At 49.9% G+C, this 71,773-nt stretch overlaps 1 protein-coding gene across 5 annotated transcripts; it reads right to left on the bottom strand.

The window, feature by feature from the left end:
* Positions 1-39,655: 39,655 nt before the first annotated feature.
* On the bottom strand, positions 39,656-70,821 carry GLRX3 (glutaredoxin 3). 5 transcript variants are annotated; one of them, XM_032608144.1, is made up of 12 exons: positions 70,619-70,739; positions 64,729-64,837; positions 56,640-56,728; positions 56,405-56,479; positions 55,496-55,697; positions 50,034-50,206; positions 49,734-49,795; positions 47,505-47,562; positions 46,481-46,533; positions 43,509-43,548; positions 43,308-43,400; positions 39,656-39,920 (listed from the first exon to the last, which is right to left on the bottom strand). In XM_032608144.1, exons 5-12 carry the CDS (start codon positions 55,683-55,685, stop codon positions 39,870-39,872), a joined length of 720 nt encoding a protein of 239 aa, XP_032464035.1. In that variant the 5' UTR covers positions 55,686-55,697; positions 56,405-56,479; positions 56,640-56,728; positions 64,729-64,837; positions 70,619-70,739; the 3' UTR covers positions 39,656-39,869. The 5 variants fall into 5 exon arrangements, with proteins under 5 accessions (XP_032464035.1, XP_032464031.1, XP_032464033.1 ...); XM_032608141.1 differs by lacking the exon at positions 56,640-56,728 and having other exon boundaries at positions 39,664-39,920; positions 70,619-70,764; XM_032608140.1 differs by lacking the exon at positions 56,640-56,728 and having other exon boundaries at positions 39,656-43,400; positions 70,619-70,821.
* Between the last annotated feature and the right edge of the window lie 952 nt (positions 70,822-71,773).

Here is a 71,773-nt window from a genome sequence, read left to right as displayed (position 1 = left end):
AATCTCTGAGTTGCGCTACAGGAATTAGGACACCACCCAGCTGGAGGATGGTGACTACAGCTGAGACCCCAGAACGGTCGGAAGCAGAAGGCTGACGAATGGGGTTCCTGGAGCCCCGCCCCATTACCTCCCCATCAATCAATCAGAAGAGAGTCACATACCCCACAGCCCTCCCTCCAAATGTTGCCTTTAAAAACCCTTCCCTGAAAACCATCAGGGAGCTCGGGTCTTGTGAGCACGGGACGTCTATTCTCCTCGCACAGCCCTGCAAGAAGCCTTTCTCTGCCCCAAACTCCGTCGTTTCGGTTTGTTTGGCCTCACTGTGTATCACGCACACGAACTTGCGTTCAACAACAAACACTCCTGACACCAGATGTGTGTGTGTTTCCCACACCAAGCAACTCTCGGACATCCGCTGGGTGTCCTGAAATTTAACTCAGTTCTGACACGGTCCACCTGGGGATGGTGTCAGAACCCACGCGTTCAAGGTCCAGCTCCGCGAGACTGCTCCCAGCCACTGCGGACTCCAGGAGAAAGTCCAGGTCGTCACCTGTGCGTCTGACCACCAGCTATAAATCAGAGGTTCCCCGGCCGCCTCCTCGGGATCCGTAACTTGCCAGAATGACTCACAGAGCTCAGGAAAACGGCACTAGATCACTGATTTATTACAAAGGTACAACCTGGGCAGAGCCAGATGGAAGAGGTGCACAGGGCGAGGCAGGGGGCAGGGGTGGGGGGCGTCCAGGCCCCTCCAGGCCACCACCCTCCCAGCACCTCCGCGTGCTCAGCAACCTGGAAGCTCTCTGAACCCATCCTTTTGGGTTTTTAGAGGCTTCATCACATCAGCAGGATTGATTAAATCACAGGCCATCGGTGCTTAATCCAACTCCCAGCCCTTCCCCACTCCCCAACCCCCACCCCACCCCCCCCCCCCCCCACCCCCCCCCCACCCCCCCCCCCCCCCCCCCCCCCCCCCCCCCCCCCCCCCCCCCGCCCCTGGAGGTGGGAAGGGGGAGGCTGAAATTTCCCTCTAATCACAGGGTTGGTTCCCCTAGCAATCATCCCCCAGCCTGAGGTTATCTGGGGGAGGGGGTGGGAGGATTTTCCAAAAGTCAGCTCATTAACAGAAACCCAGGTGTGGCTGAAGGTCTGTTATGATAACAAGACACCAATCTCACCTTTATTGTTCTAAGCCTCCAGAGCTATTTCAGGAACCAGGGATAAAAACCAAATATCATAACAAAGATGTCCCTGTGAGGGCTTCCCTGGTGGCGCAGTGGTTGAGAGTCCGCCTGCCAATGCAGGGGACACGGGTTCGTGCCCTGGTCCGGGAGGATCCCACATGCCGCGGAGCGGCTGGGCCCGTGAGCCATGGCCGCTGAGCCTGCGCGTCCGGAGCCTGTGCTCCGCAACAGGAGAGGCCACAGCAGTGAGAGGCCCGTGTACCGCAAAAAAAAAAAAAGTATTTGCTTTGCACTGAAAATGGACTTCCTTCCTCTTGATGCTTGTGACGACGTGAAATAGGAGCCGCGCTATCCTGCAGCCCCTCGTGAAAAGCTGGACTCCATCTCCCACCCCTTGGATATGGACTGGTCGGGGCTTGCTTGGATCAACACCAGGGAGAACATGATGGGTGCGTTCTGGAACACGCGCCTCGGAGACATTCCGCCTTTGCTATCTAGGAACACACAACCACGCCCTGTCGAAGCCCGTGCCAACTTCCTGGAGGACAAGAGATGTCGTAAAGAAAGAGGCCACAGTGAGACAGTGGCCAGCCATCCCCCCACCCCATTCCAGCCGCTTCATCTGAGGCCCCAAACATGGGAGATGAGGTTGCACGGATCACACAGACCAGACCAGCCTGCAGGGGACCCAGCAGGTAAATGCAGCCAACGAGTGACCCCAGGAGGCTCCAGCAGGACTGTTCAGCCAAGCCACAGAAGCGTGAGAAATACTAAGTCACTGTTTTCTAAGCAAATGAATGAGGGTCAGGCATGGGTGGGGACTACCTGGACCCACCCCCTGGCTCCCACCGGCTGGGGAGGCTGGGAGCACAGTCAGACCTACTAAGTGGCCTGGGGGCGTCCTTTACAAAGCACCCCGCAGAGCCTGCTGCGTATCAAAGCACCATCTATACGGCAATCAGGGCAGGTCACACGGGACCCACGACCAGAAGCCCCCCCCCCCCACTGGGTTTAGCTCAATCTTGAAACTGTTAACAATTTTGGGAAAGGGGGCTCCACGTTTTCATTTTGCATTGGCCTATCACCTAAGGAGCCAATCCTGATTCAGTAATGACACTCCGTGGTGGTCAGCGTGGCAGCCCCCCAGGGGATCACAGAAAGGCCACTGCAGCTTTCTGCTTGGTTTCTGGTAGTTGGGGTCAAAGAGACCCTGAATCCCATCTGTCCCTGGGCCACGTCCTAGCTCAGGCCTGAGCGGAGCTCTGCTCTGTAAGTCTCACAGGCCAAACAAAACATAAAAATGTGCAATAATTTGGGCACGTTGGGGCAGACTTGTTTCAGACTAGCTGAGCTGGTGAAGACAAGTACTTCCTCCCCCAGGTCATCATGCACCACTGGGGGGAGTGGAAAATGTGGAAAACGGTAAGGCAGCTCCTCAAAAAATTAAACACGAAATTACCATATGATCCAGCAATTCCACTCCTGGGTACACACCCAAAAGAAGTGAAAGTGGGGACTCAAACAGATATTTGCACCCGTGTTTATAACAGCATGATTCACAACAGGCAAAAGGTAGAGGCAACCCGAGTGTCCACCAACAGATGAGCAGAACGGGGTCCATCCGTACAATGGGATATTACTCGGCCTCAAGAAGCAATGAAATTCTGGCTCGTGCTACGACACGGAAGAACCCTGAGGACACGATGCTCAGTGACACAAGCCAGTCACAAAAGGACAGATACTGTGTGATTCCGTACAAGGTGTATAATGGGAGATGCAGATTCCCAGAGACGGAAGGTGGGGGGTGGGTGCCGGGGCAGGGAGCGGGGGCAGGGCGGCTGGTGTTTAATGGGGGCGGAGATGACAAGCGTTCTGGAGAGGATGGTGGTGACGGCTGCAGTAACATGAACGCACTGAACGCCACTGAACGGCGCACTTAAAAAGGGTTAACACTTTTAAATGGTTAAATTTTATGTTATACATATCCTACCACAATTTTTTAAAAAGAAAGAAATAGAAAACACAGGTGGGGAGACAGGAGAATAAGAGGTGGGAGGAGAGAAGGGGACGACGGGAGACACGCAGAGAGAAGCAGCAGATTCCGATGGGGCCTGGGAGTAAAAGAGAGACCTCGGCAACAGGGGGCTCGGGAGAACCCCAAAGGCGCCCTCCGGAGAAGGGCTGGCATGGGACAACAGCCGCACAAAGAAAGCTCAAGGCCAGGTGCCACCACCTGGGCCCAGCGAGAGCGTCATCCGTCCGCCAAGCCCACGGCGCTGCGGGCGCGGGACACCAATTCCAGGCCGGAGTCTCTGGCCCCCTCCCTCCATCAGCATCAATGTGGCTCCCCCGCGCCCCTGAGCATCACACCCCTCCAGAACAAAATAGATTAACCCACACATTATGGGTTATTTTTGTATTACGATTTTTAAAACCTGCGTTTTTTATCATCTAAATTTTGAAAACACAAAAGAAAATCGAAGTTATTAGTAACCCTGCCAACCAGAAATGACCCCTCTCACATTCTGGCATACGATCCGTACGTCCAGACTGAGGGGAAGCAGGGTGTGTCACCTCACAATATGCCGCTTTGCCACACTGAAACATCAGGGGCAAGAAAGACACTCTGACCCTCCCTCCTCTTCCCAAAAGCAGGAGACGGAACTCCTGAGAGGGGCCCTCTCCGCACCACGAAGAATCAGGACATTCTTATCACCAGGGACGGGGAACCAGGGGCCGAGAGATCTGTACACACAAACCTTGTTAAACCAACCCCTTACTTCCTAGTTACATCCTCACCATTTACGACCCTTGGCCCAGACTCCTCTGTCCTGTGAACTCTTCACAAACTTACTGTTCCTTTGTCTAAGAGGTGTGAAAGCTTCCTGCTCTGGTCACTTCTTCACATCTTCATTCTCTTCTGAAGGCTCGTGTACATGTACAAATTCAATAAAATTTTCTCCTGTTAATCTGTCTTATGTCCATTTAATTCTTAGATCCAGCCAGAGACTCAAAGAGGGTAGAGGAGAATTCTTCCTCTCCTACAAGACACACACACACACACACACACACACACACACACACACACACACAATCCAGAGAGCCATCCACACACGTGCACAGACACACATTCAAGTATATTGTTTTTATCTCTCATCTTAAACCAAGATAAGATTTACCTCCCCTACTCTTTTAATGCCTTTTAAAATATTACCTAGTACAATAGTTCGCATATGATTAACTCTTCTTTTTGAATGCTGTATTTTAATGACTGTATAACACGCCATTATATGGCTCGACCACATTTCATTTGAACTAACTCATAATGGAGAACACATAGGCTGCCTGCATGCTTTGACCGTCACAGGCACGGCAGAGACTTGTATCCTGAAGGCTGCGTCTCGGGCGTCCCAGCTGAGGAATAACTCGGGCGAAGGGTGTGCACATGCTGCTTGGGGCATGCTTTTTTCCAGAAAAGCCACCCCAATTTACACTCCACCAGGTGTGTGACATCTAAAAGGAAATCACCTTGGACTCAATTAAATTTGCTAAACAAACGCACATGAAACAAGGGCACAAAACGAAAGCAACTCCGATGGCATGTGACAACTCGGGACCTTCAGGGATTCCGAGGCTGTCCACCCAAAAGCTGACTGGCTTTGCTGTAAACACGGAGCCGATGTTCAGTACAGACATGCTGCCCCAGACCAGGGAGGCAAGCTTCCGGGAGGTGCCTCTCCATCTGCAGAGATACCCGCAGCCCAGCCCAGGCCACGCCAGAGAGGACGGGCAGGGCACAGCCCCTCCCGGGCCCTCTGGGCCCACAGGCGAGCTGGAGCTGGGCCGCACAGAGCTGCGATGGCCACGTGGCCCAGCCCTCAGGGGCACATCAAAGCCCCCCACAGGCAGCTCCTGCTCATGTTCATGGCATTGATCTTGTGTCAGAAGTTAGCAGGATCCTGTTTTAATTGAAGGACTTGCAGCTGACCCCTGGACTGCATTATTAATGAATGCCATGTCTCCACTGTCTGTTCCCAGCCCCCGCAGGGCAGGAAGCATCTCGTGGGCTGCAGGGCAGAGGACGAGGAGCCCGGCAGGACCCAGGAGGTAGGGGAGGCAGGCTAAGCCGGGGGCTCTTAGCCCCATCCTGCCCACGCTAACAGGGCATCCTGTGGTCCTCGTCAGGGTCCTGGCAGCTAAATCTGTACACTTAGGGAAAACGCTTAGGGCCCGCCCCGCATGGGCCCTTCGTAGCCACTGCGGCCCGATGTGAGAGCCATCGACGGGCCACTGGCTCCAGAACCCCTGGGCGCGCGTCTAAGATGCATATTCCAGACCCCACCCCGCACCAGGCCAGATCAGTAGTTCTAGGGTGGGGCCCTGGAACCTGCATTTTCAACAAGCGCTCAGGTGGGTCAGGTGACCACTGAGCTGGGCGACCTCATCACTCAAAGAGGGAAGCTGCTGGTGTCTCCACTGCTTCTCTTTTCCTTTCTTCTTCTTTTTTCAAATTCAGCTGGCTAAACATTGCCCCGATTTTTTAGATATGTGCACATGAGGGGCCAGCAGTGGCCGATTCCCAGACCCCTCAGAGCCTCTGGGGTGGGCCTGGAGATGTGCATTTTTAAGCTCTTCCAGTGATTCTGATGCTTGGCCCGTTTGGGAACTGATCTACTAATATGACAAACTGGGTTTAGAAGGAAAACATGTTGAAATAAAAATTCATAAAACATGGCTCCCAAGGGCCAGCTCAGCACATCCGGGCCTTAGGACTCTAAATGCAGTGATGGTATCATCTCGGAATCCACAGGGCAAGGCTGACCATGCAGTTTTCCCCTGAGAACGGCCTCCTCCCTCCACCTGGTCCTGAGGTCAGGCTCCAGTCAGGCAGGACCCGGTCCTGAGGATCAGGCTATAGGGCTCATTACCGCACACTGCCTCCCAGACCCTTCCTGACCCGCCCATTACCGCACACTGCCTCCCAGACCCTTCCTGACCCGCTCATTACCGCACACTGCCTCCCAGACCCTTCCTGACCCGCCCATTACCGCACACTACCTCCCAGACCCTTCCTGACCCGCCCAGGAAAATAACCTTGAAGGTGAGTGTCCAGGGCCCAGGTGGGCCGCCTGGTGAGCCGCAGATTCAGATTCAGTCTTGTTCACCGACTTGTCTCCTCACCCAACACATCCTTCCGAACAGAAGGATCGACAACGTGAAACAGGGCATTCCCTCTGCAGGTCCCTGGGGGAAACAGCTGACTTTGGAGGGACTGGACACCCGGTTGGGCCCCCATCACTGGACCCCCAAGGATCCTGCGGGAGAGAGCACATCAGGTGCTCTGTCTAGTAGGAGGGTCTCTGAGTGCTCAGAGCGTGAACCGAAGAGATGACGGTGAATAGATCCTTGTGCTTTTGTTTGATTTTTTTTCTAAAACCCTCATGGTGTTCCTTCCACTTGGGGTCAATTCAGAACTCTCAAAGGGACGTGGACTTCAAAGGGACGTGGACTTACAAACTTTGGAGGGACCCCTGAGAGCACCCTGTAATCCCACCTGCCGTTCAGGGCAACAACCGTCCCTACAAGGCTCCGCGTGCTGGGGAAGCCACCCCTGTGCACCTGTCTTTGCTCTCTGCAGCTGCTGGCACACAGCCCGTAGCATGTCAGGTGCTAAGGGTGTGTTAGCGGGAGACCCCATCGGTTTCCCTTAGCCATCACCCCTCATTTATATCCTCACCAGGATGTCAGTGATGGTAGGTTTCGTTTTTCCAAACCTAGGCTGTCACACCAATGCCCAGGTGACAGACAGCTGCTCTATTTAGTCCCCTTCCCCCTTTCCTGCTTTCACAGATCCAAATTCCACTCACCCTGACCACCCTTTCCCGAGAATCATCACCCCTCACAGCACCAAAGAAAGTCCAGTCCAGGAAAGCGGCTCCCTGCATCTTCCTCCAACGTTGGGATAAATGTTCAGGCAGGAAAGCTGTGACTGTGCCAGATGCCCCAGCAGGACTGGCCCATATTAATCCATCAGTGAATATTTACTGTACATTCTTAAGTATGCGTCCTTAATTTTGCCAATTAACTTCCCAACTGCTACGGTAATGGGCGATGTAAAATCCTAGAGTAATAAAAATCATTAGACTTACGAGCTCTGTGAAACCCCAGTGGGTGCCTGAACCACTGGGGTTAGGAGTCATTCTGACATCTGTTTATTCAAAAGTGCAGTGTGTTCTTAGATCAGTCTCCCAAGGCAAAAGAAATAAAAGCAAAAATAAACAAATGGGACCTAATCAAACTTAAAAGCTTTTGCACAGCAAAGGAAACTGTCAATAAAATGAAAAGACAACCTACAGAATGGGAAGAAATATCTGCAAACAGTGTGACTGACGAGGGGTTAATATCCAAAATATACAAACAGCTCATACAACCCAATATAAAAAAAAAGCAATAAAAAATGGGCTTAAGACCCAGACAGACATTTCTCCAAATAAGACATACAGATGGCCAACAGGCACGTGAAAAGATGCTCAACATCGCTAATTATTAGAGAAATGCACAATGAGGTATCACCTCACACCAGTCAGAATGGCCATCATTAAAAAGCCTACAAATAATAAATGCTGGAGAGGGTGTGGAGAAAAAGGGACCCGCCTACACTGTGGGTGGGAATGTAAATTGCTACAGCCACTATGGAGAACAGTATGGAGGTTCCTTAAAAAACTAAAAATACAACTACCGTACGACCCAGCAATCTCACTCCTGGGCACATGCCTGGAGAAAACTCTAATTCGAAAAGGTACATGCAGCCCAATGTTCAGAGCAGCACAGTTTACAACAGCCAAGATATGGAGGCAAACTTAATGTCCATCAACAGACGAATGGATAAAGAAGACGTGGTACATACATACGATGGGATGTTAGCCATAAAAAAAGAATGAAATAATGCCATCTGCAGCAACATGAATGGACCTAGAGATGATCACACTAAGTCAGACAGAGAAAGACAAATATTTTATGATATCACTTATACGTGGAATCTAAAAAGTAAAACGAATAAGTCTATATACAAAACAGAAACAGACTCACAGACACAGAAAACAAATTCATGGTTACCAAAGGGGAAAGGAAGCAGGGTAGGATAAATTAGGAGTGTGGGATTAGCACATACACACTACCATACATAAAACAGATATGCAACAAGGATTTACTGTATACCCAGGGAGCTACGTGCAGTATCTTGTAGTCACCTGTAATGGAAAATCATTTGCAATGTATATATATATATATATATATATATATATATATATATATATATAAGCGAATCACCCTGCTGTACACCTGAGACTAACATGTTGTAAATCAGCTACACTTCAGTCTAAAAAAAAGTGCAGTGTTTTTGCCGGGTCCCGCCCATGTGGGGTGCAGAGCAGGTGGGGGACAGTGAATGTGAGTGCCGTACTGTCACTGAAGGAGATCCGAGCAGGGGTGCAGGCCCCTGGGCAGGAGGGGAGGCAGCCCACCCGACCACCGGCCAACAGCAAGCTCAGGCCAGGGCCCACAGAAACATTTCATTTCTCCCAATAAGCAAGATTCATAACTTCTACATTCTGTTCGTCTTTATACCAACGTAGTCATAAAGTATAATTGTAGTATGTTTTCATGGAGGAAGGGCCCACAGAGGCCAAGGTGCCCGGGACCCAGGGAAGTCCTAATGCAGCCCTTGCGGAAGTGACAGAACCGAACCTGTGAGAGCAGGGGAGGGGCCCCGGTACGGCAGAAGGGGGGATGAGTGCACCCCTACCAGATGCCTCCCTAGGGTGGCAGAAGGCAGAGGGTGAGATGGAATGAGACAACCCCCCCGGGGCTGGAGGGCTGGCTCCCGGGGAGGGTGGGGGGCAGTCAGAGTAGCCCTCAACAAGAGCACCCTGGGAGGGCTTGGAGGTGAGAGCATCCTCCCACCATCTCGCCCTGGGTCTCCAGGGACCCCTGACACAGCAAGAGCACGGACCCCACCATCACCACCCACAGCCCCCAACATCATGCCACCAGACCCCCACGTCGGTTCAGCAGCCCCCCAGGAGCCACAGCAAAGTGCCCCCAGCTCGGCTACTCGAGGCCACAGGCTGGAAGTAAAGGGAGGGAACTGTCTACACGAATACTCTTGTATTACCCCACGTCAACCTAAAGCCCAGCCAAGCCCATGCGGGGGCAGGGTTAGAGCCACCCCGACCAGGACCAAGCTCTGGAAGGCAGGGCCCGCCCCCCGTTGCCGCAGGGCCCCCCCAGCTCGCCCGGCTGAGGCCACCGAATGGACTAAAGGACAGAGCCGCTGGAGCAACGCAGCCGTGGTGGACGTCCAGGCCCCCGGCGCTGACCACCCCTTTCCCTCAAACGCCTCCACGGGCTTCCCCGGCCTGTGCAGCAAGCCCTCTCGGCGTCCTCACTTTCACACGCTCAGCCCAGCGACGCTCCCAGCCTAAGAAAGCCCATCTCCTTCTCGTCCTTCAACCATGAAACTCCTGACAGCGCCCAGGCTCCGGGGGTGCCCTTGAACCCATAACTTTGTGTGCACCTTGGCTGATGCAGTGGCAACAGAGTGGCCTCAAAAGACGTGGTCACGTCCTGACCCCCAGCACCTGTGGATTCAACCTTACATGGAAACAGAACCTTTGCAGATGTAACTGAATCAAGGAACTCGAGAAGAGACCATCCTGGATTATCCTGGTGGGCCCTAAATCCAATGGCAAGTGTCCTTCTAAGAGACCAAAGAAGAAAGACAGAGATGGGAGCAACATGGCCACAACCAGGGAGCACCTGGAACCACCAGACTTGGAAGCGGCAAGAAAAGCTGCCAACCCCCCAGAGCCTCTGGAGGGAGCACGGCCCTGCCGACACCTTGATTTCAGACTTCTGGCCTCCAGACTGTGAGAGAATGAACTCCTGGTGCTTTAAGCCTCCCAGTCTGTGGTCATTTGTTACAGCAGCCCAGGAAACTCACACAGCTGACAAACATCCGGTGTGGCCAGCAGGGAAACAAACAGCAGTTGTTACGTACCTGCTCTGACAGCACACTTGGGAAAAGGACTACAGAAAAGCAGACAGAATAAAAACCTGTTTCTACGGAGCCACCGGGGGCAACATTACTGGTCCTGGAGGAACACTCGAGCAGGTGGGGGAAAGGAAGGAGTCCTGGCCAAAGCAAAGGGATCTGAAACTCAGACTGTAACCCAGCAGGACCCTGTGGGGCCTTCACGGGACACACACCCCATCCATGTCCTCCACCTGCCTCTTGTCTTTAGAAAAACTTTAGCCTCCTAGGCCTTCCCTGAGTTCCAAAGAATAAATGTAATCAGAGAAGTGAGAAAATGCAGAAAGAAAGGAAAACAGTCAAGCAAGACAAAATACTAGTGTAGCCATTAAACACTGTCAGGGCCTTTAGTTCCTCCTCAAGGGCTATGGATACTATTCTGAGCTACGTCCTTGAGCTGTTTTGCAGATACTGAAGCCCCCTCCAGGCGGAAGAAGTTAACTGGATGCTGCCCACAAGCACGCAGACCCCAGACCAGCTGGAACCAGAAGGTGGATGATGGTGACTCCCGATGACCTCACCACCAGCCAAGCAGAAGAATGTGCCCGAGCTGATCACACACCCCACGACGCCCCCTTGTCTTGAAAAACCTTTTCCTGAAAGCCTTCGGGGAGTTCAGGCCTTCTGAGCACTAGCTGGCTGGACTCCTTGCTTGGCTCCTGCGATAAACACTGCACTTTCCTTCCCCACCACCCGGGGTCAGTAGATTGGCTTCACTGCAGATGGGCGAGAGGACCCGAGTGTGGTTTGGTAACAAGACCTCTGTGGGTAAAATGGGAGAGTGCCTTCTCAAAGCCGACAATGAACATTCAGAATCGCTTATTCTAGGGAAGGATGTCCATATCCACGGGACAGGCCTATCACAGCCACTGAACTGCAGACCAGCGAGCATTTAAAATAACCTGAAATCACAAGAGGTGCACAGAGCCTGGTTCTCTGGAATCCGGAACCGGCAAGGGGAGGAGGGGCAGGGGTTACTCTGTGTGTTGGCCCCGCCCCCTGCTGCGTCTCCCGTCGCCAGCTCTACATCGGCGACAGTCAGGCACGCACCTGCCTCTGCAGCTCTCTCCATGGAACACACGCAGTCTTCCGTGACTCCACTGGTTTCAGGCTCTGGTACCTTTTCACAGCAACAAATTTCTATTTTTTTTGTAAATTGTGAATGATTTCAAGCGGCAATGATGAAATATACATGAACGTTACCGTGCACGGCTTTTTAGCTAGAAAAATTTCCTCGTAGTTAGAATAACTGCTTCAAAGGGTTGTAGAGCTGGGAGCCATTTGATTAGGTTATAACGCAAGAGAAACAACATTTGCAGAAAGCACAAATCTGATCACCATGTCTGGACCAGGAAAAGCATTGTATTAATCAACAAAGAAATGAGACATCTGGGCCCCGGACACCTACCTGAAGCCACAAAAGTGTCCACACAATGAAGAGGCAGCATCCCTGCACCAAAGTCACTGCCAGAACGAGGCCCTGAGCCCCAAGCTTGGCTGAACACAGTTGCCCTGCCCAGGGGTACAGATGTCCCCTGCCTCCCGGGGGACAATTCTGAGAGCCATCAGGCTCCAGAGCTCCCTGTGGGCTTGTCTGTGGCCTCTGTTGTGGCTGCATCAGTGCCCAACTCCTCCCTCTGCCCCATCTTCCCTCGCGCCCTTACAGGCATGGCTCTGAGAGCCCCCGAGATAAATGTCCTACACAAAAGTCTTCATCTCAGAGTCTGATTCCCGGGAACTGGACCAGACCTGGCTCAATACCCTCCTGTTCCCATTTTAAGGACTGTGTTCCCTCCTCAGTCTCCCTGAGAATTCTGAACCTTCCTACCTTAAAGTTCTTCTCAGACGGTTATTATTTCTATTTCCCCGGGTGTGCGCTCTCCCATGTGTTATCTCCTGATTGTTCCTTGAGTCTCTTCCTGTGATTTATCATTCTGTTTGCAACTTGTACCGTGGATATTTTCCCTCTTACCTGATTTTGCAGTTGCCTCAGCCTGGCCTGCAGGTTGTGTGGTTAAAAGCAGATCTTACAATAAGCATTCGGGGCCTGAAACGCCTTGGGCCCACTGCTCCATCTGGTCCCCACCTCCCTTGAACGTGTTGCTCCAGCCTCTGCTCACCCTGGGCCTTCTCTCCACTCCTGGGCCTGGGTGCTTTCCTCTTCCTTTGGAACATGTCTTCTTTTGTTTATTTTTCTTACCAGTTTACTTCAAGCACTTGAGTCAGGAACAGAGAAGAGAGGATTATGCCTGGATCCACCTGCCCCACCTGGGCTTGGAAGTCCAGCCCAGGTCTTCTGTAGACAAATCTGCACGTTCAAAGGTCCTTCTGCATTTTGAGTCTAAATCAGCCTCCTCTAAGTTGTATTAGTTAGTCTTATCTCCACCCTCTGGAGCCACTTAGAAAAGGTTCATTCTTCTTCTCTGTAATGTGCTTCCAATAGGTGGTCCCTGACGGTCCCTGATGATGGTCCCTGAAGGTGGCCCCTGACGGTTCCAGATGGTGGCCCCTGATGTGGTCCCTGATGGTCCCTGATGATGGTCTCTGATGGTGGCCCCTGACAGCGGTCCCTGATGATGGTCCCTGAAGGTGGCCCCTGATGGTCCCTGATGATGGTGTCTGATGGTGGTGCCTGATGGTCCCTGATGATGGTCTCTGATGGTGGCCCCTGATGGTCCCTGATAGTGGTCCCTGAAGGTGGCCCCTGACGGTTCCAGATGGTGGCCCCTGATGTGGTCCCTGATGGTCCCTGATGATGGTGTCTGATGGTGGTGCCTGATGGTCCCTGATGATGGTCTCTGATGGTGGCCCCTGATGGTTCCAGATGGTGGCCCCTGGTGTGGTCTCTGATGGTCTCTGATGGTGGCCCCCTGACAATGGTCCCTGATGGTCCCTGAAGGTGGCCCCTGACGGTTCCTGAAGGTGGCCCCTGACGATGGTCCCTCATGGTCCCTGATGATGGTCTCTGATGGTGGCCCCTGATGTGGTCTCTGATGGTCTCTGATGGTGGTCCAGATTGTGGCCCCTGATGGTGGTCCCCATGCTTTTCAGGCTGAAAATTCCTGCTGCCTAAAACACAGTTTTAAAATCCCTTGCCAGCCTGGAGACCTTTCCCTGGATGCACTCCCATTGGTCAATTAATATTTAGTTCTCAATATAATTTTCTTAATATAATTCCCACCATTTCGTTTTGCCATTAACAAGTCTACTTAGACTCCTAATTTCACTGCCAAAATTCTTCCAAGAGCAAAGAAGTATGCACCCACAGCCCAGCAATCCCCTCTAGGACGTCACTAACAGATGGCCAGCCTGCCCCATTGGAATATCTCAGAGATACAGCACCAAATCACCAGGGCAGACGCATGGACCACTGAGCAGACACTGAATGTGCTGGTGTTCCTTTCACTGAATCCAAATCTTCCTCCAAATGAAAGATGAATGTACAGGGACATCTGATGCAACATTCTTCCTAAATGAAATATATGGGGGTGGGGAGGACGCAGGCCAGACACCTAAATGTCCATCAAGTAAGGGAGTGATTTAAAAATTGAGGTAGCTTATGCCATGGAAAAGACAAAATTTGTGAATGTTGACATCGTATGTCAAATGACGCAAGCATGTCCAGGATATGCTGCTATATATGCAGTGTAATGAATGTTGAGGGATTTCAATGATATAAACGCATATGATGGATCCATACTTGTAAACACCTAGAAAAAAGATCTAGGAAGCTACCTGCCAACGGCTGACAGTGGTTCCCCCTCCGGAAGGTGCAGACAGAGCATGAAGCAGATTTGCACTTTGCGTTACAACTAACCACTTCTACATTGTTGGAACTTCTAAGTGAGTATGTGTTACTTTTGTAATTTATAAAGGAAAAGTAAAACACATTCTCCAAGAGCATGTGCAGGTGAATAAGGGTTCTAGCAGCCCAAATGACTGTTTACTGCCTGCTAAGAAGCCGTGAGCCCGTACTAACTGAGCTTCAAAGCAGCCACTGTCACCACCTCCTGTAACAGATGGGAAGGCAGAAGCACAGAGAGGTCAAGTAATTTGTGCAGGCCACACAGCAAGAACAGTGCTGGGCCAAAATGCCCGTCCAGGTCCAGCCCAGAGCCTGCTCACCCAAGCCCTGCCCTGCCGAGGGCTTCTGCAGCCTGGACTTGTGCTGACGACTTTTGGGTACAAGGGGCCGTCAAGTGTCCAGAGCAGCTACCCTCCCTCATGGGCCGTCCCCAATGCCCCAGCTGGCACACGTCTACCCTGGTCCTACAGGGGCCTGAGGGCCAGGATGACCGGGCCTCATTCACCTTTGCCCCTGAAACCACCACGGTGCCTAACAGTAGAAAACATTCAACAAACTCACATTCTAGAATGTTCTAAAATGCATTCCATGTATTCACTGATACGCATTATATGTTAAGCCCAGGATTTAGAATGTCTATGGTTCCCGAATTTTCGGTTTATTAGGTATATGGCTTGGATCAAGATTCTAAATTCTTTAAGTGTCAGTTTTCTCATCTTTCGAATAAAAACAATACCTCACAGGGTTGTTCTGAGGATTAAATGAGAATTAAATGTACGAGAAGACTGAGCACATTGCTGGCCACCCAGAAGCATCTGAATTTATTTATGTATTTACTATAGTTACACCTCTATTGCCTGGATTGGGGTGGAAGGTGTCGGTACCTCAGGAAGAATCACTGCCATTTAGTGACATATCAGAACCTGAAGCTCCTCCCCCGCAAAGCAGCCCTGGCCGCACAAGGGCAGGGCCGATCACATCGCCCATCTGTGCTGATACACCAGAACTTCTCAGGCCCAGTGATGTTCCCTCTAGCAGCTTCCTCTTGCTGGCAAACATCTATCACATCTGCGCTGCCCACCCTGATGCAAGATGAGGGGGACCCTGCCTGGAAACCCTGGCTTCCACCCACTGGGCTCAGAACCCCTGCCAGGTGGGGGCAAGTGTGTGGGACCTTCATAAAAACCTCTCCATGAAAATTCGACATTTCCACTCATAGCAAAGCACCTTCTCAGGTGAAGAACGTGGCTTCTGCACAGAATATTCCAGATGCCTTTTATAAATGTTGCATCTGGCTGGCTGAGTTAATTAACAGAATGAAAATAATGGGAAAGACAAAATGAGCTAAGCCGCTCACCATGGCAGTGGCAGGAGGAAAATAAAACCCTTCAAAATTCTGAGTCAGATAAATCACAGCAAGATCCTTTTTGACGCACCTCCTAGAGAAATGGAAATTAAAAACAAAAATAAACAAATGGAACCTAATGAAACTTAAAAGCTTTTGCACAGCAAAAGAAACCATAAACAAGACGAAAATACAACCCTCAGAATGGGAGAAAATATTTGCAAACGAAGCAACTGACAAAGGATTAATCTCCAAAATATGTAAGCAGCTCATGTAGCTCAATATCAAAAAAACAAACAACCCAATCCAAAAATGGGCAGAAGACCTAAACAGACATTTCTCCAAAGAAGATCTACAGATTGCCAACAAACACATGAAAAGATACTCAACATCACTAATCATTAGAGAAATGCAAGTCAAAACTACAGTGAGGTATCACCTCATGCCGGTCAGAATGGCCATCGTCAAAAAATCTACAAATAAATGCTGAAGGGGGTGTGGAGAAAAGGGAACCCTCTTGCACTGTTGGTGGGAATGTAAATTGATACAGCCACTATGGAGAACAGTATGGAGGTTCCTAAAAAAACTAAAAATAGGGCTTCCCTGGTGGCACAGTGGTTGAGAGTCCGCCTGCCAATGCAGGGGACACGGGTTCGCGCCCTGGTCCGGGAAGATCCCACATGCCGTGGAGCGGCTAGGTCCATGAGCCATGGCTGTTGAGCCTGTGCGTCCGGAGCCTGTGCTCCGCAATGGGAGAGGCCACAACAGTGAGAGGCCCACTTACCGCAAATAAATAAATAAATAAATAAATAAATAGAACTACCACTACTGGGCATATACCCTGAGAAAACCATAATTCAAAAAGAGTCACGTACCACAATGTTCATTGCAGCTCTGTTTACAATAGCCAGGACACGGAAGCAACCTAAGCGTCCATCGACAGATGAACGGATAAAGAAGATGTGGCACATATGTACAATGGAATATTACTCAGCCACAAAAAGAAACGAAATTGAGTTATTTGTAGTGAGGTGGATGGACCTAGAGTCTGTCATACAGAGTGAAGTAAGTCAGAAAGAGAAAAACAAATACCGTATGCTAACACATATATATGGAATCTTAAAAAAACCCAAAAAGTTCTGAAGAACCTAGGGGCAGGACAGGAATAAAGATGCAGACGTAGAGCATGGACTTGAGGACACGGGGAGGGGGAAGGGTAAGCTGGGACGACGTGAGAGAGTGGCATGGACATATATACACTACCAAACGTAAAACAGATAGCTAGTGGGAAGCAGCTGCATAGCACAGGGAGATCAGCTCAGTGCTTTGTGACCACCTAGAGGGGTGGGATAGGGAGGGTGGGAGGGAGATCCAAGAGGGAGGGGACGTGGGGATATATGTACACGTATAGCTGATTCACTTTGTCATACAGCAGAAACTAACACACCATTGTAAAGCAATTATACTCCAATAAAGATGTTTTAAAAAAAGAAAAAATTCTGAGTCAGACTTGAGAGGGCCTGTTTATCAGCATCTGATTAAATACCCAGCTCCTTGAGAAAATAAATTCCCATCATTCTTTCCTCAACTAGACCAATAAAGTGTTACCTAAGTATTTTCCCCTTAAAAGTTCTCCTAATTCCTCACGCTCAGCTCTTGAAACCAAATGTCTACCTTTAGCAGCTTGACTAGACAGAGACACAGAGGTTTTAAATTCTCTGTCCTTCTCCTTTTCCACTCCCTCTCCATGGGCTCCACCCTCCGACCCTCCCTCCTCTGTCCGTGGTGCTGGAGGGGAACTGACAGGAGAGTGTCTGGTGTGCAGCCAAGCTCCTCCGCTGACCGGCTGGGGGACCACAGGCAGCCCTGGACTGTGAGACCCAAACGGGGAAAGTAGACAAACAAATACTCAAGACCCCTCGTCTCCTGATTGTTCCTGGGGATCACGTGCCCCTCGGGCTCAGGGAGGCCTGTGGCCGAAGGGAAAGAGTTGGGGTTTGGGCTCAGATGCCCACCCTCTGCCCTGTGCCTCTCCTCACCTCTCTGAGCCTGCTCCCTGTCTGCAGAAGAGAGTCACGGTTGGCACTCAGTTTTGCTGGGAGAAGAAGTGCACGTAAAATGCTTGGCTCCGAGCCCCTCCTGAAACCGAGCAGGACCCAGTGGGGCTCCTGGGCACAAAAGCCTTCCTGTGTCCCCTCCCCTAGTTCCGAAGGGCAGGTTCAAACAGTTGCTGATCAGGGAAGGGAGGGGATGTGGAGACCAGGTAGGAGCAGTCAAGAAGCAACAGTGCAGCCGTGGGGCGGGGTCCTGGCTCCCCCTCAAGGGATGCACAGAACAGTATCTTTGGGCTCTTCTGCAGAACTGAAACGCCTACCAAATGCAAGACGTTAAGTACTTGATGAAGCGCTCTTCATTCCAGAGAAGGTCACAGTTTGCCCATCACCACCTGAAGTCAGAAGATCTCTGGACTGAAGGAACGTGGGCCCTGCAGGTACCCTGATTCTTATCAGCAACCCCATCCCTCGACTATGACTCTTCACACACGGCTCCCGGGATGGGACACACAGTTTTGAGGGCATTAGCCCACCATGGTCCCCTCTGCCTGGCAAAGCAATGAAGTTATTCTTTTCTATTCCACCCAAAACTGTCTCTGAGATTCAATTTGGTGCTGGGATACAGAGGCCAGATTCGGCATCACTATCAAGTCTGTGCACCCCGAGAAGCGGACACTCATCTCAGCTGAGAGTGTGGAAGAGGCCACATCCCACATGCAGAGTTGAGCCATGTCCCAGATGCATCCCTAACCCTTGGCTGTTGAATAGAAAATGTATTAACCCATGATTGATGAGGACGCTTCCTTAATTGCGAACTTTGATGCATCTTTCCAATATACTAAAACCCCTAATGAAGGCATGTACGAGATTAACAGATGCAATTAGAAATAGTCTTTTTGTTTCATTCGATACAGAATCAGCTTTTTATTGCACAATTTATAACACCTTCACATTTTCAAAGTCAAGGAACACAGAAAGGGGAACTCAGCACGACAGAGTGTATCACACATAATTATCTTTGGAGGAAAATAAGAACAAAAGTATGAGATAAATCTCACTGCCTGTTGAATAGTGAAAACCCACAAGAAACAGAAAAATGTCCATAAGTTTGTGTTCATCACAAGCGACTTTCCAAATTGGCTTCTTAAACCTTTGTGACCTTCAAGACTGGTTAAATCTCCTAGCCAGCATTTTCGACATGAGAAAACAGTATTTAAGGAACCTGCACTATTAGAGTCTCAGCGGTTTTTTGTAGCGTTGGCTGCCAAGGTCAGAAAGACAGGCAGCCAGGAGCCCCGCAAGCAAGGATCTTCATCTGAGGGCAGGCTGGGGCAGGACCCCGTGCATGCCCAGTTAGGGGTCTGCAGGCACACAGAACGTGGCCGGGAGCCCAGGGCTGTCAACAGGCTGTGTCCATAACAGTGAGGACACCTCCTGCCCTAGCCATCACCCACTGTGTCCAGAGGCATGGAGGACCCTGCTTCCATGAATGAGGCAACGGTCCATAAAACCACCTGAACCCAGGGCCGGACCTAGGACGCTGAGGCTGGACAGACACCCTATACGAAACGCCAACTCTGATATCACCTGGCAGGTCCAAACCAGTCACAGCAGCTGAGAGCTGCACCCAAACACGGGTTTGCCCCTGGGCCTCATGGTGGGCACCCACCAACCAACGCTCAGACCAAAGCGGGCACTGAATGAACTCTGCTGTTCAGAGCACCAGGCAGGAGACACAGGGAGGCACGTGAAGAGCCATGTGTATTAGGCTGACATCTGCAAGCCCCCTGAGCCACCAGACAGGGAAGAGAGGTGGGGGGCGGGGGAGAAGGGGAGGGAGTGGCGGGCGGGCAGGGCTCTCCAGGCTAACACAACCTCGGAGCTTAAAGGAGAAAAACTACGTCCAACTGCTGACTGTCCCTTGTGCGATTCCTATAACGAGCATTAAAAACAATCAGTGGGAATTATTTTGACTTTCAGGAAACCCTCTAAAAAGCTGAGGACTTCCTCAGGGGAGGGTCACAGTAAGATTCTTTCATGCATTAAAATCCGATTAAGACCTAGGAACAATGGTCGTTCTCAGTCTCAGTTGCAAAGAGGTTAATCGTGGAGACTTGGAGAAACCGGAAGGAGGCTAGGCGCTTTCTCTGCAACCATCAGGGACGGGCCTAAGCCACCAGCAAAGTGGAACAATTAGTTATGAAAAATGAGGCTTCGGGGCTCTTGAAGAACCTCAGGAACTTGAAGATTTGGGGGCACAGGGGGCACAACACTACTGAACTATACACTTAAAATGGTTTAAGAAGATAAAGTTTATTCTGTGTGCAGGTTACCATGATTTAAATGATAAATCAATTTTTTCCAAAGATTTGGGGCAGGCAGAGGTCAAGTTGACCCTTGTCACTGCCTCACTGTCCCCCTCACCCCCTGAGGTCCGCCGTCTCCCTCACTGGCAGGTGGTAATTCACCCTAGCTGACACAGTACTTTCCTGGGCCACTGCCTGCGGGCTCATGTCCAAGCACCCGGGTGGGACGCGGGTGCCTCGACCATCTTCTGCCCCACCCTGGAATGGGTGTCCCCAGCTAAGAGAGGACAAACTTGGTCCCCAGCCACGGGGCCTGCCTGCTCCCTGGGACTCCAAGTGCCCTTCAGCTGGACAGAGCCAGCTCGCCAGTGGCTATTAGGTCTCCACCAACATCCAGGAGGTGGTTTTGTAAACTCTCCAGCTCATCTAGGAGGGTCTCGAGGTCACATGGGGCGAGCAGCCCTTTGTGAGGGAGACCTGGGTCCCTCTTGCCATGACCTCGGGCTGGCAGAGGGCAGCTCCCAGAGAGGGCTGACCCGACCCCAGCCTCCCAGCAGCCAGGGGCATAAACCTTCGCACCCCAAGAGGAGCTGGGGCACATCCCTGCATCTTCTATTAGGACGGCCCTATAACGTCACCCACACAAGGAGAGGCTTTGGAGGGTGGCCAGAGGGCCCCACCAATCATTCTGCAGGCGTGAACTGGGCCAGCCAAGCTGGGACATGCGGTCCCTAGTTACAGTCCCACCCTGGTATCTGGGGACCTAGAACAAACGCTCATCTGATGCAAACACACTCACTACTCAGGCCTTTCCCTAGCGCCCGTCCTCACCCTCGGCTTCTCCCCACCACAGAGGAGATCAGAGGCTAAGGGCAGAGTGACATGCCCCAGTTCACGGCGCACCAGCGGACCCAGACGCTGGCGGTAAAAGCTCTCCATGCCCACACACTGCAGCTTGACCTGAGATCTAATGCTGGTTTATCATGTATGCTGATGTGTTTCCAGGTTGACTGGGATCAACCTGGAAACAAGGGTCAATGCTAAAGAGAATTTATTATTTCCTATTTTTTTAATTGTGATAAAATACACAGAACATAAAACTTACCATTTTTAAGTGCACAGTTCAGTATGAAATACAGTTAACAGTGCTGTGTAACCACCACTGTAATAGGGAAAGGCCTTTGTATCCTATTCCAAGTTCATCACTAAAGGGATATTGCCTATAAGCTTAAATTATACATAATGGCCTGTCTCCGGGGATCCTGCCTCCCAGGTCATCTTCATGAAGCTAAAATACCTTTAACTCACAGGAAACATCCTGACTAGGCCCACCTGTGGAGCCTGCGGGAAGGAAGGAGTGAACCCATCCCCTCCACAGTCTGACCAGAACCAGGCCTCCTCTCCCCCTCTTTAGCATAAAAGAAGCCTGAATTCTAACTTGGGGAAGATGGTTCTTTGGGACAAGAGTCCACCATCTTCCTGGTCTTCTGGCTCCCGAATAAAGTCACTATCCCTTGCACCAACCCTCATCCCTCGATTCACTGGCCTGTCGTGCGGCGAGCAGTACAAGCTTGGACTCAGTAACAACCCTACCATCCAGCTCCAGCACTTCCCCATCCTGCCAACCTGAAACTCTGCCCCCGTTAAACGCTAACTCCCCATTCCCCTCCCCCAGGCCCCGGCACCCACCATCCACTTCCCGTCTCTATGCATGTGACTATTCTAGACACTTCACAGAAGCGGAATCATCTGGTATTTATCCTTTCGTGACTGGCTCACTTCACTAACGTCCTCAAGGCTCATCCACGTGGTAGCAGTGTCAGAACTTCCCTCCTTTTAATACTAAATAATATTCCATTGCATTTACGCATGTAGATTTTAAAATCAACCAGAAAGCTGTCCTCAGCCCCCAAGGCTGCCTCGAGGCCAGAAGCGCCTGATGGGAGAGGCCGGTCTGCGGGCCAGGCCGCAGGTCATGGCGGCTGCGACCTTCAGCTGGACTCTCCTCTTCCTGGGTTGTGAGCTGCCCTGTCCTCTGGGGCCACTCCACATGTCGCCCTGAGAGCAGTGTTCAAACTAATAAAAGCAAATGGAGTTTCTGATTGCTCCTCATGAAGTTATGGGGCTCGTGATGCTCATTGGACGAGAAGTTAACGCTGAAAGGCGGTGGGCATCTCCCGTTATCCTTTCAAGGGGAATGGAGCGGCTCTGGGGCCCCGGCCGGCACTGCTGATGGGTGGGGGGCTGCGGGCACTTGGCTCTCACTGGCTGGCCCTTCTGCCCACTGCCAGGGCCCGGGACCTCCTCCGGAGGTGAGCTGCCCAGATGCAGAAGGCTGCAGGACACCCACTCAGACAGAAGGGCACTGCTCACAACGCAGGCAGGCACGCGAGGGGCAACGAGGGATGCAGCCTAAAGGCAGCCTGGGGGATGCGGGGAGGACTGTCCGTTCCTGGGGTTTTTCACATTTCAGAAAGCCCCATAAACCAGGACCCCATGACCCCTGTAGCACACTGAGTGTGAAGCCCTTGAGTGGAACTATCCATACACATACACTGACCCTGAAGTGCACAGGTAACTCAGAATCCCAACCCCACACAGGTGCTGCCACGATCCTACGCACATCGTTAGTGAAAGTGGCTGAGGGTTCAGGATGGGGTGCGGACGACTCCTCTGCATCAAACCCCTGATGTTCAAGCTAGCTGCCTTTCCGGCTCATCATGTGTGTAGACAAGGCTCTCGGCTTCAAGGAGACAGAGTGTTCTGAGGGCGGGCCTGCTCACCCCGTCCTCACTCCACCAATCCACGTGGACATGCTGGAACCAATAATCCCCGTCCCCCAACCTCCATGCCATCCTGCAGCACAGGGCAGGGTGTCCAGTTCCTGCCCAGCTCTGCCACCAGCTCCCCAGAAGGCCCTGGACCAGCCGCTCTCCTCCCCTGGGCTCAGTTTCCCCCTACGGACCCTGTCACATCCAAGACCCTCTCCTCTAGCAGCCCCGTGCACAGACGCTCCCCTTCTCTCAGGCCAGCTCAGGCCACTGCGCGGTGAGTCAGACCAGGAAGGTGGCCCCCCTCCAGGGCTGAGTCAGGACGGGCCACCGCCTTCGCTGGACCCCTTCCCCTCGGCCAGAGGTGGACTCTGGGGCCACGGCGCCAGTCTGGCCAATGTACAGGGAGGCCGCTGTGCACAGGACAGGTTTCCCCTAATGAAAGGACACGGGGGCTTCTCCAGCCCCTCTTCCTGCCCAGGGGAGGAGGACGACAGCGGCTCCGGGCAGGGTCCCCAGAGATGCAGCAAGCCCCTCAGAGGCAGGAGCATGGCCACCCCCACATCCCAGGCTGAGAATCGTCCCCCCAGGGACACCGTCCTCTGCGGCCGAGAGCGTCCTACCCCACGCACCACCTGCTCGGAACCCCTGTGCTTTCGGCTCAACCCTCGAGCAATTTGGAGGGGCCCCTCCACCTGGGCTGCCCAAGTCTCCCTGCAGAGCTGGCCCGCCAAGGCTCGGCACACACGGCAGCCGCCAGGGAGCGAGCAGCCTGTGCTCTGCCCAGCCGGCACCTGCCCGCCCCGTGACCCTCGGACACCTCACCCGCGTGGTGGCACCCGCTCCTCCAGGTGGGACCCCTGCAGGCTGCTCTCTCAGTGAACAGCAGCTCTTACCCCACCCGACAAAACCCTTTGGCAGCTGCTCTCGGGGACCTGGGTCCCTCTACCCTCAACCCCAGAGCCCCCATTGTAGCTTCGCTGCTGTTTGCTCTCCCCGGGAGGCCCCCGCCTGCCCCAAGCGCCCCCCTGGGACCCTCCTCCCTTCCAGCCTACACCTCTCCACCCACATCCCTCGCTCGGTGCCCAGCACGCTGCCACCCTGCACGTGACACCGGGGGACTGGATCCTGAGAGGCCCATCTCAACACCCCAAGCCCTCGCGTGGGGCCTCCACCACACCCCTTCCAGCCAGCCCCATTTACAGATGAGCAAACCGAGGCAGAAGGCCATCAGTGATGACCAGAGTGGCACAGGTAAGGACTCACCTGTGCAGAGGGTAGCTGGAGATGGGGGGTGGCATGGGGCTGCCATAGACGGAGGGAATGGGGGTCAAGTCTCCCAGATTCTAGAAACAGCACTGCTTGTCTTTGCTTTGAATCGTAGGAACGTCGATTCAGAGGCAGGACAGCTCCTCTGTCACTCCTGGGGCCTCCCTGTGGCATGAAGCCCAGACGTTGGGGAAGGATCCCCCAGGGTCACAGCCCCACTGGGGGCCTCCCACCCGCCCCACCCCAGGAGAGCCTCATGTCCGGGGCCCAGCTGCTCCCACCTCCCTCCATCCCCTCCTTGGGGTCCCACCACCGTCCCAGGAGACGTCCCAGGTTCTCTCAGCTCCCCCAGCCAGGGAGGATCCCGTTTAGGGGGAGGTCTCCTCTCCCCTTCCCTGTCCTCCTTCTCATCCACGCACCCCGGACTCCCCGACCCCATCCTTAAAGGAGGGTGAGAGCCCAAGAAGCACAGACATTCCCAGAGGCCACTAAAGACAGACACCTGCTGGACGGCGCCGGGAGACACTGAGAACGTAAACACTGGAATCAGCAGCTCAGAACAGCCACAGCCACACCGACAGGCAAATACCTCGAAACCTGACATCCCTCTGGGCACAGCGCAACTAAAACGCAATTAGCGCCAAGTGCCACTGATTTCCACCTTCCCGGGACTGGGAAACCCCTCTGAGGGCACGTGTGACTGTTATAAGACCTCTGAAGTCTCACTTCTAAGTGACATCCAAACCGCAGAGCAGAGCGTTTTACAAAGCAAGCAGCAACAGCGAGGCCACCAGAGCTCTGGAAGCAGCCGTCAGGAGGAGGGGGGGCCTTCGGGGCCACAGTCCAGCGGTCAGAGATGGGAGCGGGGGGCCAGGGTCACCCAGACCACACGACCCAGGGCCCACCTGGAAGCCGGTCCTGGGGCGGTGTCGCCTCATGTGCAAGTTAAAGGTGTTTTAGGAGGAATTAGGCTTTTCTTTTTATTTATTTTTTAACCGGCTTCACTTACTTTATTTTTCTCACGTAAAACAACGTGGTGGCTCCAGCTGTAGCCTGGGTCCGCTGCACGGAAACTCTGGTTTCCGTGGGCCTTTACAAGATGGTCAGTGAATTCCTGATACGGAGAGTTGATGAGTACCGACTCTTTCCAGAGATCAGGGGTGAGACACCTGTAGGTCTTGGAAACGGCATCACAGGTGGCCTTGGCAACGTCACCCAGGGTGGTGGTGCAGCCCCTGGCGGGATGTGGCAGTCGTCAATCCCAGCCATCAGCAGTAGCTTCCTGGGCACAGGGGCCGAGATGACGCCAGTGCCCCGGGGGCAGAGACGAGGCGCACCAGCACAGAGCCACAGCGGCCAGTCACCTGGGAAGGGACGGTATGGGGCCTGCCGATCTCATTCCCCCCAGGAGCCTCGCCACACAGGCACGATGGGGAGCTTGGCCAGAATTATGGCCCCATGGAGGGCAGTGGCTACCTCCTTAGAGCACTTGATACCCAAACCGACATGTCCCTTGTAATCCCCGATGGAAGCGAATGCCTTGAACCCGATCCACTGGCCAGCACAGGTCTGCTTTTGACCAGGCATAATCTTCAAAACCTCGTCCTTGAGGGATGCCCCCAGGAAAAAGTCAATGATCTCAGATTCCTTGATGGGCAGAAGGAAGAGACAGATCTCCTCCAGGGACCTGATCTTCACGTCCTTGACCAGGCGGCCCAGCTTGGTGACAGGGAGCCACTCCTTAAGCTCCCGGCCCCAGGTGCCGCTGCCAAAGCCTCCGAGGAAGCCACCGCAGCCTCTCATTCCAGGGGCCCCTGGGGCCTCTGGGCTCTCCCACAGCACCGGTGTCATCCGCCCTTTGGTGTTTTGACGGAGAAGCAGCGGAATTAGGCTTTTATGTTGACGTTTATGAAGAGAGCGTGCAGAACGTGTCCCTAACTGGGAAAAAGCACGCACACAGTGTATCTTGTTTCTACCTAAATCTGTGATGCATTGTCTACATCAAAGTGGTGACACCGAAATGCTTTCACAATGGTCTGCAACTCGGACCTCAGTGAGAACCGTGAGGTGTTTATAGGAACTTGACCTTGGCAGGCATCTCTGTGGGAGAGATTTGTCACAGTGCACCCAGGTGTGCCCTGCAACCCCAGATGGAATTTCCTTCCCCACCTCCAGATGGAGGATAAGAGAGAACACAGTTCTCAGAGAACTCCAAGGGCTGCTTCTAGCAAGAAAATAACAAACTTCTATTAGCCAAAATTTTATTACATTTTCTGTTTGGAGCTATATTTGAAATCAATTATTCACATTCCTGCACAGGCAGCCAAACGTGTCCCCAGCAACTTGTCAACAGCCATTTGCCTTGGTCACTGTGTTGACTTTGGTGCTGAGGGACAAGGATGCCTGCCACGCGGGGCTTAAAAGAGGGAGCGAGCACCTGGTACCTTCGCAGGTGATGCTTCCCCGGCTTCCACTCAGCTCAGTAACACACACCACTTAGAAGGTCTCTCCCCGTTGCTGGGGTTTGTGGAGAAGCTGGTAGCATCGTTATCCCTTTCCCTGTTTTATGTCGAGGGTCTCAGCCGTAAGCACTAAAAGGAATCAGTTCCCAGTTCTTATTTCCTAATAAAAGAAAGATTCTCCCTGCTCACACTACTTCTCTGTGCCGGCAGAAGGAAGCTCCGTCAAACCCGACTGATTCCAGCCGACACAGAGGATTCGGGGCGGACGGGGTTGTAGGGGCCAGGGGGCCTCCCCCGACGTCAGGGCCCATGGGCCCCTCCACTTGGGAAGGGGCGGCCTGGTCAGCGTTGGCTGGAGCCCAGCCCACACCAGGCCACCACTGTCGGGAAGGCAGAGCCCAGCTGCCCTGAGCCTCCAGTGGGATGGACGAGCCAGCCGGATGCTGCCCTGGCCCAAGTCAGACAAGTTGGCGCTTGGTGACCCCCTGTAGCCTGCTGTGTCCACAGGGCCTCATAGGATCCTGTCATGGAAAACGTGCTCCCAGCGACACTCTGCAGCTGAGGGGGTGTGCGAGCATCCTCGGGGCTCCCGTGGGCAGCAGAGAGGGGCCACGCGCTGTCCGGGGCTGCAGACCCCAGGCTGGAGCTCCCACCCGGGCCCGCATCTGGACGCAGACGCTGGCTCCACAAGACACGTCCCAGGGTTGTAGGCGCGAATGCTAAAGAGACGTGTCGAGAATGGGATGAATCTTCCCACACACGTGCGCTTGTACATGCACGGGCGTGTGGACATGCACATGTGCACAACGCACGCCTGCACACATGCACACACACACACACACAGGCCTCTCTCCCCAGGCTCTGCCTGGGACACCACGCCAGTCGTCGCCTGCAGCTCAGCTGCCCCGGGTCTGGGGCGTGGACCCCAGCTCTGCTCCGCCCCTGCAGCCTGGCCCCTCTCAACGCACCTCTGCAGCCCCCACTAAGAGGCAGAGTTTCCCCCTGCCCCTGGAACCCGGGCTGGCTTTGCAGCTGCAGAGGAAAGGACAGGGCACCAGCGCCTGCCTGAGCTCTGCACGTGTCCGCCCACCGTCTTGGACCCTGTGACCGCTGCGAGGACAGGCCCAGGCCAGCCGGGGGGTGCGGAGGGAAGACGAGGGGGTCACTGGCACACCAGCCAGCCCCGGCTGACCCCGCGCACCCCACCTGTGGGAGAGCCCCCGCCCCCCGCCCCCACAGAGGCACCCAAGGGCCCAGAGGCACTGAGCGCGGGGGCGAGGAGGGGCGGGTTGCAGCTGCGGTGCGGGAGGTGACAGTATCACTGTCCTATCTGCAGGATCGACACCGAGCGCTCCCAGCAAGGAGGAGTCTCATCAGACGGCCAGGCCGCCCGGAGGGGTGTCGCCCAGCTCCCCCGCTCTGCAAACCAGAGTCCCGCTGTGATGGTCAGGTCAGGGCCGCCCGTCCAGGTGCAGCTTTGCAACAAGAGGGCAGAGGAGACCACACACGGGCCTGCTGAGAATCACACGGGTAAGGAGACCCTGCAACACTCCTCCCCCTCCGACCCCCACCACTTCCGGCAGGGAGGTGGTTGGCAGGGGTCCTGACACTGATGCGCGACACGCCCTTGGCCCTGCGTGGCTGTGAGGACTGCCGCCTGGGGCCTCCCCGGTGACCTGGGCTCACACCTAAACATGGCCTTTACCTCTTCCGTCGCCCGTCCACAGCCGCATCCAGCCCGCCTGCACCTGGACTCCCGCCACAGCCTCCTCGAGGCCAGCCTCCCCGGCACGGTTCCCCCTGCCTCCCCTCCCAGGCCAGGCTTCGTCAAGCAGAGTTTGTTCCCATCACCACCATCCGGGGGCCTGCTGGGGCTCCCCGTCCCCCTGCGGGCCGAGGTCCAGCCCCACACTTATGGCAGGAGGGCCTTCAGCCGCTGCCCTGACTCCCCGAGTGGCCGAGGGACCCACGTGGATGCCAGATGCCGACAAGCAGGACGAGCCTTGTGCCTCCGTGAAGGAAGGGAGGCCCGGGGAGAGAAGGGGGAGGACGCTGGCGGGGGCAGTGGGCGCCACTCCAGCAAAGGCACAGGGGCAGGGGGCCGACTCCAGGACTCCTGTCTCCTCCCTGTCCCATCCTGTGGGCAAGTGCAGGGGCAAAGGAGGGCCAGAGTGACCCGCCGGGCAGCCTGGAGTCAGGAGCCGCATCCGGCACCATCACCAAGAGCCCACTGGCTGAGCCATGGAGGTTGAGGGTCAGGAGACAAGGGGATAACCGGGGAGTGGCAGGGATCTGGTTAGAAAAGGTCTCACTGGCCAGGTGGGGGGACGGAGGCGGCTGAGGCCACAGAAGAGCAGCAGGGGGGAGGCTTGTGGTGGATGGGCTGTTCTGTGTCCTGACAGTGAAGCTGGGTACATGAGTTTACACATGTGGTAAAGCTGCAGAGAACTAGACACACACGCTCCCACACGCACACACATGCATGCACACGGGGCACGCGCGAGAACGCACATGAGGGCTGGTGGGATCTGATGGAGGTCGGGGACAGTGTCGCTGCTGTCAATACCCTGCACGACGCTCCCTGGGGGAAACCGGGTGAGGGTGGCCAGGACTCCTCTGTTATTTCTTACAACTGCATGTGAGCCTACAATTATCTCAAGTTTTGTCAAAGTCCCGCTGGCTGGCACTCGGAGAAGAGGCTAGAAGGAGGTGGAACCCCATGAGGGATGAGCAAATGGGGGCACATCGGGACCTGCTGGGGGTCGGGGGCCGCAGGAGGGGGTGACCTGGAGAAGCGAGGGTGGGACGGCTGCTGGGGCTTCAAAGGGAGGAGAGGGACCAGTTCCCCCAGGTGCCCCCCAAACAGACAGCAGAGGTCACTTGACAGGTCACTTGAGTTTGGGAACGAGGCTAGTTTGCCAGAATGATTCTTCCCTCTTTAATTAAAATCCTTTATTAACTGCCAAACTAATACCTTCCCCTAAGACAGACAAGATAATGAGCCCACATCCTTCAGCCCAGGCGGGCAGCCGTCCAAGCAGGCAGGGTGGGCTCAGGAGAGAGGCCAGGCCACCACAGACCTGCCTCACTGGGCTGTAGGCATGGCCCAAACCCAGGGTAGGGGTCCCATCTGGGGCAGAAATCACATCTGACCGGACCCTGAGTACGACAGGTTCTGGACGCCAAGGGATGTCCGGCCTGCGCCCCAGGAGCCCTGGCTGTGACCACAGACAGGGAGAAGGGGCAGGTACGGCCACCCTGCCACGGGGGCACCACGGGGGCAGTGACTGTCCACCAGCCTGGCTCAGGGCCTGGATATCGGCCCTAAATTCATTTTCTTTTCATTTCATTTGAAACATTCCAAACAGACAAGAACAGGGACCCATACAACAAAAACCATGTGTACAGACCACCAGCCTTACCCAATGTGAAACCATACTCCCTCCCACCCTTTAAGTATAAAATAAATACCAGTGTCATGACTCCACGCTGATGTAAATATGTTACTGCAAAAAATAAATACATGGGAAAAAGAGACAAATCTCCCCAAACTTCCGTGTAGAAGAACCCCAAGTAGTTAGTTAGATACTCTCCCTAACGACGTCCCTTAAGTGTGGGCCGTGCACAGTTGACTTCCTCCCAGAGGACACTCTGAACAGGGGGAAAACAATGACCTGACAGGGGAGGCACCTGACAGACAGACCCCAGGCAGGTGATCAAGGTCACCATCAGCAGCCATAAGTCATGTGGCAAGTACGGCCCACACCCTGGGTAGGACGTGATGAGAAGGGCACTTACCTCTGCGGGTTTCTTCTCCGAAAACCACTGTGCCCCTGTCTAATCACGACAAAAGCCTCAGCTGAATCCCAACAGAGACACGTCTCACAAAACGCCTGACCGGTACTCCTCAAACTGCCAAGTGGATGGAAAACAAGGAGAGTCTGAGAAACTGCCCCAGCCAGGAGGAGCCTCAGGAGACACTACCCCTAAGCGTCATGTGGGGTCCTGGGTAGGACCCTGGGACAATAGAAGGACATTAGGCAAAAACTACGGAAATCTCAATGAAGTATGGACTTTGGCTCATGGTGAAGTATCGATACTGGTTCATTAATTATAGCAAATCAGCCATACTGGCATAAGTTGTTAATAATATTGGAAACTGGGTGTTGAGGGGGATATGGAACCCTCTGGACTTTGTACCCCATTTTTCTGCAAATCTAAAACTAGTCTAAAAACTCAAGTCTATTACTTTTTTTAAAAAAGTAACCCCTGGGCTTCCCTGGTGGCGCAGTGGTTGGGAGTCTGCCTGCCGATGCAGGGGACACGGGTTCGTGCCCCGGTCTGGGAGGATCCCACATGCCGCGGAGCGGCTGAGCCTGCGCGTCCGGAGCCTGTGCTCCGCAACAGTGAGAGGCCCGCGTACCGCAAAAAAAAAAAAAAGTAACCCCTGATTGTCCCCACTGTCCCCCAAGGTCCCTCAGCTCCTCCTTTGGAGAACACTGAAGGTTTACTGAGGCTAAAAAACAAAAGACTCAGGAGAGGAAGCTGGCCCCAAAGAGGCCAGAGGCCTGTGTGTGCTGAGGCCCGGGCGGACCTGTCTTTGCGTCCTTAGCACCAGGTACGGTCCCCTCTGCGCACGGGGAGGGGCGCGCGGGGACACCCGCTCGGGAAGAGCGGGGCTCGACCCTCACCGCCGGGAGTCGTCAGCATCACCCGGGTGGGCTGCGAGATGCACGCAAGCGCGATGGGGGTGCCGGCTGCCGCTCCCCGCTGGTAGCGAGGCCAGGAGGGGTCGCAGGCGTTCCCCCTCGCAGAACCGCAGACGCCGGGGCGCGGACTCCGCACCACACACGGGCCCCCCGAGGACCGGGCAGGGCGAAGGTCTCGGGGTGCCCGCCCTGCTGGGGTCCCCTGCTCCCCAGACACTGCCGCCCGGACCACAGCGGCCTTCGAGGGCCCAGATCCCCGGAGGGGCCCCGAAGGGCCGCCTTGCCACGGGGGCCGCGGGGGTGGGGGGCGCCCCGAGCCAGGCTCTGGGTCCCAGTCCCGACTCCCTCGGCACCGGGGCCTCCGTGTCCCGGGCGGGAAAATGAGGCCCACGGTCGGGCCCAGGGCGGAACCTGAACACGGGTAACGCGGCCAAGCGGCACCTGCATAGGTGCGCCGGGCACCCTCTGGGGAAGTTTCCGGCTTCTGGTTCCTCCCCCCGCGCGCGCACACGGCAGGACGCGCGCTCCGGGATCCGCAGGCCGGCTCCCGCGCGCTCCTCGGTCCTCGCGCGCCCCCTGGCGCCCGGCGGCCGCCCCTGCAGGCGGTACGGGCCGGCCGCCAGCGCAGTGAGCAGCGTCCTCGCGTGGACACGCGCCGTCTCCGCCCGCCCGGAGGTCCGCGGCCAGCGTGGAGGCCACTCCGGGGCTGGCCGCGCGCCAAGTCCGAGCGGACCTCTACAATCCAGCAGGGTCCGGAAAACGAGCGCACAGGCCTGGGTCGTTCTACATTCGACAGAACTGACGCTTGAGAAGCCCTGGGGGACCTCTTTCCGTTTATGACAGCCGTGGGGGGTGGAAAGCTCAGCGTCACGCGGGGCCCTGGGCATCGCCTGCCGTCACCCGGCCCTGTGGCTGAGGGGAGAGGGGCGCCCCTGTAGGTCCCACGACCGCGGCACACGGGGAAACCCAGCCAGTCAGGGCTGGCCACCGGCTCTGACCTCCGGTTCCGGGGCTGGTATCTGAGCGCGTCCTCCACAGCAGTGCGGCCCCTGGCCAGGCTCAGGGGCTGCACGTCTCCCGGGGCGAGGCGACCCCGCGCCAGCGCAGACGCGCCCAGGCCGGCCCTTCCAGAAAGGGGGCGCACCGGGACCCACCCCTCCAGAAGGGGGGCGCACCGGGACTTACCTCCCCAGAAGCGGGGTGCACTGGGGTCGACCCCTCCAGAAAGTTGCGACCAGGGACCGAGCATTCCAGGAGGGGAAAGACGCAGAGCCTGCGCAGCCCCTCCCCGCACGTGCCCGGCGCGCCCCTCCCCCAGCCCGGCCCCGAGGGCGCACACCTGCTCCCGCGGTGGCGCCGGCCGGGCCTGCGCACGTCCTGCCCGGCACCCGGGCCCTCGCAGAGGGCGAGGGAAACTGAGGGTGGGGAGAGAGGGACCGGACGGACGGGCGATCTGCAGCCACCCAGAACAGCCCTCCATGCGCTTACCGTGCTCAATTCAAATGCAGTCCTCCGGGTCATTAGCAGGGTGTATTTGTCGTGATAAGAGGACAGCACCCATTGTAACGTTTTGTTCGCTTGATTTAGAACTCCATTGTTTGCACAGAGGGTGAGAGGCTTGCTCCGTGAGCGCCGGGCTGTCCTCCAGGATGCCCCGGGGTGACAGCAACCACCCGGGACCCACGGGGCGGGAAGGGGCTCGCCCCGAGCAGAGGCGCTGCCCTGCCGACCGCACCGAGTGGCTGCTGTCCTCCACCCCAGCCAGAGTACAGCGCTTGCTGAGAATGACCATTCGCCGCGTCCAGAAGGTGCAGGGATTTGGGAGCTCAACCACCCCCTTAGGCGAGTGACCGGAAAATTTCTGAACCTGTTCCCCCCACGCCAAAAAATGGCACCTGTGACACCCACTGTGCTTGGGTCCTTGGCAGTTTCTACCTAACAAGCACGGGGCTTCCAGCAGAGCCTGGCCTTCAGCAGAGGGCAGCTCCCGTGATCGTCAGTCTTCTCCCCACCCCACCTCCTGCACCAGCCCTCTGCCCCATTAGGGCCAGTTGGGGCCCCATCCACAAGCCAGCCCTCCGCCCTGTGCTCAGTGCCCTCTGGCCACCGGGAACTTGAATGGCCTCCCTCCAAGTCACCAGGGAAGGAGCTCTAGAGCCGGGTGACCCAGGACCAAATCCCAGCTCCACTTGGTACTGTGTGACCTGGAGCAAGTGGCTTAACCTCTCTGTGCTCAGTTTCCCCATCTATAAAACGGGGTTGATAATGCCCACCTTATAGACTGTTGTGAGAAGTAAGCGATTCACTGTGTCAAATATACAGGACAGTACTTGACACGTCATCAGCACCAGGTAGGTAGGTGTTGCTGTTGTTATACCACGTCACTAACACAGGAATGCATGAAGAGCAAGGACTCAGGACACTGATTGTGTTGAGGGTAATGTGCACATTTCCCTAGTGAACAGTTTTGGTCAAGTTCAAAAAGAAGACTCATTAGCCGGACAGCAGTTACACTAAGTGGCTCTTCGACAGGACCTCTAGCGAAGAACAGGGTCAGGGCTGGACCTCCCCCCGCACCCCCGTCCCCCCTCAGACCACACCCCCAAGGCTTCATGGGCCTGCGCAGTCCCACTGGCAGGGCCCTCACTCAGGGAACCCACGCTGTTCAACACTCTGCTGTCACCTTGAAATGCATCATCGTATCTTTGGACTTGTGTTTGCTAGGTGAAGTCTAAGGGGACAACGTGCGTGCCCACCTGTCCCCCGCCACCCCGTTCACACACAGCGTGGAGTCCCAGTGCCCCTGTGCATGGGAGGTTCCTGAGCCTCAGAGCAAGTACAGGTGAGCCTGTTACATCTATGAGCCCGCAGCAGGGAGCCCGCAGCCCTGAGAGGCCATGCTTTCCATTCAAACCACAACTTGCTCCGTACACAGAAAGAAGGCAACAGCGTTCCAAGAGCCACGCGTGACCAGGAACCCTGTCTGTCCCTCTGCCCGGTATCCCTCGTGCTGGCCGACCACTCACGGTGAACTGACAGGAGGCAAAGATGGTACCCAGACCCCCCCCCACCACCACCCCGGGCCCTTCCTCCTGCATCAGCCACGGCAGTGTTGAGAGAATGCGCACCCATCAAGAAGGGGAATAAAAGGTCTAGTTTTGTGCAGCATTTCCAACGTCTGGTAACAAAATACACATGCACGCCCGAACTATAAAAACTGTCATTTCACATCCTCCATGTACAGGTAAATGCTCTCGTATTTGCATTTCAAGTTGTCACTGCACAATACAAAGAAAAGCAGACTCCTGCTAATAACTTCAATTTTTAATCTTTCTTTACTAGGGCATTAAACAGCAAAACTTTAAAACCATGACATAGAGAACGTGGAAGAAAAAACTTTATGTTTTAGCACCTCTAAGGGCACTTCTTCCTGCTCTGTGAACAAAGGGCCAGAGTTTTCATTTTGCACTGGGCCCAGCACTCAGGCCCCACCGAGGTGATGCAGGAGGCCGCTTCCGAGGAGCGCTCTTCTGGAACAGGACACACGTAGGGAACGGAGGGCCCGACACAGAGCCCGGCGCGGTGCTTGCGAGCCACCTGCTCGGCTGCCCCACCTCCAGAGCCTGACAGCCAGACCCACACACCCTGCCCAGCAGGACGCAATGACGCTGGAGTGAGACCCTCAGGACACACGAGGGACAAGTGCCCTGGACTGCGTCAATCCTGGCCAGATCTCCACTGTGGGCCCAGAAACAGCTGGGGCCTCTTCCCTGCCTGCACCAGATGGCCTGGAACCTTCCTCTAGAGGGAGGGGCTCTCTGAGGGCATCCAAGCTCCTGTCACCATGGCCCTTTTTCAAAACACAAAACACAGAGCAATAGCATAAAAAACTATGTAAGCGCCCGTAAAAATACCAAGCTTCTCTTCTTCCTGAATAGACTCCATATCCACGTTCCAGGCCTGGGTGTGAAGGCTGGGCTGTACTTGGTTCCTGGAGACAGGAACCCTAACCCGCTAACTCCAGGCCACGTGGCAGGCATCCCCCGGGCGACCCCACAAAGGGTCAGGCCCTCCCTCTAGGGGTTCATACAGGAAACTTATAACTTAAACAAAATGCGTTGTTTTAGGAGATGGTTAAAAATTATCTACAAGAGAAAACCATTTAGATGAAGGTGGGGGAGCACACGAAAGGCCTTTTTGGTCATAAGGGCTGAGTCCTGGCACCTAATTTTTACACAGCCACGGTACTCCTGACGGATTTCGGAAGCCCAAGACCTCTGGCTGTAGCCGTCGTGCCGCGATGCCCAAAGCACAGTGCTCAGGGCTGGAGTTGGTGTCCCTCCTGGCTCAGACCCCCGCGGCTAGCCCTGGACCCCTGCGAAGTAACTTCGATGCACTGGAGCCTTCCTTGGGGGATGCTGCGGCCTCAGCGAGGCGGCGCGTGGGGAGCCCGGGGAACACACCCAACACACGCCCTCCCTGTTGGGCCTGAATGCCCCGAAGCTGGCCGAACTCACATCTTCCGGATCTGAACGTCTGTGAACATCAGACAAAGCCCCTAGCATTCTGAAACCAGAGTGGGGTTACTAACTATAAAAGCCTGTCTTAGAAATTACCCATTTTGGTGAATGAGGCACAACTTCTATCCATTCCTACAACTCAACGTCTGAAATGGGGTGTAAAAAAAATGAATTTATCTGCAAAGAACCAAATTACTTTTATTTTGGAAAAAAATATGTGAATTGTGGTAACAAGTACCCATTGTCACATTTAAGAAAACTGACTTTAGGGGTTTCCCTGGTGGCACAGTGGTTGAGAGTCCGCCTGCCGATGCAGGGGATGCGGGTTCGTGCCCCGCTCTGGGAGGATCCCACACGCCGCGGAGCGGCTGGGCCCGTGAGCCATGGCCGCTGGGCCTGCGCGTCCGGAGCCTGTGCTCCGCAACGGGAGAGGCCACAGCAGTGAGAGGCCCACGTACCGCAAAAAAACAAAAACAAAAATTGACTTTAATTAAAACCTAAATCGAAAATCATGCTTCATATTTCAGTCTTAAGCTTTGAACTTCTGATTTGGCCACGGGATAGGTCTCATTTTTGTAATTCCCTCCAATGAGGCAGGTAATGATTACCTACATCAAGTCATTCAAATGTATTACAGCTGTTTCAGAGGTCAATTAAACTTCTTAGCATGACTAGAAACGCAGCTTTCTTTAAAAATAAGTTAATACAATGAGATTTTCTAATTATAAACATATGCTTCCTATTTTTAAAAATTTGTCTCTATCTCAAACTCATCAGGAGGTTTTCTGTAAAGTTTGCAAATGGAAAATCATTTTTTTCTTCCTTCTTGAGCAAGTTACTGATCAGTCAAGATGGACGGCCTGAAGTTCCTGACCGAGGCCAGGAACAGCACGGCTGCCCTGCAAGGCTCAGCTGTCCCACAGGATGACACAAGGTCCCCGTCATCACCAGGGCAAGGCCAACCGCCCCCCCATCCTTTTACGTTCCAAGGGCCATTTACATTATTTTAGCAAGTCTCAACACATTTACCTCCTAGGCCTTCTTCAAATCAATCCTTGGACTACAAAGTAACAGGTGGTAAGAAAGAGGAAGGATGAACTGCCCTCCCCAGTGCTTCAGCCAGAGCCCAGAGTCCCGGCCAGTCACCCAGCATTCCCCATCACAGGTACAAAGGCAACTTAATTCCATACACCGTGACGGGGTGGCCGCGTGGAGGAGGCAAGCCTCAGGTCTAGGGAGTCATATAATCCCGGACGGGAATCTCAGCCCAAGCCCGCAGCTGAGCCTTTGTGCTAACAACGCACTTATCTCCCTAAGTTCCTCACCCAAATTCCCAACTCCTTTCATTGGTTTCATGTTTTCTTTCCACTTCTGGTTACAAAGCAAAATCAGAGTTTTTTGGGTTTTTTGTTTTGTTTTTTTTTAGTCCCTTCCTGCAAGCTATTTCCCCAAGTGGATACCAATTCCCGAAAAACCCTTCCCTCACGAGGAAGCTGCCTCCAGGCTCGACACACGAGCCTTGGGGAGCTGCCTGCTTCCTCAGTGAGCCCTCCCGGTTCCCATGGAACAGTCACTTTCTTGAAGGGCAACCTGGGGGTTAAAAGACGAAGTCGTAACGGCAGCCAATGCCAGCATCCCCAGCACCCTGCACGGTGACCTGCCGCTCCCCAGCCCCAGGCCCACCACGAGCCCCATGTCACAAGCGAACTCAAGCACAGGGAACCACTTAGGCGAGGAGCTGGCAGGGCTGGGCCGTGCAGAGGCCCCTGGCTCCCCAGCAGACAACAGCGCTTCCCAGCCCTTCTATCCACAGGCACGCCCCTACTCCCCCCAAACCAGACAAACTCGCTAAAACCCTCACACAGCCCCTGCCAAGTCTGCTCCCAACAAAGTTCAAACTTGCAACATCCAAACGACACCCTGTCACCTCCCCTGCCAACGGTCTCTCGGGTGCTGAGAACTACTTTGTCTCCAGGATTTATGGATCCCAGAGAAGATGACAATTTTGACAGAACGTTATGACTAGGACAGGCTTGCTGGTTAGGAAATCTGATCGGGGATTACCTATGGAATGTGACATTCCACCAGGCACAAGAATCACCTGCCTTACTCCTACAATATACCCAGAAAAGTCAATGAGGAATGGCTATCAGTTTGCATGGAGGCATCTTGGCCTTCCCAACGCCTAGCTGGAAACACCTGCAAAACAGAAACCTGCGCCACTGTCACTCCAATATACCTAGAGCCAACGGACCCAAAAACTAACAGAATTCAAGAGGACAACCTCACGTTCAACACAGGGACAACTCCCCAAAAACTCTGAACACTCATCCCAACCCAAACCGTGATGCTCAAACAAGGACGATACCGTCAAAGTTTTTCATCATGCAAGAGTCACCTGAAGGAAGGGAAGGCTGTCCTAAAATGCAAGTAGCATCTTACATTATCAGAGTAACACCTCTGGCCAGAAGGGTGGTTCCCAAACTGGAGGTCAGCGTGTTTATTTGTTATATATTTTGTTATATATATATTATATATATATTTTTTGTTTATCTGAATGGGCAAGAGAGAAAAAGAAAAAAAACTAGCAAAGATACTGTTGTGATTGCAAAGACACTGTTGCCTGGGATAAGGTGAGGTTAAAATTTGACTTAGTAGAAAATATACCACGGCAGGTAGCACTCGTGGAGAGAGCAGAAATCATGAAAGCGGCGTGCAGACGATTTAGGTTTAGGATAAAAGCACACAAGGAAATTAGGGACCCCTCTGTGAGCCACACACATCCCTGAAGCCAATGGCTTAATAAAATTTCGGTCAAAATTTCATTTCCATCTGCATTTTAAAGGTTTGCTTATACAGTTATTTTAAGTGGAAAAATGTAGTTCATAGACTAATGCCCAGAAGAGACCCACCTGATTACACACAGTGGCAGGAATACCCACCATGATGGGTGTCCTCCTCCCGGCAGGAAGCAAGGCCACGTCCACCTTTATGATCTCGTGCAGATGTCTCTGTAACACACACCAGGGCATCAGCTCCCTCCTCTCCACACAACCAAGAAGCAGAGAAATGGCCTGTCGCTCAAGAGACAGGAAAAGCCAGTGCCCTGGTGAAGGGCTAACCTGCAATTCCTCCTGTTTCTCTTACCTAAATTGCTGGCCTCTGCACCCCTTTCCTTATAACCACCAGACAGTTTTCAGATGGACAGGCTGGGAAAACTCAATGAGGCTAACATGTGCCACGGGTACCAGAAAAGTCTAAGAACCATGACAGTGGATTCAACCGTCTGTTTAAGGCATGCACAGCACAGGCCTACTGGAGCAACTGTTTTTTCAATACGTTGGATTCAGGATCAAAAATACTATTGAGGGCTTCCCTGGTGGCGCAGTGGTTGAGAGTCCACCTGCCGATGCAGGGGACGTGGGTTCGTGCCCCGGTCCAGGAGGATCCCACAAGCCATGGAGCGGCTGGGCCCGTGAGCCATGGCCGCTGAGCCTGCGCGTCCGGAGCCTGTGCTCCGCGGCGGGAGAGACCACAACAGTGAGAGGCCCGTGTACCACAAAAAAAAAAAAAAAAAAAACTATTGAAATTTTCATGGAATTCTGGACGTTCTCCACATACTCAAGGGCTAAATCAATACTTTCAATACAATGATTAAAATAAGTTGTGATGTGTAACGCACAACTCGACACCACCATTCCGCTGCCAGGCTACCATCCTTGTACAAGTTACGAAAGAAGCCTTGCTGACACACCCACTGAGAAGTCACCTTCCTCTCAAACGTTTCTTGGTACTACGCTGCTGGGGCTTTCTGAGACGGGTCCTCAATCTGCAGACGCCTGACACTGCCACTGCGACTTCACCAGGCCCAGCTCAGTGATGCTGTCAGGACAAGGTCTGCAGCGGAATTTTCTGAGCTGTAAAGAGATCTTCGGCCAGTGAGGGGAGCCACTGGTTTGGTCTATGAGTGGCTCTAAATACTGCTGTGGTTCAGACTCTCACAGTTCTTCACTCTCTGAAGACTGTCTATTTCTTAACTGCTTCAAGATGCCCACATGTGATGAAAAAGAGATGAAAAGTGGGTTAATTACAGTAACTATATGTCTAACACCACTGTAAAGACACACTTTTTTACACAATTATTTTTAACTGAACTTGAAGGTGTTTATTGCATTCTATTTTTGGTGGAAAAAACGTCACATACGTGTGTTTAGCCCAACCTTGTGAAATACACAAAGCGCAGCTGGGGACGAGCATTTTCTACAGCTAGTCCTCTCCTGAGGACTCAGTCGTGAACTGCTCCACTGGAGTGAAGTCTTTCTTGCAGCAGCTGGGCACCAAGTCTAACGTTTATTAATTTTCTCCTTTCAGTATAGGCAGCAACTCACCATTTTCTTTCAGTTCCTAAAAATAAAAAAGGAAACAATAATATCATGCATACGTATATGTAAAAGATGAAAACATCTAAACAATGAAAGATCGCATCTATATCAGAGAACCCAAAGAAACACCTTATTGGATGAAAACTCCAATCCACCAACACACTTGAACAAAGGATCATGCCATAAAAACTGGGTACACTATCACAGTACAAAATTAAAGTTAAAAGGCATTCTAAAACGAACACCAACAGATTTTTTTAGCATTAGCGAATACAGCAATGAGAGCAACATGATGAAGCTTCCTATTTAAACAATAGCAATAAACAGGGAAAACGAACTTTGAGTGACTGAAAAAAGAAACACTGTGATATTAAGGTCCACTCAGATACAATGCACATGACACCTGTGGCCCTACAGGTGGTAAACAGGCTTCACTATTTCAACCAGACTTGGAAAAGCCATGGTACTAGTACGTAAATGTAAAGGCCAGAAACTGTTAAAGAGATGAAGTAATTCAGAAAGTTTTTTGTGCCTATCCTTCAGATCTAAAATATGGAATACAGCCATCAAGTTTAAAACATGACCATGGAAGATAAATAAGATTTTCTAGTTTAAGGTAAACACTTAATTTGATAGAACATTTCAGGTTCTTCCTAAGCTGCATGAACATCAATGAATAAAACCACTAAAATCCACTCGCACTGCTCTCTGGATTGAAGCCAAACAGGCATGATCCTGTCACACAAACTCAGACAGCAAGGTCTTGGGATCTTCTACCCATTTAACAAGCAGACCGTCCAGCTACACCAGAAGGCCAAACAGGGCCTCTCAGAGCACACGACTCAGAAGCAGCAGCAGGCCACGCGGCAAGGTGGGTGGGCCGGGTGGCCCTCGGGTGGAATCTGGCCACGGCTCCCTGGCTGCGACAGGGCAGACAGCTCCCCTAACTTCTGTCCATTTCCTCACCCGCTGGAGGAGGAGACGCGGCGGCCTACACGAAGAGCCAGAGGGGCCTGCCTGGCGTGGCGCAGGCCCTTCGGATGCCGCTGTGACTGTGAGCCAGTGGGTTAAACAGCAACGGATCTAAATATTCTGCCTCTCAAGTGTTTCTGCATCCAAACAGTCTGCAGTGATGAACCGTTTGCCCTTTAGAGGTAACGGTAACACACTGTGTGCATGTTAACCAGCAGATGTTTTCCTCAGGACACTGGCCTGTGGAGTCACTGAGTCTCCGAGCCGTTCATTCTTTCAGTAGCCACTCAACCACCAGAACGGCGTTCACGGCTCCTGCTGAGCGCAGTCAGGATTAACCCGCTGGCAACACAGCTGAGGCTTGAAGTTGGGGGTCTCCAACCCCTGGGCCACGGACCGGTACCGGTACAAGGCCTGTTAGGAACCGGGCCACACAGCAGGAGGCGAGCGGCGGACGAGTGAGCAAAGCCTCACCTGCCGCTCCCCATCGCTCGCGTCACCGCCTGAGCCACCCAGCCCCGCCCCTGGTCCGTGGAAAAACTGTCTTCCACGAAACCAGCCCCTGGTGCCAGAAAGGTTGGGGACCACTGCTTTAAGTGACCTAAAGGTGAAGAACTGCCCTCTGCCAGAAACAGACCAAAATGGCAACCTAACAACTATTCCCAGTTATCTTCTCAAAGAAAAACGTTAACACTATCGCACATTTCCAAATGTGTAAGTTCTTAGAAGGTGAGCACAGAAAGTCATATAACGAACACCCTGTTATATACCTAAGAAGTTGCCCGTGCAGCTCAGCTTTAGAATTAAATGAGATTTATTGATTGTATCTCCCCAAGAGCTACCAGTGGCTGAGGTACAGGCCATCAGACATTCAGACAAGAACAGGCTCAAGGGTATTCTGGTCGGAAGACAGTTTGTGTCTTACAAAAATAAAAAATAGATATAAGATAACGAATGCAGATCTACTTTTGTTGCCTCAGGGCTATTCAAAAGCCACTATGTTAAACCTTTTCTTTTTCCCTCCAGGAATGAGACAGTTTATTGGGGAAATGCCTCACTGGCTTGCTCAAGAAGTGTGATGTCAAACCTGGAACTGGACAGGAGACAAAATCTGGGCAGATGAAACCGTGGCCCTGTGTTCAGAAAACCTACCGGCACTCAGGGCTGGCCAGAGGTCTTTCACGGTACGAAAGCATGAGTTAAAAACTTTCATTTTAACTAGAGACAGCAGTACTTACCACTTGCTTTCCACTTAAAATACCAGGGATCTGACCTCAGGGAAAATCCTCAAACCGGCCAGGCCGAGGAGGGCCTGAGCCCTGGCAGCTCCACCACCCGCCTTTTGTGAAGGCTGGCGCTTCTGGAGCAGAGCCCTGCATTCCTGCCCAGGCCCTCCTGTGCCCACCCACTGCCACCCTCCTCCCACACCATGACGCCCAGGGTGGGCCTGGGTCGGGGGTAGGGTTTGAGGACGTGAAAGCTGCAGCTGCCCTCTGGGGTCCTGGGCTAATCAGGAGAGCACCGGAGCACACAGGTGCTACCAGGTAAGGGTGCCCTAAGTTCTGGACTTGAAATTCTGTAAGAAAAGTCATGTTCGTTTAAAATTCAGTTAGAATTTACTTAAAGCAAACCAAAGAAGGAAATTCATCATTAAAGACATGTAAGAAACAGCGTCCCTGAAACATGCTTACGATCTGACAGAGCTCTCCAGTGTTCTAGCATCTGAGAATCAAAGGGGGACTTGGAGATGACCTCAGGCCTCGGGGACACAGCCAGCAGGGCCAGGCCGACACTAGGTCTCAGGCCCTCAGGCCCTCAGCCCGGTGCTCTTCACGCCATCACCAAAGTGCATGTGAGTAAAGCAAAATAAAATGACACCAGAAAACAACATAATTACGATAATATAAATAGAAAAGGACAGGAGAACTTCAGGAGCAGGGGCAGAGCGAACACTTCTGGCCGGAAAGACTCTGTAAGTGACTCACAGAGAAAGGCCCTGAAGGGTACAGAAAGCATACTTCCGTATGAGATATGCAAGGAAATCCAAAGCAGAGACAGGGTGAAGGAAAGCTGAAAACATGGAAGAACTTAGTACAGTGTGAATAAATCAAGTTCTGAGCTCAGCCACACCCGGAGCCGCTCTGAATGCCCAGTCACACTTCAGACCCTGGTCAGCAGTCCCTCAAGAGCTGGAGGAGGTTGTGGAAGGAACCAGCGTGGCAGGGAAGGCCACACAGTAAGGGGGCTGATTTGCCCGGATGAGGTGAGAGCTGAGAGAACGACAGATATTATGGTCGTAAAGATGGTAATGCTGGTCTAGAAGTGATTAGATATGAGGCCAGGAAAGAGCATCGAGGACAACCCCAATGAAATAATTTTCAAACGCGCCCGGGTTTTCAGTTCTCTGGGCTCGCAGACGAACGAATCCCAACCTCACCTTAACGATGTCCAATCCTCCAACAAGCTCCCCTTTCACATACAGCTGAGGGTATGTCGGCCAGTTGGAGTAAGTTTTTAATCCTTGCCGAACCTACGGAAACAACAGGGACCCTGAAACCTTCCTGTCAGATTAGGATTAAATGATAATCCTAACGATTAAAACTAAGATAAAGGACTAAACATAAAACACAGAACTTACTTCTTCATCCTCCAAGATATCAAATGTCTCATATTCAACACTACAAAAAAGGAGAAAACATTTTAACAAGAAATACAGTTTTAGACAAAAATTATAAGAACTATTTGGTGTTCCAAAAAGTCAAGAAAAGTGAAACTATTTTGTTGCTAACAAAATTTACTGTGGAAACATAGAAATGATTTTACTTCTTAATCTGTCAGGTACTACACAAAATAAGTCAACCCAAGACACGAATTTATCTGGAGTTTTCTCTACACAGTGTCAGGTCAGACAGGGGTCGGCGACCTTTCTGTAAAGGGTGAGGCAGTAAACATCTCGGCCCTGCGAGCCATACAGCCTCTGCTCCAACCACTCACCTCTGCTGTGAAACACAGAAGCAGCCAGACAAGGCAGAGATGAAAGGACAGTGTTTCAATAAAACTCGATGTACGTAAGTAGGCGGCCAGCTGCAGTTTGCCAAGTTCAGGCTAGACTCAGCGTTCATGCAGCCCTGTTGGTAACACCCTCGCTCCATTTCCAGCCCCCTCGGCACTGCTGCTTCCTAACCTACTGGCAGCTGCTGAGGGTGCAGGAGAGAGCAGCCCTGCTGGTGCCCATGGACGGAGGCTGGGGGCTCACCAGCTGGGAAAAAACATTGCCAAACAACTCTACCCTCTGCAGACGTGCTTTCCACACAGCAATAAACTTTATCACAGAACACACACGGTATACTTTCTTTTTCTTTTTAATTATTTATTTTTGGCTGCGTTGGGTCTTCGTTGCTGCGCGCAGGCTTTCTCTTAGTTGCGGTGCACAGGCTTCTCGTTGCGGTGGCTTCTCTTGCCACAGAGCACAGGCTCTAGGTGTGCAGGCTTCAGTAGTTGTGACTCATGGGCTCAGCAGTTGTGGTTCACGGGCTCTAGAGCGCAGGCTCAGTAGTTGTGGCACACGGGCTTAGTTGCTCCGTGGCACGTGGGATCTTCCCAGACCAGGGATCAAACCCATGTCCCCTGCACTGGCAGGCAGATTCCTAACCACTGCGCCACCACGGCAGTCCCATATGCTATTTTCAATATGCACAAAACCAGTGAAAGTGTTGTGGCTTTATGCCATGTAATGAACACTACTTGTATAAATTAATGAAAATTCAACCACATCTACTCAGGGAGGATTTCATTACAAGGTGGTCAAAGAATTAGTAAGAATGTAAGATTGAATTCCTGCAGGGAGACTGTGGTTACACGTGCAATTCCAAAAAATTGGCCAAAGAAAATGCCACATATAAAGAAACAAATTTTGTCTTCCATAAAACCAAAACCATCTTCATAGGGAAATCTTGTTTACTGAGTAAACACATTCCAAAGAAGACTCTCCATGATGCAGGAAACAGTCAAAAACATAACCTGACAGGATAATCAGCAGCAAGTACCAAAAAAGGAGTGTTTGAAAGAAGAGCAAAAAAGATTAAAAGAAAAAAAAGAATCACCCAGTGTAAATCTCCCTTCAAGTTTAACTAAGGACGCAGATCTCCTAATTGACACAGTACGATACAAATATGAGTTCTGGAACTATCTATGAAGGATCTAAGAAGTGCTGGGCCTAAATGTACATAGGTATATAGAGTCACAGCAGCCAATATGTCTCCTAGAAGTTCACTGTAAAGGGTGCTTTTCACACCCCATACACACTAGGTACTCAGCCCCTCAAGGCACACATATTTTGGCTAGGGAAGGAACAGACAAGTGCAAGAATGGAGGAAAGGGGCTTCCCTGGTGACGCAGTGGTTGAGAGTCCGCCTGCCGATGCAGGGGACACGGGTTCGTGCCCCGGTCCGGGAAGATCCCACGTGCCGCGGAGCGGCTGGGCCCGTGAGACAAGGCCGCCGAGCCTGCGCGTCCGGAGCCTGTGCTCCGCAATGGGAGAGGCCACAGCAGTGAGAGGCCCGCGTACCACAAAAAAAAAAAAAAAAAAAAAAAAAAAAAGCTACAGTTAGAATCCTTACAATATTGAAAAGAAGCAGTTGAGAAATAATAAGGAAGAAAGATAAGCAGAAACATTTGACAACCCCATAGAACATGTGCTAAGTATCTCCAAACAAGTGGTTTGGTGTTTTCTTTGTTTTCGTTTGTCTTTTAATAAATTTATTTATTTTATTTATTTATTTCTGGCTGCGTTGGGTCTTCGTTGCTGCGCACGGGCTTTCTCTAGCTGCAGCGAGCAGGGGCTACTCTTCGTTGCGGTGCGCGGGCTTCTCATTGCTGTGGCTTCTCTTGCTGCGGAGCACAGGCTCTAGGTGTGTGGTCTTCAGAAGTTGTGGCACGTGGGCTCAGTAGTTGTGGCACACGGCGGGCTCTAGAGCGCAGGCTCAGTAGTTGTGGCTCACGGGCTTAGCTGCTCCGCGGCCTGTGAGATCTTCCCAGACCAGGGCTCGAACCCGTGTCCCCTGCACTGGCAGGCGGATTCTTAACCACTGCGCCACCAGGGAAGTACCAAGTGGTTTGGTTTTTAACCACAAAACTCAATTACAATTTTCTTACCCGGCAGCTCCATCACTAAGGAGAGCAAAAGCATGAGCTCTGCAACTTAATTTACCCTATTTCTCAGATCCAGACAATGGATCTTAATATGTATCCTATCAGTTTCATGAACTATTTGGAAACTAGAATATTTTTTTAAAGAAAATTAAAAACCTGTAATACACTTTCCCTAAAATATCTTTATGCATGGTAAGAACTCAGTTATCAAGTTTCCTCTGGGAAAGTAGACAAAGAGTTATTCTGATGACTGCCAGAATACCTCCTTTATGTTACCGATAGGTTGGACACTGGCCAGAAAATTCTATTGTGGTCTAAGCTAAAGCATTCGCAAAATGTTAGAGCAAAAATAAATAGATAAAAATATATGAACAGATATAACAACTGAAAAGCATCAGTGGCAGAACTGAAAAGTTAGCATTTCTTAAAACGTACCATTTGAAAACAAGATTTACTTACCCAGTACTATTTAGTATTTCCAGAATCTGTCTGCTGAAGCCACACTTAGCTTCCTAAATTTAGAAAAAAACCAATTTTAGGATGCACTGCATTTCCCACACAGCCCACTAGCATGGTTGTATCTAATGCTCTGTCAAGGGGGACAGCACCTGCAGAAGGCAGCCACCTCCCAGGGCCTCTTCACATCAAGAGCCGTCAGAGTAATAAGACCTGCACCTTCAGGACTGACCCATCCAGACGTCGTCCGAGACGCACAGCCCCTAGACTTACCTCGGTTTGTAACCACTGGAGATGACCCGTGCTCTAACATTATAACCTTTGTGGTCAGAAAGGTCCTGAGTGAAACCCTGAGGCTTCTGCTGCCCCTTCTCTATTTCACTCAGACGGCCTCAACTCCACCTTTCTGCAATGATTAGGGTCATTGTTTTCCTACTCCCAACTGGACTTCTACTCCCACTTTTTAAATCTACCTTTACACTATAGAGCACCAAACTCTTCTGAGGTTATGGAAAAATCTTACAGTTTTTTTCACGCCCCAGGATTCCAACTCCCAATCCTTTGGGAAAGACCTGGCACCACATAAACACCTTAACTGCACTAATGATTCTGTTCCCAGAATTTATGCATACTTCCTGGGCTTCCAGGAAAAAAAGGATAAAAATCTGCTTTAAATAACCACCAAGAAGAAAACAAAAAGGTATAATGCGGGAAGTAGAGAACCAAACTGCACACTCCAGGAGTCAACAGCAGCTAACAGAACCAGTCCAGTATTAACAGTGCTGACCACGTTAGCTGACAAAGTTTGGCAGCAGGAAGAAATGCACCCCACTCAGATTTGATGATAAAGTCAAGTAAAATGTAGATCACTTTGTTTTATCTCCATAAGCACCAACTGAGGCCTGGATAACTTCCTGCTACCACTACAGCTTCATTAGCTAAAGCCAGGAAAAAAAGATTTAAGTGTCCCCTTGCTGCAGATAACATCAAAAGAAATTTAAAATAAAACCATTTTTGAGTTCTTTACCTGTTTGTTTCCTTTCATAAAGAGCATCACAGAAGCTTTATTTGTCAGTACTTTGAGCCTGAAGAGAGAAAATGGATATAAAACGGCTCAGCTAAATTACTAAACAGCACTGTCACTCCGCTTCATGAGCAGCGAACATCTTTGAGGGAGAGCAGGATGAGGGTCCACAGCTTTGAGTGGCATTAAACAAGCAAACGCACTGACATTTTCCTTTATTTCACTGTCTCCCTGAGCCACTGTAAAACACAATATGGCTTTTTAAGGCAATGAGTGTGCCTTCAAGTTGCAAGTTAAGCCCATCAACTCACAGAACTAAAAAAATAATAATAACCAACTCAGTAAGGAATTGTTCAGTAAGGGACCTACAGACTGAGCCCACCCAGAATTTCCAGAACTAGACATGTGTGTCCCTTTCCCATCATAAGGCCCGCATGGCTCTACACTCTTCACGCCCACAAGGTCCCACCTGGAGGGAGAAGCGCTAAATCTTGGAGCACCAACCAACACCAGCGGCTAAAATCAAATGCTCTCGTCTTGACTTTATGTTTGGTACTTTATACCATCTTTCAAACCTCAGGATCTAACTGCTGTCAGGAATGCTAACCATCTACATGCAGCCTAGAGCCCAGTAACGACTCTCAGCAACAGCCCGCAGCAGGACAACGGGCTGCTGAAGGGGCTCTAGGCCCCAGTGGACAATGGTGGTCACAGCACCGTGTTCTCCTCCTTCCACGTGCTCTGGATCATTCATGGCTCCAAATCTCCTCAGAGAAAAAAGGTATCACAAACGAGACACACCAATCATGCACAAAGCTACGTCACATACACGTTCATGTGGTACAATCAGCTAATTCTCAGAAAGACCCCAATCACGCACCTGGAGACCCAACTACCGGGATCCAGGGAACCAAACAGGTCCCTCTGTCCCACCCACAGAGACATGGCCAAGCCCAGGAACTCAGGCTCCTGCACTCTGCTTTCCAGGAGCCCTTTAAATTTTTACTCAAAATATACTGGATATTACTTTCTATGTAATTCTAGCCAGTTATCTTCTGGTGTCTGAAACCACAGGAGATACAAATGCAGCACATCAGGAAAAGAGAGAGAAGGTCTGATGAAGACAGGGACAAAAACAACAGCAAAAGTGTATTCAACACAGAGGAAAATAAATGGAAAGCAAATACAAGTGTATCTGTAAAAAGAAATTAGAAAAAGCACAGCAGTCTTCTGAGGCCACACAGCCTCCATGGCCGCCAGGCCGCACAGCAGAAACCCAACTGGAGACACCAGAGCATCAAAGGAACACCAGGGGCAGCACTTTCTACCCACAAGGCAGTAAAGGCGCCAATCATGTGAGAAAATGTGGCACTTAAAGGTCAGCTCGACATATATGCAAACTATGAGGACTACTTCATGAATCAGAAACAGATAAATGAGGTGTTTATTATTAAACACTTTTAGAAAATCTCAAAATGTTAAATGATAAGAAAATTACACCAGGAAGTTTTACCTTACAAAGTCAAGCCCCGACTAGGAATGGCTGATATGCTGCTGTATTTCAAAATAAATTGCTTTTTAATCCTCTACATTAATTAATATTTATTACATTTAAAATCCTAACTTTAAGCCTTCCTACTGGCCAAAGCCCAAACTTTCTATAAGATAAAGTCTCTGAAAGCAGATTGAGATCCTTCATAAAACTAAGAGATTTTACAGCTCTAAAATCTCCTCAAATTTTTAAATTACCACAGTTCTTCGAAAGGCAGTGAGAAATCCCCCAAGTGTTTACACACGAACTCCATGCACAGCATCTGCTTTCCACACTCAACCACTTTTCACAGCGTTCTACCAGGATAGTGACAGCAACAGAAGAAAACACAAGTAAGCCAGCTTTAGGCTGTGAGCAGGAACTGCAACTAAAACCTGAACGCCAAGACAACTGGATCCCAGCTCCGAAATGGAGAGAACTAAAATTTGGTCGTTCCATGGTGACAATGACACTTCTATCAAACAAAGACTATCCTCCACATAATCATTAAATTGGTACAAAATTTTCTCCATCCAAATCAGACCTTCCCAAGTCTGCATGACTAGTTTGCAAATGACACAATTATGACTTTGGCATACAAAAGCAAATCTCTGATTTCTACATAGAAAGAGTAATGCAAAAACTGAAAATTTAAAAATGTTTTTAAAATAATAGCAGACTGAAACTTTTAAAACGCTTACCTTTCCTCTAACTTGGGGGCTTTGGGGCAAATTGTATCTAGTTCTTTAGATGCTTCTAGCTCCTAAAATAAACATACATGTAAGTTTAAGAAACATTTATTATAACATAAATCTCCTTGGTCATGCCATAATAGAAAATATTAATGAATCACCTCATCAGAAATACTTTGTATTTATTTCAGATTCATATTCATAAAGATAGAACCTTAAAAATTTTATACTTTAGATTTAATACAGCACTTCTAAAAGTATGCTTAAATGTGAAAATTCTTTATAAGGTCTAGTCTTCTCAAGTCTAACCTTAATTATATCCAGTCCTCCTATGAGCTCTCCAGAAACATAGAGCTGGGGATAGGTGGGCCAATTGGAATAGGTTTTGAGGCCCTGACGAACTTCTTCATCTGAGAAGACATCGAAGCTGCTAAACTGAATATTATGTTTGTTAAGAATTTCCACCATCTGCTTGCTGAAACCTGCATACAGAAAAAGAAAATCAAGAACTTAACTTCTCTCTCAAATACACACAATTTTAAATTAATTCAGATTACATGTTATCTACTGAACATAGATGCCTGCCTCTATTTTACCAATGATTTAATGAGCATGGCTGAATAGTACGTAATGAGGAAGTAAACTCCAAGAACCCCTTCTCTGACGCTGAACCACATCACACGTTCGGGTATGGCTTAACTTTTTAAAGTATCATGAGTTTAAACAAACAAAAACAAAGTATGTTTATTTATCGAAGTTCCTCTTCAATATTAGGTATTTTTGTTGTAGGAAAAACAGTACTGGCCAAAAAGCAGAGACCTCAAGCCCCAGCACCAGCTCCATTCACCAAGGGGAGGCACAGTTCAGGCCTGGACAGCCACCTCTGCCCCCTGCACTTTCCCATCAATCAGGGGACTGACGTGGATGCCCAGACAGTCCCTCCCAGCTCTGCTGTTCTGTGAATCTATGAGAATCAACACTGGGTGGAGGAAAAACTCTACAATTGTTATTTTTAACTAGTACTTGACCATACTTGGAAACCCAATTCTGTTTGTTTTCTACTGCCCTTTTACTACTTCCTGTGTACCCATTTCAACAGTTCTCAATTTTCATCATCCCTAAACAGAATAAATTAACAATCAAGAAGCAGTGTGTTCTTTTAGTCTAGAATGGATATAGCACATTGAATTTCAGAGCTATCTTCTCTGTTGTTATACATGAACTGCCAGTAGACTGCTGGTATCCTTTCTCATCTGGTGTCATAACTTGACAGTTTCTTTTCTAAAACTATTTATATTCCCCAAAGTATGTAATGTGATTTTTTTTTTACCTCACTGTAGTGACAATCTTATGTTCCATGATTTGATTATACTTTTTTTTTGTTCTGTACTTTTTTGACATCATTTTCTTATTATGACATTAGTACTGAAGAATAAGTGTGAATATCAGTCTTTTATAAACCTATTAGTCTTATCTGAAAAGAGAGTATTCTTCTTTCTATAAGCTAATTCTTCCCGATTGTTTTTCAATACTCTGTACTCTACTCTTTCACATTCCATCATTCTTCTTTTCAAACAGTCGTAATCCGCTGGAAAATAACCTTCAGATTCAAAATTCCTGGAAGATTTAACAGCATCTGCAATTATTTTCAAATAAAATCAAACCATGAAATTCAGTATAAAATTAATTGTATGAATAGGCTTTACCTGATGTCATGCAAAAAGCACTTTTACTATTAAAACATGGATCTATTACTGGCTCCAGACATTTTTAGATCTGCCGTTCACTGAGATGAAGTACCAGTATTTATTTGTATAGCACATAAGTTGCTTTTTCTACAACTGAAGTGTTAAGTTCATGTACAGCCTGAAGTAAAACACTGATTCTGAAATTTTTCATTCATCTGGGAGTTCATTAGTAAACAGCTAACGGCTGATTGCTGATAGTTATTCTGTTGCCAATATATTAACTCACTTCTACTGTAACTGGCTGAGAAAAAGCTTTATTTTTGCTTTAGGCAATTACATGCAGACTAGAAAGATTGATTGGTAGAGTTGCATTTTTAAGGGTTAAAGAGGCAGACTGGAATGTTACGTTTAAGGATAAAATAGTGAGAAGGCTTTATTCTAATAACAAAATGTTTACACCCACGTCTTTTAGGAAAAATGCACGCATGCAATAAAAATATTAAAAAGTAGAAAAACCACGTTTAACTGTCCCAGAACCACCATTTCTACCCACAATCATTTCTGCTCATGACAGAAGACATGAATAAGGAGCCTAACTGTCCCACTACGTAACAACAACGAGACCCTAAAGAACACTGTGGAGCCTGCAATGTTTTTGTGTCTGATTTAAAAAGTAAAACAGTTAGATGACTCTCACTGCAGGAGAAATTTTTGCACTGTGGTTCAAATACCTTTTGCTTTGCTAAAAGCTTTATTAGTAGAAATAGATACAAGAATTCCCAAATAACTTGATTAACCTGCATGTTGAAGGATTTATCATTCTGTTTAAAAAGATGTACATCTCAGCTCTTCTTGAAAATCATCCTAAAACATGAGAGCCCTCTCTTTCCTGTCCTCCTGAGCAGCACAGAATAAGGATAATCTAATTCTTTGATGACTGAGACCCTATCAGCATGTCAGGCTCCTAATACACCACACCATTCTCTACGTAGAGCCCAAAAGTGAAGGTCGAGAAGACAGAGATGTGCAGTGTGCAGGGGCTGGGCTGAGTCCAAGTAGATTCCAGGGCAGACACCGAAACGGCTTTCAAGGTCTCCTTGATGCAAAATTTAAATGTTATTCATTCATGTTTTTCTGATTAACTGAAAGCAAGGTGGGGGCCCACTAATGAAAAATGAAGTGTAGCTCTACTCCACAAAGGGCGTCCAAAGGGAGTAATGCATGTTACTGACGGTAGTGCTTTCAAAGTGAATTCTGTGCAAAATATGGAAATACCAGCCACTTGAGCTCATAAGCACTGATGGCCGTTCTTTTATACAGAAGGCTTTGCCTACGCCTCATCTCTAACATACCACCAGAAAAGCAAAAACAATTGTCCACTAAACAGGCTCAGAAAGGAAGAGGGTGAAAGTCGTATATATTCTTGTAAAAGAACAGTTTGAAGATAAAGACAGTTTGTGTAGCAGTGCACACAGAAAAGGACAAACAGAATCAGAGCAGCATCAGTGAACGAAGCAGCAGGGCACAGTCACAATAAAAGACTCCCAATTAATCCTTAAGTAGATGTTTTTTCAAAGAATACCAAAACTCTAAAATAATCTATTTACTATATGTGATAGAAAGACATGATGTAACAGAAACCAACATACTGGGAAACAGAAAAGCCTATTAAAGTGTAGTTATAAAAATTATGAATAAAATAAGTACTTGTATGGAATGAAACTGTTTATAATATGTATCTAAAAATATTTTTTAATTCCCCAAGTATTTATCTAAATGTCTATAATACAGCGTTTTTTCCTATTGCTCTGAAATGTTTCAGTTTCTTTTTTATTCTACCTCGTTATTTGTACAGTCTTCCAAATGTCACTCAGACGGTTAATATAAAAATGGCTAGAAATACATCATAAATCCAGTCTAATGAAAAGGTAAGCAGAAAAATGATTATTTCTAAGTATAATTCTAATTTATTTGAATAATCATATAACATCTGAATTGAAAAGGCTCTCCAAGACTGGCTCCAACCCCCAACACTCAAAGAAGAAGTGAAGTCACACGGAAGGTAACTGATTTGTACCTCAAGTTATCAAGGCAGGTGGCAGGCATAGGGGCAGTTAGGACTGCAGCTCACCTGTAGTGACATCTAGTCTGCGAGGCTTTCCAGTATATCTATCACCTTCCCCTCTGCTGCCTCAGAATACCCTCCCTAAGCTTCAGTTTTTACCACCTGCCAATTTCATTAGGTGATTATTCAGAAACGATTAAGAGAACACTACTGTTCATTCCCAAAGGAAATAATACTCTACTGGTTTTACTGTAGGTTTCCTGTGTATAACCTGTCCCACCGGTTCCTCCACATCTTACAACCAGTTCTACAGCACTTCAGGCTTCAATGAAGGTATTAAATAAAATCCACTGGACTGATTTAAGTCCCTGTTATTAGGTCACCACATAAAGTACCAGAAGTGATTTTCATGCCTGATGGGAGAAATTGAACCAGCTGCAACATCCATTAAAAACAAACAACCAAAACACAGAGACTATCTGTTGCTATCTTTGGTTAACTCTAGTATAGACTAAGTTAGCCTTTCAATACACAAACAGCAGGCATCTGACATGGAAATACTGGCAAGGAAAATTTTCAAGCATAACTGAGAGAAAAGGGAACCATTTCTTTATCTTCCTAAGATAGAATTCATCATGAAACTTTACGTTTAAAACTAGACTGTTTCGTCCGCCTGCCGATGCAGGGAGCACGGGTTCGTGACCTGGTCCGGGAGGATCCCGCGTGCCGCGGAGCGGCTGGGCCCGTGAGCCATGGCCGCTGAGCCTGCGGATCCGGAGCCTGTGCTCCGCAACGGGAGAGGCCACAGCAGTGAGAGGCCCGCGTACCGCAAAAAAAAAAAAAAAAAAAAAAAAAACTAGACTGTTTCTGGGGGCTTCCCTGGTGGCACAGTGGTTGAGAGTCCGCCTGCCGATGCAGGGGACACGGGTTCGTGCCCCGGTCCGGGAAGATCCCACATGCCGCGGAGCGCCTGGGCCCGTGAGCCATGGCCGCTGAGCCTGCGCGTCCGGAGCCTGTGCTCCGCAACGGGAGAGGCCACAGCAGTGAGAGGCCCGCGTACCACAAAAAAAAAAAAAAAAAAAAACTAGACTGTTTCATACTTTAATATGTAATTTGCTAACTATACAGGGAAAAATTTACAATTAACTTTATACTGGAAGCTTGGCTATATTATAAAGACACACTGGACATGCAGTAATCACATCAATAACACACTCAACTTTCCTGCCACCTGTCTTAATAAATCCCTCCTGTGCAGTTGAAACAAGCATGCATCACCAAAAGGCATTAAACGCTCCATTATGCAGCATAATAATGTTGTACAAGGCACAGTAAAAAGAAAACAACGTAACCCCAGCACCAGAGGGGCCAAGTAACTGAGACCTACTCAAGGACAGAATTCCAAGCATACCTGTGGTAAAACAATAAGAGTGACTATAAGCCACAGAAGTGGGAATCTTTAAATTATGAGCAGCTACAAACTGGAATTGACATCAGTGGTGAATAATACAGTCATGAGACGTTGAGAGAAAACAGGGAAAACAGAAGTACACCGGGTAGACACAGGAACACTACTGCAATTCTGTACATTTTCAAACTGCTGAATCTGGACTATGTGAATAAAAGGAGGCTGCCAAGAAAGAGAGGTAAGTGTTAAGAGCAAAATTAACTGAACAGCCCGAAAGCCCATTAATGGAGACAGCAGTCTGGCAGCCGGAACCTAATCCCAACTCTGCTACCCAGCGACCCGAGCAAGTCACCTTCACTGGGACTTAGGTAGTAGACAACAAAGATTTTGAATCAGATGATTTCCAAGATGCCTTTTGGTTCCAACATTCTCCGAGTCTACACTGCAAACGAGTTCTCACACCTAATTACAGAATCTCCTGGGAGTTATAACGTTTCCCGCTCTTCTAAGGGTGTCTGAACACAAGTATCAGATATATGGCGCAACCTGTACAGAGCGCATCGCCTCAACTGCGCCCCTCCCGGTGAGTATCCTCCGAGCAGCCCCTTACCACAGCGCGGCTCCTGAGGAGTTCCCTTCATGAACAACATGCAGCGGGCAGCGTGAGTTAACTTCTTCAGGCGAAGGCTGAGGTCTTCCTTCGGGTGCTCATTACCACTGGGTGGGAAGGAGCCACTAGATGCATGTCGTTGAACCTTTTTAGTCAACTCTGGGGCATGGGCACCATCTAATCGGTCCATTTTCTGAGAATTCTAAAGTTAAAAAAGTCATTTAGAGCATGTGTGCATTTCTTCATCATCTCTGTATTTTAGGCTCTAAAATTACAACGAGCACAAATCCATAGCTCTAGCCAGTTTTTAAAGAGGTCAACATTATCACTGGAAAAGTTTTTTAAACTGATTACAGATTACCTGCTATGCATCTCAATTTTAGAAATAAATAATTGTTTTCTTTTTTCCTTTTTAGGAACATACTAGGAAAACGGCACTACTTCTCAAACCAGGTCAGAAAGGATTTCCCCACCCTCGCTGGGATCAAATCTACTCTTAAGTATAAATGAGGTACCTGGGGGACCATGCTAACACCCAGAGGTACCCTGAAGCACTGATTCGCACCCACTTCCTAAAGGAGTCATTAATCAAACCAGAACCAGCCAGATGTTTCATTACGTCCAGGCACATGCCCCAAACAACCAACTTCTGACCCAACTCAGGGAACATTCTGGGTTTACAACCACGTATCTAGAATTTTTCTCCAATCCTGGTGGCTGGACCTCCACAGTCCATGCCCCTTTTCCAGGACCCCTAAGGGCAAGCAAACAATCAGACTACAAGAAGGGCAAAGCCAGGAGCAAGCAAATGCCTAATGTTTAGGGAGCAGGGGAGAGGGCAAAGGAACCAGCACGGACAGCCCGTGGCCCACTGCAGACAGACGACCTCTTCTGCCATCTTATCCTTACCTTGAAAAACAGAAAGGTGGGAACAGAACTAATTTCATATTTTTCAGATACTTCAGGAACAGCTTCAGCTTCCAACTTTAAAATAAAAGAATTTAAGCGTGATTATAAAAAGATCCTTTTTTACTACTTCAATATGTAAATCAGTTTCACATGCATTATCCCTCCAAGTAGTTGATGTTTCTTAAAGAGTATGGTACAAAAGTTTATGACACATTTACATTTAAATGAGACTCACTGGGCTGGCATGTCATCCACTGAGTCTGCAGTATCAAAACAGGTTCAGAGGTTTTTACTTTGTTGCACATTTCAAAAGATGCCTGGAGGCTGTGGATAAAAATTTTGGTGCACTAGTGACCTAGTAAATTTTCAATCATATGCAGCTACGACTACGTTGAAATCCATAAATCCCTGACCCCAGTTCCGTCGTGATTACAGCGCTTACTTTCTGCCCACAGCAATTCTTGCTGTTTGCTCTACTGACTAATTTCAAGAGGCAGTACATCATGACTGACAGTTGCAGCCTTCTGCAAATTATGAAGCAAAAAGGAGTATTTCTTCAATAAACTATTGATGTCTGATAAATTTTACTTTTAACTCCTGCAAGGCTGTTGGACCCAAAGCAGATACCTTGCTAGGTTACTTGCTTCTGTGTCTATTCATACATTTAAATGCATTTTAAATAAGATGACCACATTGTATTCGACAATTTCCTTGAAGCCTTTCAACAAGATCTGATGTGGTATCTGATACATAAACTTAAACAGTATTTAGTAACGCCCTTTCTAAACACAACACAATTACCTCAAGCTTTTTACTTGGACTTTCTAAACTGTATACTTTGAGAAAGACTGAGATACATTGTATCTTTCCCTCAGGGGACTGTCAATGTAATATAAACTCTGAAAACCAATAAAAATCTAAATTCACACTACACCTGTAAGAAATAAAATTTATTGATAAATTCTACTGCTAAAGAGTTTAAACTATATACACTGCATTCTTTCAGGAGTGAAAGACCCCCATCGGGCTGGAGACACTATTTTTGTCTGGAGCCCTAGCCCATCAAACGGGCAGCAGTGACAAAGCGGGAAGCAGCTCTTTGGCGTGTGTCTCCAGCCCATGCGCCCTTGGGTGCTCTCTTATCACCTTAATTCTCGTTTCTTTACAACGCCCTTTTGAAACAATATTTTAAATTATTTTCATTCTCCATTGTGAAAAATTATATACATTTTAAAGTCGATGTCAAATGTACAATAAAACTGAAAAAACAAAGAGAAGGTAAAGCATTCAGAGACAGCTATTTAGAAGAGACTCTTTCTAAAATATAAGAAACTTCTGTGCCATATTCCTTCATACAGTTCCACACTCAGACCAAAGAGCACAAAGGTGATGACAAAGGCAGTGCATCACTGTCTGTCTTTCGGCTAACATTTGGTGAGTGCCCACCACACACTGGGCACTGACTGGGCCGGGCTCAGTGAAGATCCCCATCGCTGGCACTCCTGGATTCTAACAGAAAAGTAATACAAATCAAAAACCAGGCAACACTAAGTAGAAACAAGATAATAGAGTTTTAAACCAGAACAAAACAAGCAGCATCCTGACTTATACAATCAAATTCCTATATGCTTTTGAAACTTGATCTCTTCTCATATTCCCGCTGGTTTCCAGTAGGGTCCCTTACTGACAACTCTTCTGGGAAGCAAATGATGCTCTTGAAATTCCTGCTGAAGCCAGGAGGATCGCTACACGTGCCTCCCTTAAATGAGCTCCCAGAAGACAAGATCTTAATAAGACACAGGCAACGGTGACAGGCAAATCCTCCTGAGCCTGGGCCAGGAGCACCATTAAAGGCAAAGCCGTTCCCCAGAATATCAAGGGCACCTGAAGTCCGAAACCTTCACAACACTATAACTCTTTAGAAATACTTCCGTTGGATGTAAGACAACATAACCATTAATAACAATGGAAGCAGAAGATAAACGTATAAATACTAAAAATTTTAATTTTCTTCTGCATTCCGAAGAGACCAAAGATGGCCAATAAGAGCTAATACCTTCCTTGGAGGCCTGCTCTGTGCCATAAACCACGACATGCCTTTACATGAGAGCACCTAGACCTGTCACAGCCTGGGAAGTATGGGGCATGTAATCATCTCAGCTTCACAGGGAGCCAGGTAAAGAGGTCACTCCAGACACAGTTAATAAGCAGCAGGGCTGAGAAACAAACCCATGTTTGTTTGACTACAAAGCCTGTGCTTTTTTCACTATACTAGGTTAACTTTTCTATTACAACAATCAAACAAGAAATGGTCAAATTTCAAAGATAGGACTTATACATGACTTCAGGACAAAACAGACACGAATACTTCCAGAATGGATTCCCAGCCAGAAGGCCTTTGGGGGAACCACGTGCTTCCTATACCGTGAATCTCAAATGTGGACCCTCCCCACGCAGCGTGCTTTGTGTCTGTGGAGAAGGGGGAGGAGGGCAGGGAGGTGTTACTAAAGCAAGATGAGTCCAGAGGAAGGGAATTCTGCATCATCTCCTTCAATTTACCAGGGTCACCACTGACCATTGTGATGATAATGGCTAACACCGTTCTAAGTACGTTCAGGCACTGAGTTCACTTAACCGTCACAGTAGGTACTGTCTTAAGGAAGAAACTGGAACTTCAAGAGGCTAGGTAACATGGTCGAGAGCACACCACCGTTGGGCGGTGGAGCAAGGCAGTCTGGCTCCAGCCTCACTCCACTCTCCGCGGCCCTGCTGCCACTTCACCAGATCCAATGGTTATGCCTTTTTTCTTCACTTTACTGACCTTTCAGTATCATTCAGTAAGGATGACCACACCCACTTTCTCTGATACCCTTCCCTTGGCTTCCTGTGGTTTCTTTTCCTCCAACTCTCAGACTGAATCCCTGGCTTCTTCCTTCACCTCTGGCCAACCACTACATGGCTGCACATCCCAGGACTTGGTTCTGAGTCGGCTTCTCTCACCTACACTCATTTTCCTAGAGCGGTCTCATACAACCCCCTGCTCTAAGGAGCACCAATATGGTACTGCCACCCAAGTTCTCTCCAAGCCAGACCACTCCTCTCGCCTCCAAGCCACACACTCGACATCTGCACTCAGATCCCTACTGGATATCTCCCACTAAACCTGTTCCTCCCCAGGGCATCCCTATCTCATTTAAGCCATCTACTTGCTCGAATCAAAAAGGAGACAACCTTGACGAATCTTATTTCCTTCACCCCTGACATCCAATCCATCAACAGGTCTCCTGGGTGCCCCCCTCCAAAATACAAGCCGACTCAGACCACGACATTACTTCAACATTCTCCCCACTAGTGTCCAAGGCATCTCTCACCTGGCCCAGTGAAATAGCCTCCTAACTAGTATACCTGCTTCTATGCTGCACCCTTACCCCCTTCAAACCATTCTCCACATGGCAGCCACAGCAATCGACTTAAGAATCAGACTATGTCACTTCCACTGTAGTTGGAATAAAACCAAAACTTGACCACTGCGCACAAGGCCACTCGGCCCTTGCCTACCTCTCAACTTCATGTCAGAGCCTCTCCTCCTTCACTATCCTCCAGCCCCACTGGCCAACTGCTGATCCTCTAAAGTCTGCACTTGCTAAGCCTCTACCTAAAAGCTCTCTCCCAGCTCTTCCAATGACTGCCACCTTCTCATTTTTTTAACTCTCACTTATTAGATACACCTTTTCAGCCCAACCTAAATAAAGCACCCCACCCACCCAAGTCCCCACCTTTCATAACCTGCCTATTCATTTCTTTTGCTGAACTTATTACCACCTGAAATTACCTTGGTACTATGTGTGACCCATTTACTGTCTGTACCTTTACTGTTCCACATTCCCGCAACTAGCATACTGTGTGGCATATAATTAAGTGTTCAAGAAATAAATTTTGAACAGAATATTTAACTAACAGTGGTCACTATTCCTAAGCCAAAATGGGAATGACTACTTGCCAGTGGTGGCAATGAGCCTCCAAGGTTAAGGCCAGAATGATGAAACTCGACATTCCAGTATAAATCAGCTATATTTCAATAAAACAAGCAAACAAACAAAACCACCTGACATTCCGGGACATTCTGTCATACCTCCTACAGGGCTTCTTTCTGCCCTGTGACAAGATACAAAAGGAAAAATTTTCAAAATCAAATTCTTTATTTGTCAGATAGTCAAATATAAATTTCAAAATAGTATTTAAATTAACATTTTTGATAACTTTTTTTAACACTTTACCAAACTTAGCCCAGTAACAGCTAATAAACTATGTTAATTGTGGTATTATTTTATTACCAAGACAGCATCGATTAAAACTAGGATATTTTTAAGATGTAACAATTCTACTAGAATTATCTGAGAGACATCTTAGAGTTCCTAAAAAATGGAATCCTACACATGCTCTCTAAGATGCCAAATAAACTGATCAGTATTCTCTGCTCCCACCTGCACAAAGGAAAGCAATTTAAAACAAAAACAAAAACGAACAAACAACAACAACAAAAAAACATGGTAAGGTAAAGGTCCCTACCTCAAGTATCCCACCATCTAGTCAAGAAACCAACAAAACGGGAATAAAATGACAGAGCAGATGAAGATACAAGATATTCCCCGACTAACAGTCCAAACAATGGCACAGACTAAGTTCGGAGAGAGAGGAAAGGGGGGGGGGGAAGCCACGGAGGTACACAAGAAAGACTTCACACAAAATGGATTTGATTTAAATCATGCTGTACACCTTAAATACACAAAATCTTTACTTAAAAAATAAAATAATAAAATCAACTACAAAGTTTTTAAAATAAATTGCCACTCCTATTAAAAGATGGATTTGAGGGCTTCCCTGGTGGCGCAGTGGTTGAGAGTCCGCCTGCCGATGCAGGGGACACGGGTTCGTGCCCCGGTCCGGGAAGATCCCACAGGCCGCGGAGCAGCTGGGCCCGTGAGCCATGGCCGCTGAGCCTGCGCGTCCGGAGCCTGTGCTCCGCAACAGGAGAGGTCACAACAGTGAGAGGCCCGCGTACCGCAAAAAAAAAAAAAACAAAAAAAGATGGATTTGACTTGGACCATGAATATGACTAGTGGTACCCAATTTCATGACCCAATACTATTCTTCCTCCTTCTCACCCCCTACCAGAAACTATCCTGAAATAGTCTATCTACCAAACAATTTGATTTAATGATAAACATGTATTCCCATTTTAAATGCTAACAAACTGAGTTTACATAATTTGAAAAGCAAAGGCACTTGATATTTTAATTAGCTGGTTAATTTTATTCTGAACAAACGAAGGTTTCTGTGAGACTTCCAGCAACAGAAATAACTCATGGATCTCCTCCATGCCCCTGAAGGTGTGAGAACATCAGGGTGGGACACAGCCCCAGGACCTGCCTGGACATGGCAGCCGATGCAGGTGAGTGCAACCAGCACACGGCCTAAACATGGCACCAGGAAGGAGCACAGGTACTTTATTACCATATCATCAGTCCAGGAAGTGAAGGGATTCAGATGCAATACACGTGAAAATCTTGCCTTTCAGCAACCTATTCCAATGAGCACAAACTACTGGGACCAAAAATGTATGCTAGCTTTTCTCCAGTATTATTTTACCATCTTCTACAAAATAAGGAATTGTTGATGATCACAAACTGTGATTAAAACCATCTATATAATGATTCTGTAAATCTAAGTCATAGAATGAACTAACCTCTTTTTTTTTTTTTTTTTTTTTTTTGCGGTACGCGGGCCTCTCACTGTTGTGGCCTCTCCCATTGCGGAGCACAGGCTCCGGACGCGCAGGCCCAGCGGCCATGGCTCACGGGCCCAGCCGCTCTGCGGCATGTGGGATCTTCCCGGACCGGGGCACGAACCCGTGTCCCCTGCATCGGCAGGCCGACTCTCAACCACTGCGCCACCAGGGAAGCCCTGAACTAACCTCTTATATGTCAAAGTCAAAAATGCTGAATGATGGCTATTTAAAAAAAAAAAAAAAAAAAAAGACCAAGAAATCAAAAGAAACAGAGGGTAGTAGAACATCAATTCTATACCCTAGAAGTTTCACAAAGCTCTCACTGAGAAAGCTGTTTTGAAATGAGCCACATGCCTCTGTTACTGGGAAATGCCAAGAGATCTCAAATATTTTACATCTCCTGGGCTGACTATTGTTCAGTACTGTGGCCTTTAAAAGTACCTACCTTCCAAATTCCACGCACATGATCTTTACCTTTGAGGATGTCTAAGCAAGAAAAACTATGCCACAGAATGAATTTGCAGAAAGTAACGACCTGGGCAAACTACGCACCTAGCCCTGTCACCCTCTCTGTGAATGGCAGGTGCAGTTGGGTTCAGGTATCCCCAACAGATAAGGGCTTCCCAACCCTTGGCGTGCTGAGACACTTAAGCACTTGAACAACTTAAAGTCTCACTGCCAAGTTTGGTACCAATGTGAGAAGTAATTCTATAGTCACTTTAAATAAATCATTCAAATGGCAGCTAAGAACAATGTGCTACTTAAACCAGTAACATTATACACGTAAAAGCAGACTTACAACAATTACCATCATCTTGATTAATCTTATGATTGAACGTTTAATCATTCATTTCACTTGTAATCATTATCTTTTATCACTGACCAAACATGCAGTTTTAATGTTCCCTTCCATTATTTATATTGAACATTTTAGGGTTACATTCTAAGGTTTCATTACACATTTCATTGGAATTTTAAATAAGTCCTTAAATTTTAAAAAGCTAACCATTATATTCATACTTGCTCTATCTGCGTAAAGAAACACTGGAAGGATTCATGCAAAATTAATACAAGCAGCTACTTACGGGATGGGACAACAGGGCTGACAGGGGAAGGAGTGGGGCGGACCTTCTCAAAGTACATCTTTGTATACTGTTTTGATTTCTGAACCATCTAAGTGCAATACTTATTCAAAGCACACTTATTTATATAGAAACTGTCTGAAAATTATATCACTCACTATACAAATGGATTAGTATGTCGGAATTCTGGGTCTTCAGTTTACATAAAAAGCGGCATACAAGCAATACAGTTGACATCACTTTTAACCCCATATATAGGTATACTTGCCAACATATCCTCTGAACTCACAAACCCTGGTTTTAAAAAATAAGGCTTTGGGCTTCCCTGGTGGCACAGTGATTAAGAATCCGCCTGCCAATCCAGGGGACACTGGTCCGAGCCCTGGTCCGGGAAGATCCCACATGCCGCGGAGCAACTAAGCCCACGCGCCACAACTACTGAGCCTGCGCTCTAGAGCCCGCGAGCCACAACTACTGAGCCCCGCGTGCCACAACTACCGAAGCCCACAGCCTAGAGCCCGTGCTCTGCAACAAGAGAAGCCACCGCAATGAGAAGCCCACGCACCGCAACGAAGAGTAGCCCCTGCTCGCCACAACGAGAGGAAAGCCTGCACGTAGCAGCAAAGACCCAACGCAGCCAAAAATAAATAAATAAATTTATTTTTAAAAAATAAAAATAAAGCTTTGATTTCCTGTCTGCTTTTTTAAATACTAAGGATTCAGCTTTCTCCCTTCCCAAAATTTCATTTCTAAGATATTCAGCTCTTATTTTGGCCCTGCTGCTTAAATGAGTACTAAGTCCTGATTGATAACGTTAAATGTGCTTAAACCTAGTGAGCTAATCCAGTCACAACTCTCACTTTCCTAGTACTGCCTCTACCCAAGAAAGATACCAGGAATGCAGAGCATGCAAAACAGGGTAAAAAAACAAAGGCAGCAAGGAAGAGACTGGCTTCCTTTTCCTCTGCTTCCTGGCAGGTCAGAAGAACTCAGTTTCTCCTGCAGGTCTGCACCTCCCCGGCCCCGACAGCAACCTCTTCCTACTGCCCCAGTCCCTACAGCGGCCTTCACACACTCTTTCTTGAATCACTTTCCATGTCACACCTAGCTTTTCAATGAAGTAAGTCTTGTTACTATCTTTACTATATTAAAACCACAATTCCCCAAAATGAATGATCTCATCTGCTTTTTGCCCACGTAGACACTCCCCCGACTGCCATCCTGTCCTCCCAACCAAGCATGTGTCAGGGAAAGTGTGGTGAGTTTTACACCACTCGGTACTTGAAAAATGCAAAAACATTTTAAGATGTTTAAGAATAATCTACTGTGATCCCAACACCAGGTATGAACATGAGGAATCCCACACCAGTCCTCCCTTATATGTTAATAAATTGTAGTCTAACCCATAAATCAGAATTAAATTCTTAAAAGACATGACACTGAAAATACAGTACCTTCACAAATGAAACCTGGGGGTGTTCTCTGGCTAGCTCTGCCATCACGTCGTTCATCTGACCACACTGTGGAGCCCATGGTGCCCAGAAATGGACTACAAGGAGGGACCTGTAAATCCATAAAATGCAGTTTTTAAAAATACAGTAGGTTTAGAAATAAGCAAATACTGATGCAGATCAAATTCTATTAGCAAAGAAACCTGTACAAGGACCGCCTGAATTGTGTTTGTACTGCTAGAATCTTGTTATATTAAACACAGACAGAAATATAACAACTTGCAAGGTCTTGAGAACCTTTTGGATGAATTTCCAAGTTAATATTTCTTGAGTCAATACTTAGCTCACATGAAGTGGTTCTGAATATTCATCCACCTCAACTACTAGCCACGTAAATTAACTCTATTTTGAGACCCTTAGGAAAGAAAGATGGAAACTAGATTTCTGTAGTCAAGGCACGTTTGTGAAAAATGACTGCATATGCGTTACTACTACTCATGTTAGTATTTACTTTTTAGACATGGTACTGTGATGAAGTGACCACAGGAATAGGATAAAATGTTCCAGGGCTTCCCTGGTGGCGCAGTGGTTGGGAGTCCGCCTGCCGATGCAGGGGACGCGGGTTCGTGCCCCGGTCCGGGAAGATCCCACATGCCGCGGAGCGGCTGGGCCCGTGAGCCATGGCTGCTGAGCCTGCGCGTCCGGAGCCTGTGCTCCACAACGGGAGAGGCCACAACAGTGAGAGGCTCGCGTACCGCAAAAAAAAAAAAAAAAAAAAGTTGCAAATGAAGGTATATAAGCAGAAAACAAAGGGAAAAAAAGGGAGCTGCTTTTCACGTACTTTTATTATGCTACAGAAGATTTTCTAAAAATTGATAGTATGAACAGACAGAATAGCGATTAATAACTTGTCAATGAAATTCTCAAGAATCTCAGTATGTATCTATCAACTATTTTAATATAAAATTATCTTGGCAAAGATATATTTAATTCTATCCTCATACCCAACTGAAAAACCCTTCAGTTTTACAGAATTCCAAATCCAAATATAATCCCCCTTGACTACAAAAAAATCTGAAAACCCAGGAAGAAAATACATTGAAAAATATGTTACATGGAGAAAGGAAAGAAAGGACAACTAACCTTGGGCAAGGAAAGGAACAGAATACTTGGCTCATGTGAGCTAAGTATTGAGAGAAGGAGGAGCCTACCATGCAGTGTTGGGGGCCGGAAGCCGAGTGAGGCACTGGGGACTTCAGAGAGCTGGGGGCAGGATTTGGTGGCACTGGAGCACAGTCTAAATTTCAGTACCTCCAAGTTCCTGGCTTAGTGACTGATGGCTAGTGATAGCACTAGCCACGAATCACAGTACAGAAGCTGCCAACCTGAGAGGAAAGGAAGTCTAGTGGGCTGTGATAGTCTGGAGCTCAGGAAAGAAGTCCATGCCTGATCTGCAGATCTGGGAATCAAGAAACAGCGCCAGCAGCACGCTCATCCACGCAGGAGGATGAAGAGGAGGCCGAGGGCAGAGTCTCTGGGGCCCATCAACACTAAGCTAGGACAGATGGCGGTAAAGGAGCCCTGGTGGTAGACCAGAGAAGGGACCTAAAAGGCACACAGCAAGGTTCCAGGGTCTCCCAGAAGTCAAGAAGGAAGGAGAGACAATCATCAAATGCAGCAGGAAGGGCAACCAGCAACAGTGAGCGTTAAGTCCAGTGGACGACAGAAGCAGCGTGTAGACCACTGGACTGAGGATGAGGAGCAGAGAAGGCTAGAAACCTACTCTGTAAGAGACTGGGCTGTAAACAGAGAGAGAGCAAGGATGAAGGCAGGATCAAGGAATGGGCTTTTTGCAATACAAGAGAATTTTCATCGTTTATTTTGTGAGAGGACAGAGTGCAAATGGGGAGGGAGAGGCTGAAGACACGAGAGGCAGCTAAGGATTCAAGGTCTCAAAGGTGGCAGGAGAGGGAAACTGAGAGCAGAGAAGAATTCGCCTTGAGAAGAGGGACAATCTCCTCCGGGTCAAGAGCAAAGGAATCAAGAATGGGTGAAGCTACAAGTAAATGTGTAGGTGTCGGGGGAGGGGCAAGTCGAAGAAGAGCTCTGGAAGATGCTTCTGGAAGTCCTGTTTTCCAGGTAGGAAGCAAGGTCATGTGCTGAAACGAAGGAAAATGGAGGACAGGGGTCACAGACAGGACCGAGGAAGACGGGAGGGCTGCCCAGGGGCACACAAGAGTAAAGCAGGAGGCTCTAAAGGCAGAGCCGCCTAAGGTGGGAAAGGACACATGGCAGGGCCCCCCTACTCCATGGGTTCCAAGTGCAGCAGCAGAAGGCAGGAGCTTCAACATGTGGGTAGGTGGGCAGAGACTATGGAGGAAGTATTTCACCAATTCCTGCTGCCTCTTCCTCTCGGGCATGCAGCTAGACTACACCTCTCAGTCTCGCTTGTGCCCCGGGCTGGGGCCCTGGAACTGAGCTGTGGCCAGTGGGACGCAGGGCAGAAGTGAGCTACCTGGCCCTGCAAAGCCTCCCGCGTGAGCCTCGGCCTGCTCCAGCCTCCTCTCGCAGAGCTTCTGGACAGCGTGGCGGGGGGCCTCTGGGGCCCAAGGGATGGTGGGAAGGAAGACAGGCCCATGAAACGACTGCACAGGAATGTTCACAGCAGCCTGGCGCACAACAGCCGACACCTGCAAGTAACCCAACGTCCACAAACTGGAGAACCTGCTGTATATTAACACAACGGAATACCACTCAGCAATAAAAAAGGAACCAACTACAGATACACGGCAGCATGGATGAATCCCCAAAACACACTGAGCACAACAACCCAGACATGAAAGACCAGGAGTTCTGCGACTCCATTTACATAAAGCAAAAGAAGAGGCACAACTCAGTGACAGAAAGCAGATCACTGGTGGGGGATTACTGGAAAGAGCCTGAAGAGCATTCTGGGGCTCTATATTCTTGTCCTGAATGATGGTTACTTGTGTTAATACAAATGTCAAAATTCATCACACCCAGCAATTAAGATCTGTGCATTTTACTACAGTATATAATACCTCAATCTTTTAGAAGTTAGATACCACTTTTTACCAAACTGAAAAAGATTTTTAAAATCATAATATTCAACGAAAAAAAGGATACAGTGAGATGGCACTTTCATATCCTACCAGTAAAAATTAAATTGGAACCTTCCTGAAATTTCAAGATACTTACACACTTCCAAGTATCTATCCTACAGAAGTCATTAAAGAGACAAAAATGTACGTATATGAATATTTTCCCAGTATTTTACACAGCAAATAACTGTAAAAATCTATTGTCCAACAAGATAGTTTTCTTAATGGTCATACAATAAAATATCATAAAGCCATTAAAAATCGTGTGTCAAACAATGTTTAATGACATGGGAAAATGCTCACAATGAGTACATTTTTAAAAAATTAAAATAAGTTACCAAACTTTGTAACAGTATGTGCCAACGTAAGTAAAAAAGAAAAGAAAAAAGTACACATACACAACTTAACTTCCATTACTCCTAATGTGGCTTGGAAGAGTAATTTAACTTAACTTCCACATCTGTAAAACAGCAGTAACACCGTGGGAGGTTGGGAAGATCAAACAAAACTATGCACGCGCTTTGAAAACATTAAAGAATGGTATTAACGTTGTTATTTTACATTATCCACAATATTCTCATATTTAGATGCTTAACTTCCACTTTCCAATTAGGTACACGATGCCTAACATCATAAGGACATAAACCTGAAACAAACAAACGCTGTCACCCTCTCTTGGATTATATGTAAGTATTCTCTCCACCTTCATGGACAGCCCAATATGCAGGGTGCATTGTTGAAGGAAAACCTTTAGAGAAAGATGAGATTCAAATCCTAACTACTGTGATGTTAAACAATGTAATGAACCTTGGTTCTTTTTCAGTAAGATAATTAGTGATTGATAAATGGTTGTTTCTCTGTTATTACAGGTGTTCTCTTATAGTTATTCCTCTACAGGTAACACCAGCCACCATCTATTAAGATCATATAATATTAGACTCTGTTAAATATTTTACAAATGGGTAAAAACCTTAATTACTCTGTAAATGGGTATTAATATCCATTAATATGAGGTATATAATATAATATACCTTATAATATAATTATACATTATATTATATAATATATATAATACAATATATAATAATATCCATTATATGAGGTCTCAGTAACATATAAACATCTGATTATTTGACTTACGCAAAAAAATTTTCAATTCACATGAAATTTTAATACTGGGAAATGAAGATTTGTAAAGTAGACGTTACGTAACTACATTAACAAGTACTATTTAATATTCTGAAATGCTGCCAATTTCACCAAAAGTAGCAGAGATTTGTTCCTTCCGCAGATGCCAGGCATCACTTCCTTCCCATGTGCCCATTTAAACTCATCACCACGAAAAAGGTATATTGGTTTCCGGATCATTTCAAGTACGGGCCCGTGGCAAGAATTAACATTTAAACTTTTTCAACTGTGATGTCTTGACGACTTTTTTCTTTAAAAAACAATACATAAAATCAAAAATGTGAAACACACAAAAAGCAAAATAGTCCTCCAGGTGATCGTGAACTGAACACTTACGGAGGGCAGGTCCAACCGAGCCCTGCTCCGTTCACGACGCCGCCTCTGGGGCACTCCATAAGTGGGCCGCCGTAAGATGGGGGGAGCGCTGGATGAATCACCTTTCATCAATGAGTCCACGTCATTCCCTTCGCGCCCCCCCCGCCCCGCCCCACTCGCCCGTTTCTGGCAGTTTCCCAGCAAGACCGGAAATGCCGCAAGAGCGGCTCTGGTGAACACCTTTAACTTCAGCACGGCGGCGAAGCCAGACGGGAACTCTCCCATCGCACCCGCACTCCGCAGCTCAGCCGCTCGCCAGCGTACTCACTACCCGCTTCCAACCGCGATCCGCTCCTGCACTCGCGCCGATACGCTTCCAGTGCCAGCGAGCCCGCGCAGCCGCGCCGCCGCACGCAGAAGAGCCCGGGCGCGAATGCGCCGCGAGGACAGGCAGCACGCGTGCCCGCTCCCACACCCCCGGGTGGGCACTGTCCTACCCCTCTCACCGCAGAGGACACTCCTGAGACCTGGTTATGAAATGTGCGCAGCGGCTCTGGGGCTCGCTCCCTGGCAATCGGCTGGCGCTCCGCCGCCCCCACCGGCCATGCCCCGAGACACCGCCCAGCCCCCGAGAGCTCGGCCAGCGGAAGCCGCGAGACCGCTGCGGAGGCCCCGTGCCCGCCCGCCGGCGCCGACTCGCAAGCTCCGGGTTTCCATGTGTTCCCCCAGGCCCGGCCTCTGCATCCCGGTGGGTCTCCTTCAGACGCCGTCCCAAGGGCGAGGGGCACGTGGGCCAAGCCAGAACGGACCGCGGCTGAGCCCGTCCAGGAAACAGGAGACCCGCGTCCTCGGCCCGGACAGCGCCACACAGTGCGCTCTGCCCCATCACCAACACCTTTAAACGCCCCTCGGAAAGGAGGCAGGACCGCCGACCCAGCTAGGCCTTCCTCCGCCTCCCGCCCGTGACGAAGCGGGCGGGGGCCGGGGTCTCCGTGCCCACCCCCGACCGCGGCTGAGTCCCCGCGTCGCCGCGCCCCGGGAGGCCGGGCCGGGCGGCAGGGCGGGACCCGGGCCTCGGGGCGCCCGGAGGGCCGGGGCCGGGGGTCTGCGGTAGACCCCGCTCCCCTTCCGGGGCGGGGACCTGGCCTCGGGGTCCGGGCCGCGCCGGCCGCTCCGCCCAGGCCGGGCCGGGTGCGAAGGAGCCGGGCAGCCGTGGCGGCCGGCCCCCGCCGCGTCCCCTCATCCCTGCCGCCCGCCGCCCCGCTCACTTGGCTCTGAGGCGCAGCAGCTCCTCAAACTGCCCGGCTGAGCCGACCTCCACAACAGCAGCCGCCACCTCAACCGCCCCCGCCGCCATGCTGCCGCCGCTAGACAAGAGCAATCGAGCGCGGGCGGTCGATGGGGGAGGGGCTCGGGCGGCTGCACTCGGAAGCCCCGCCTCCGGCCCGCGCGGAAGCCCCGCCCCCCCGCGCCCGCCCCGCCCTGTAGGCCCGCGCGGAAGCCGGGAGCTGGTAAAACGCGGGAGGTTGGGGCTTACCGGCGGGCCAAGTGAGAGCCCCAGGCTCCTGACCCCCCGGGGCTCCGGACTGTCAGGAATCCTGGCCTCTGGGGTTCCTGGATGTCGGGGCGCCGTACGTTCCTTGCAACTCCTACGGCAGCTGGGTGAATGGTGTGTGTGATGTGAGTGTATGTTTAACAAAGTGAAATTTTAAGCTTAAAGGAAATTACGTAAAGGTGGGGATGGAATGGGAAGTTAGGGAAAGGGAGGTTGCGCCCTCTCCGAACCTCAACACTGACAAGGGGCTTCGAACTCGGTCCTGAAGAGCCCGAACCCGCGCCACCGCGTGGCCCGCCACCTACCCGCCGGCGGGGCCATCCCTGGGCGCAGCCAGGGCACAGCCCATCACCCATTGTGAAGCTCCGAGCAGCACGGCCTGGGCAGCTGGGCCGCCTCCAGCACCACGGGCCCAGCCCCAGGACCCTCTCACTCAGGCCCGCATGCCCCACGCTCCTCTAACCTCGGGTCTTCCCTGGCTCTCCTTGGCATCGCCTAATGTTGACGCCCCAGGTAGTGTCCGCTCACCACCTTTCCACCTACCCTGCCTATAACTCCCACACTCTCCGTACTGGGTAAAATTGTCCATGGTCCTAGTATCCTCAATAACCAGGGAAACCTCAGCCGCCAGCCAAGCGCCCTCCCCTGCCTCCGGAGCCCAGCATCCATCTGCCCTGGGGCCGGGGGAGTCTTTTTGGTTCTCCCCAAGTGCACCCCGCCTGCTCTCCAAAGAGCCACTCCTGGAGCTCCCATCTTACTGAAGCCATCGCTTCCACCCAGACACATGAGGCTCCTCCTGGGGGTCCTCGGGCTCTGCACTGAGTTTGAGGGCAGGCCCCATGGATCCTCCCGTGGGTGTTAGGGCACC

This window comes from Phocoena sinus, chromosome 16 (assembly GCF_008692025.1).
Source record: "Phocoena sinus isolate mPhoSin1 chromosome 16, mPhoSin1.pri, whole genome shotgun sequence".
Lineage (NCBI taxonomy): Eukaryota > Metazoa > Chordata > Mammalia > Artiodactyla > Phocoenidae > Phocoena > Phocoena sinus.
This window is presented reverse-complemented; position numbering and strand designations above follow the sequence as displayed.

Coding starts and splice junctions, on each gene's coding strand:
- GLRX3 (XM_032608140.1), bottom strand. CDS start 70,707: ATGGCGGCGGGGGCGGTTGAGGTGGCGGCTGCTGTTGTGGAGGTCGGC. Junction 56,480..64,728: donor CCCAGGTTTCATTTGTGAAG/GTACTGTATTTT, acceptor TTTATTTTAAAG/TTGGAAGCTGAAGCTGTTCC. Junction 50,207..55,495: donor TCCTCAGGAGCCGCGCTGTG/GTAAGGGGCTGC, acceptor TTCTGTATGCAG/GTTTCAGCAAGCAGATGGTG.